Consider the following 56,288-nt stretch of genomic DNA (forward strand, 5'->3'; position numbering starts at 1 on the left):
AATAATTCCCTTTGTATATGGGTGTGATTTGTGGCTCCTTTAGCATCTTTCATTTTTTTAGCTGGTGAAAAGTGTTTTCCTTTTTCTAAAAGTTTCTTTTTTCAGTTATATTCACTTACCAGCCTGTTATTGCTCAGCTTGTGGCTACATTGTGATGTTTGTATTTATGTATCCTGACTTCTTTTCCCTTCTGGCACACCAGAGCTAAAATTTCATCTCTTTTCTCCAACAGCATCTTACTGTAATTACGGAAAGAGACATAAAAAAAAAAAAAATCAGTTCAATGGTAAACCTTTACTGCCTCAGCGAGGAGTGCAGCGTTCTGACATCAGGTTATAAAATGGAATCGCCCGTGGTTGCAGCCCAGAATGGATCTACTGTCCTTCCTTCATAAAACAGCACCTAATGAGATTAGGGATGCAAGGGCTGAATCAATGGAAGTTTAAAACACAATTAAAGAGGACATTAATGAGGAAGGTTCTCCAAAGAGGTGAGTAGAGTAAATTAGCGTCTTCTCCAGCTAACCCATTATTCCATCTCGACACCCCGGCACCTTTGCATGCCTTTAGAGTTCAAACATGAATATGGAGTGTGGAAAAATTAGGAAACTGAGTGCAAGTTATGTTTAATCATGAGGAAACAAATGTTCAAAGCCCTGTTCATAGCGTTTCTGTGTCACCTCAAGGGGCAGGGAGTAGAGGAAATGTTTACTGTGAATCTGAACAAGAGGTGGGGTGTTGTTCCAAGTGTGGCTGAGGGCACAATTAATGAGGAAGGTGATGTAAAAGGTTACAGTGAAAGGATGCATAAAACAAGGCTGGGGTGATTTGCAAGTTTTCCTTTCAGAGGACAGAAGTTGCTGCATGACCTGCTGTATGAGTAGAAGGGACAGAAAGCAAATGTACTCTCAAGTTTAATCAAAGAGGAGTGTCTCAGGACCAGCTGCACTCACAAAGATGATTGTGTTTCCATCAAAACAAACCCTTCTTCTCGAGGATGGTTGCGTGATTAAACTGGAACTGGCTTTGCTTCTTAATTCTCGAGCTGTTCTGTATCTCCGCTCCTGCTGATGAATCTCACCCCATGCACTCTGTCAAGCCAGTTCTGTCGCTGCCACCTGCACTCAATCAGTCCGACTGCATGTGCGAATGCATGTTCATAACCACTTTAAGTAAATCAAACCGGCAAAGCCACTCTGTCGCCTATTGTTCTTTTTAGATTTCAGCTCTCCATTAATGGAAGCTGCTCATGCTGAGAGATTTCTGTAGGTTAATACGTTCTGTCTTGGTTATTATTCATGCAAACTTTAATTTTAAAGTTTGTTGTTTTGTTTTTCCTGGGGTTCTGTAGCTGTGATTTTGCACCATGAGAAAATGTGCAAAGTCACAGCTGACTCAAACAACAATGAAAAATGCAACTGCAGAAATAGCTAAAGGTCTTTCCACATGAACTTTCTTTCATACTTTACCACAAATGACATGAATCAACAACTTTGCTGTAAAATTATACTTTGCTGTCCAGCCTGGAATGATGAAATAATAACACAGCAAGTCATTTCAAACATTTTAACCATTAATTTAACCCTAATCCCAATTTAACATCTGAAACATTGTCACTATGAATTTTTTAAATTAAATCCACAGTTTAAATTGGTGGTAAATGATTTTATTCAATCATTCAATTTACAGTACTGTGCAGTACACCACTTCTTTCTTTATGTTTCACCTCCAATGAGGCAGACTTTCTTGTAATGTTTTAAAGTGGTCTTGAATATTGGTTCACTTATTATACTTATTTTTGGAAAATAACTCAAAATGTTAGAAATATTCCAGTGTTAGAAAATCAGCACTGCTCAGTGTTAGCCATTGTTAATCTTCAAAACTGACTAGGTTACTTTTAAACATATAACACTGTCAAAAGTGTTAATTTAACACTCAACAGTGTTGTATTTAACACTCAGAGGTGTGGACCCATATAGACACTCTCTAGTGTTAATTTAACACTGGAGATTTTGCTGTGTACTTAAGGAAATTACAACAAAGCTGCCCAAGAGCTTTGTTCAGGCTGTGTTAAAGAATAAAGTCTCATACCAGATGCTTTCAAGCTTGTTAAACGTGTACTAATTTATGTCTGTGAAGGTTCTCAGTCATCCAGGTCATCGTAGTCAAAAGCGTCTGGACTTCTTTAAGTTACTTAAAGAAGTAACTTAAAGAAGTCCAGACGCTTTTCTTTGCAAGCTCCTTTGTGTACTAATTTACAAATTCTGTTTTTTGTTTTACGTATGATTTTTCCTTGTACTGTTGCACATGTGTCGATTCTTATGCTTCTGTTATATCATAATCACTCCATGACAGTATCCCATGCTTGAGAAGCAATAAAGGCATAGCTTATATGCTAAATATAAACTGTGTGCATACTGTGCCTTCTCATCCACAATCAACGAAGGGTCAATCTCTGCTTCCATTGCACTTTTGGAATGACACGTAATTTGAATTAATACAAGATCCCCTGTAAAATGTGGTGTAATGCATATACATTTGTAGCTTTTGTCAGCACTGCGTCACTAGTGTTAATTCATAATTAAACAGAACACATTCTGAAGTGTGTAGAGCTGCTTTTCACTTTAGCAAAAATCCAGTGAAGTTCTTCTCATTACACATAGAAAATCACCCAAAATGCCACTAAAGCAATGCAGGGAGTATTATAAAGCTAGAAAGTGGAATATTCTTCAGTAGCTAAGTTAGTTCCCTAATCTCATCCTGACTGAACGTGCATTTTACTGAAGAAAAAACTAAAGGCAGAAAGATTAACACACAAATAAGAACTGAAGATAACTGATATAAAGGCTAAGCATATAACCAGAAAGAAGGAAAATCACACGTTGGTGATATTCACGAGTTCAAGACTTCATGCGTCATTGCTTGCATTTTTTATGATTAATACATTGAATGCCTTGCAAATAGAAAACTGTTTCACAGGGGTTGATGTAATATTTTTGTTCAGATATTAAATCTGAGAATCCACACTTTATTCATCATACTGTATTCATCATACTCTGATAGAACAATAAAAACACTTATTTAGCTAATAAGCACAAAATCACCATCTTTCACTAATTATTATTTTTTAAATTCAATTTATCTATTCAACTAATACCTCTTGCTCTAACTTATAATATATTTTTCCCTCATATATATTTTTTTAAAAACATTGACATGTCGCTTCTGAATTTTTACTACAGTACATTTTTACACGCCCTGAATCACAACCACCTTTTTCAGTCTACTGTCTTTTATCCTTAAGATGATCCTGAGGAAAGATGGCACATAAGTACTGTTGCTCGGCAGCAGGGGGTTGTGCTCTGACAAACTGGCCTTAGCTGAAGATGATCTAGACTGACACAGATGTGATGATACAATACTCAAATGGGGTCACCACATAATGATTTGGTGCTATTCTTTATACCCCTGATCTCTGTCTTTGTTATTGCCACACCTACTGGCACTAAGTGTGAGAACTGGGTGGCACAACAGCACATATGTTGGTCCTTGCAAAGCTCTCTTTTGATTCTTATCTGTTTTGAACTCTGTTTCTTTTGAAGAAACATTAATAAAAAATAATAAAAAAAAAAACCCCACTGCTTAAAAAATGTCGTATTTTGTGGAATGGATAAATATTCCATTCACATTTCTCAGAGGAGTGCGTATTTCCAGTCTCATGGCTTTATTTGTCTGTTTAGTATGGGTCACTATTTCCTTGCTTTCTTTCTGTTAAGAAGAAAGCAAGAAGGTTTGCTAGCCACTCATGGCCATAATCAGTCACACCTAACTTCAAATACTATTTTGTGCTCATGAAACTATAAACTATAAAGTTTTTTAAAAGGTGAAATTCTATTTATACTATAGGTGATGTCTTGGTCTGTTGTATATATTCTTGCAAATTCAGGATGTGCTGCACTGCTTTTTAAAACCAGTTGCATGTGTGTGTGTGGGCAGTGGGAGAGCAGTGAGTGGTGGACCTGTGTTAAGAGCACATTCAGTCTCTGTTAACTTTTATCTGTTTCTTTGTTAACCGGTTACTTTTACATGTGAAATAATATTGTGGTAGCTCCAAAACCTTTATTTTTCCCAGTCAATACTGTTTCTGTTTGATGTTGTTAGATGCTTTGTACCTTTTTTTTATTGCATTGTGCTTTAAATGTCAGCTGCTACTGTGTATGAACTCATCGGGGTTCTCTTTAGCGTAGCACTTATTGATAGAAAGGTCATCTAGGATAAATCCACCATGGTTACTACGAAGAGGAGAAAAGTTGAATCTACGATATTATTTTATGTTACAACCCCTGCAAAGCATGCACAAACCTTATAGATGAAAGCACTGAAATGAAGCACAGCGGGCTGTTGTCTCCTCCATGCAGCACAAAATGCCAGTATGGCTTCTGAAATATTTCAGTGGTAAATAATGACAAAGATGCAATAAAAGGTCTGCAGGTTGAGAATTTCATACGAGCCGTGTGCTAGTGTGTGGTTTGCATTTTATCGTTTTTCTGCAGAAAGCATCTGAGAGGAGCTGTGGGACTAACAAGATTAAAGCAGATTGGAGCCTGACAAGCAGCAATAACAAAGAAGTGTCATCTCTAATGTAATACCTTTTACATTCTGTCTTTCATTTGCTGTGGATTCTTCTCGACCCTTTGCACCACCATCTGCTCTTTTTATCAGATGTTTTGCTTGCACTTTCAATTCACCTTGGTAAAATGAAATGTAAGTGGTTGCCGTTGCAGTTAAATTCAACGCTGTTTGAATTTTATTATCCTGCATGTTCACAGAGTGCTGTGCCCTGTTGTTTTCAGATGGAAAATCTTTGGTGATTTTTCCAGACCTATAATTTAATGCAACCTTAGAAATGGTCTTGTCAGTATTCTCATGCTGTCCTTTCATCATCTTGTGATTTGGCAGAATAGAGCAGATCTAATTATTGCATTATTTTAATTGGTTTAAAATGGTATCATTTGGCATATTTTGTGTGTTTAAGTATTTCAGGCTAGAAAAATAGCTTCAATATTATTCTAAATGCATCTTTTGTGCTTTGTATCTGTCTGAGCTTCAAGGAAATAACAGGAACATTAACAACACAGACAAAGGAAATGTTACTCCTATTTGAGCCTTTCAAATTTGAAACCACATTTTCAGACAGATTTTTCACCTCTTCCAAAAATTCATCTAAGGTTTTTGAAATCAAAGTGATAATGAAATACAAAAGCATAAATGGTAAAGAGGATATTTATTTATCATCACAAATAAAAAGAACCATGCTTACTCATCACAGAAAGAAAAAAAGAGAGAGAAGCGCTCAGTCTTTGTATCTTTTCCGACCTTACTGTCGGATGGTTTTTTGAGAATGTGAGTAATAGCACTCTATGAAGTTTGAAATTCATTAAAAAAAAAAAAATCCAAGCCTATACCCATACATTAAAGCCCCCAACCCACACCTCCCATAGTCTGTGCCCCCCACCTCTGATACCCCAGAACAATAATCACAGCATTTTTTAAATCAGTCAGTCTGAGGGTCCTCAGTCTCCAGAAGTCTTAATAACCTGGAAGAGTGTGACATTGTACAGCACCTGGTGTCCGTTGTTCCAGGTATAAAGGACCCTCTCCCTGGGGTTATAGTCCATCATGGAAATATGGGAGTATTGATTGTGGAAGGGGATGTCTGTGTACTCATAGCTTGATGTGTTGGTGTAATAAGCAAAATAGATCTTGGCACCAGCCAGGTGGGAGTTGGTGACATATAGTGTGCCGCAGATCATAAAAGACTCTCCAGCACTGCGCTTAGGAAAGCCTGTGTCCCAAGTCTGCAGCACCTCCAGACTCTGAGGCTCCAGGCGGCTGATGACAATGTTTCCAGCATTAGGGATGGTGGTGTAAACAGCCCATAGGCCATTCTCGTCCGCCATCAGGTCGATGTCAGAGGAGCCACCCCAGGAGTAGGGAAAAGTGTTGTTATAGCCGGCCCCACTCAAACTGCGCTGCACCAGCACACTTCGAGAACGGAAGTGGTACTTGATGATAATGTTGCTCTGGTACTTGTTGTAGTACAGTGAACCATTGTAGACCACATGACCAGTGCCAGCCCAAGGGTGTGGCAGCAAGTGTTGCACAAAGTTCTGGCCCTTCATGAAATCATTCATTGTGCGATATTCCAGGACCCGACGTCCCTTGAAGTAACCATCCATGGACCACACCTGTGGAAAAAAGAAAAATGAATAACATAGGAAAAAAAGGTCAGAAAAATAAGTTAATGAGAAGGTCTCGAGATTACTGGAGAAAAATATTGTTGTGTTAAACTTGACCTTTCTGTAAGAAATTGTAAGTCACAGTTCATTATCAGTAGCTGCAATGGCCTAAAATAAGAATGTTTAGCGTGTATGTTTAGTGTGCTTGTTTGAGTGTGTGTGTATATCGATTCTCTGAGTTGTGCATGCATCGATGTGTGTGCAGAGCTACTGATCTGCCAGGCATGTGGGAGTGAAGATGTTGCCTGCGCTTTGCAGTCAACCACTGCTTGTGCTCCTTGCCCTTTCCAGTCCACATTTACAGAAAATCAATCCATTTAGCAACTCTATCTTTTTCCTCAAGCACTCTCAGCGGATCTCTCCACTGACATGGCCCCTCTCTGGCTGCATTTCCCATCTCATTCCCTCAGTGCTCTCACTGAGGCACAGTTCAGCTTTTAATTGATTCAATTAAACTGCAGTTGGCTTAGATGGTTATTTTTCTCTTGAACATTTGAAGGAAAGCTTTGCTACGATCTACTGCTTTTTCTGATTCTGTTACTGCAATTTTTCTTTCTTGTCCCACTTTTGCTTCCTTCTCCATTGTAGAGTAAGTATATTCAAATGCACAGAGGAGAAAGGAAGGGTATGGGAGGAGCTGATGGTGAAGAGACACAGCGGCTGAATTATGTAGGAGGGGAGATTATAGAGCATTAAGCGTTGTTTCTCCTATGCCTGCTAATTTGGGTCTCTAGAATAGAGCAGGAGACAGAAATTGAGTAAAGCAAAGCTCTTGCACATTCCGATTTTTTCCTCCTTTGCCTTTGGCTCATGAGCAACAATAAAACTTCCCCAGAATGATTATGATTATTGCTGCGGATGTTAATGTGGCATTGCTGATGTATCTGCCTATTAATAGTCGGAGAGATTGAAGTGATTGAGCCAGGTGATTAAAGACAAAGATCAGGACATTTAGTCACAAAAATTGACCTTTTCTGTCCACAACACCTATTTAGGCTGTTATGATTCATTGCAGGAAAGAAAAAGGCCAAGCTCATCTCTCCTCTTAAACTTCATCAGTTTCCCTTCTCTTCTACACATGGCTAATAATGCAGTCTTCCGCTTTTCCAACACCACCATTTCATCTCAGTCACCATAGACTAGCCTTAATCTTCTATATTATTCTTCCCTTGTCTCTTTCCTGCTGCTTCTTGCCATGTGCCTGACCATACAAAACTGCATGTCATGTCTGATCAGCTGAACCCATTACTATATCATTTGGGTCCAGAGCACACTCCTGGTAATTACCCAAGTGATTTGGAAAACTTTTGCCCAAACAACTCATTCATTTCTCCACTGATGATGAAGTGATTAATCAGCTGGAGTTGTAGTGACAGAGGAAGACAGGGAGGAGGAAAAGATACGCTATCCATCAGTGGCACAGCTTTGGATTCCCATTTTTCTCACTGTCTCCCCCCCTTGAAAGCTCATGAGAAGTCATTCTCATGGAAAACAGTGCATCAGTCACTTAAGTGCCGTATAGTGGCACTGCCTGCCCTGACACATATTTTCTTCTTCTTTTTTCCTCACTGAGAAGGTTGACTGTGGTTATCCTCTTTGCTTGGTTATCCTAATAATAATAATAATAATAATAATAATAATAATAATAATAATAATAATAATAATAACAATAATAATAATAATAACAACAACAACAACAACAACAATAATAATAATAATAATAATAATCCTGTGTTCCTGTATTGGTGAAATGCAGCAGTTGAGAAACTCACTCTGTTGTCGGAACTGGGTATCATGGTATCTGTCATCCAGGAGCCGAACCTTGACCCTGATGCACGTACTGTGATGGGATTACTGACGCCAGTGAGCTTCCCACAGCCTGGAGGTCAAAGAGGCAGAAGAATTAATAAAGCATGTATGCCTACATACCTAAGAGGCCACACAGACGCGCATGCACTCAGGTGTTTTCTCTATCAGATCACACTATTTTTCTTTTATAATTCATCTGAAATATGGCATTTCATTTGTTTTGGTTCAGATTGTTCAGTTCAATTGTTTTCACTGTAGAGGTTTAAATTTTTGTACACTAAGAAAATGTACTATTTGTACCATTATCTCAGATACATGCGTAGATAAATATTTTGTGCAGTCATCTTCTGTTGTCTTGTTTTCATTTGTGATTCTCCACAATGCGATCTTGTGTTTGCTTTTTGAAATCTGTAATACACAAAAACTGGTTCACCGACTGACTTTGCGGCATCATTTTTATATTTCCATTGTTGTTTTACTGTCCTGGTTTTTACCCAGTACTCAAAAAGTGAGCATTATTTTTTTTTATAATTCTCTCTCCTGGTTCATTTTCAAATGTAAAACTATAATAAAACGCAAATTAGCTAAGGGCTAAACTGTAACTGCAGTCTTTTTTGTTAACTCATCAGTTTATATTTCTGGTGTTTTTGTAAAATCATCAGTTTAAGCTAACACATTACACACAAATGCAATCTATTATTCATTCCATTTTTCTAGGCCAGTTTTTCTCAATTTATGCAATAATTTGAGATCAGAGCAAAGTGGAAATGTTAACAACATGCTACAGAGTTTTGACCAGCGATGATCCTAGTGTAATCATTAATTCTGTTCTGTGCAACTGTTGTCAAATTGATTAAATGCTGCAATGATATATGGTAATACATTTTTAATTGGGTAACAATGACCACATACAAACACCCACAATCGTTTCCATATATACCAAGTTTCTGCATGCAGGAGTGGAGTCTGGTTTCAAGTAGCAGGACTCTCTGTCGCAGCTCCTCATAATCGTAGGCCCCCATCTCCTCTTGGATAGCCATAAGCACCAAGGACAGATTCCTTACTTCCTCCCGAAGACGCAGGATCATCTTGGCATCAGTCTTGTACTGTTCCAGCACTGGCAACAGGGGGAGCAGCTGGGTCACCTTGTCTTTTAACTCCTGTGATAGTTATCACAGAAAAGGGGGAAGAGGATTACACCCTTAGAGAATAGTCAAGATAGGGGACGCAACTGCCCTGTGATAGTCAGTACATGAGAGTGAGTGCAATCTTCCCTTGGTGTTTGTGGTTCATAAAGCTTATGTCTCCATTAGGTTCTGGTTTATCTGTTCAAAACTATAGACCTTTGATTTTTAATGAGATTTACAACGTCTATTCTTAATATTTTATGTCAATAACCTGAAATTAGATGTCCTTTTATCTTCTTTCAAGGACAAAAGGAATATTTTATCTATTTAAAAAGCAAATATTTTGTTTTTCCATGTCTGTAAATACAGTTTTACTTCCTTTGAAAATATTTTGGATTGGAAAGCCACCTATATGAGAAACACTATTCAAATTGGCCAAACGCTTGTGATCTGTTTTGGGTGATGAAACTTCACCTACTTGCTGCAGTTGCAGAGCTAGTTGTAAATAAACTTGGACTGTGACTCATCGTGTGTTTAGAAGTTAAAAGAACAACATGTCCTTAGGTAGGAGTACAGGAAGCTGCAGGAGAACCTGGCTGCCTACGTGGAGAGAAGTAGGCTCAAGAGAGAAATGGGCTTATCAATAAAGTGTGGCCGCCACAGGAGGGGCTGTTTCCTCCTTGTTAAGGTTTATCGTAAATCTGGTGATGGAGCAGCTCTCAGCCCCGTGGCGCCACATCATAAATCTCATTTTCACTTTTTCAAGAAGAGAAAATTCACTCTCGTTAATCTCCCGCACTCTGCCATCGGCAACTTTAAGCTGCACGCATTCATCAGCCAACCTGGTCTGGACAAATCCAGCTTTTTCCCCTCTTTGTTGAATTAAGATAGATCAGAAGATATAACTCATTTCGTTCTGCATATTTTAGTCATCTCAGGCAGTGCTGATGAATTGGTTAATTTTATAAACATCTTCATTACCTTCTTTGGAATGGCTTTCATAAAACACACTGAAAGCAAAACACAGCCATTCGTGCTTGTCCTTGTGCTGCAGTATGGACCCAGCGGTAAAGCACACTTATCATTTATCAAGCCATCTTTTAATCAAACTATTTTATGGTCCATCTAATATCTGTAAGAGTGTGAGAAATGTTAAAAAACCCCAGAAGGACAGCCTGCTGACAGGAAGACAAAAAGGCTTACTAATAATGGCAGCAAAGCCCTAGCTTGTAGACAGATAAGGTAGAGATAAATGTGAATGTATGTGCCTGTTATCTAAAGGCAGACAGCAGAATGTTAAGTATATCAAGTAGTAAGCTCACTGAAGATAGAGAACAAATGGATACAAAGAAACAAATGCAACCCCCCCCCCCAAAAAAAAAAAACCAAAACCATTCTTTTTCTAGGTCCAAGAATTTAATCACTCATGAGTGTGCGGTTTACTTGGATTTCTCTGTGCACGACAAAAGAACTCATATAAGACTGGAAATGAATTTGTGTACCTATGTTTATGCTGCAGTGCATCGCGAGTCATACAAAATTTTATTGTCTGTGAAGAGCAAAAGAGATTGCAATGCATAAGTTTGGCGAGCAGTGCCAAATCAACAGTGTCTGCATTCACTTGACAATAATATACACACATATAAACACCAACGCACACACTGTACATGAGGAGACACAGAGCCAATTACCTGAAAGCCCTTTGGATTGAGGCTGCGGGGATTTTCAGAGGCCACCTTCAGCTTTCCATCTACCACTTTCATTAGACTCTCTGTGTTTCTGACATACTGTAGATCCCTGTACGTCCTTAGGTCCAGCACCTCCATTGACTGGCTGATGTTCTGAACCTGCGCCACAAAAACAAACCCACAATGACACTAATGATCGCGGGTTATCTTAGAGGAGGGGTTGGTATTTTTTTCTCATTTTACACCTCAATCACAGATCATTTATTGTAAGTTTCATTTTTACAGTTGTTCATTATTTAGTTTAAATTGCAGTAAATGAGTCAGGCAAGAAAAAAAATCCTGCTGTAATCCTGCCTTTGTAGTTTGGGGTTGGCATGGGTTTTCCAGATACACAGGTGGGGTGAACTGAAAACTTTGTGGCCTCAGTTGTGAATGTGAAATGTCTATAAACTTGTCCTTTACTTGTCTGTAGGCATCTTTTTTGTAGTACTCATGTGCAGATACTAAAAAAACAAAAAACAAAAAACTTCTGCTCCCATTTCGTTCATATTCCAAGTTAAATGTTATAGCCAAAGAAGAATGTGGAGGTGCCACTGTTTTTGAATTTAAATATGAAGTTAAAGAAGTTGGTTGAAACTACATAATCTGTACTGTTTCATTCATAAGCTGTAAAAATTACTGAAATAAAGAATGGGCTTTAAAATGTACACTAATCACACTGAATTATAGAATTAGGCATACAACTCTCAGTTTAAATAATTATGATGACAGGAATATTCAACAGTGATGACAATATTGTTTCTATGGTTAAGAAATACAACTTCACAATCTATGAAATTTAAGAACATTCTTGAAGAGGTAGCTGCATCATTGTCACAGTCTACAATCAAGAAATGCTTTCACGATAGGAAATACAGAAGGTTTACAAAATGTTACAAAATTGGTACACACAAAAACAGGAAGGCTCGACTTGGTTTTATCAGAAAACATTTCAAAGAGCCTAAAAAGCTCTGCAAAGAAAAACAAAATCTACCTACCGTCTGTCAAACATGGTGGAGGCAATGTTGTGACATGGGTATACATGCTGACCAGTGGAACCAGGCAACTAGTGTTTATTGATGATGTGACTGCTGATAAAAGTAGTAGGATATATTGCAAAATTTAAAGGGCTATACGCTCAGCTCAGATTCAACCAAATGGTGCAAAATTGTCAGATAGCACTTCCTAATGCAAGACCCAAGGTATATTGGAATAGCAACCCAGGAGTTTCTCCAGGTTAAGAAATAGGATATTCTTTACTGGCCAAATTATTAACCTGAAATTAACCCAACAGAGCTTGCTTTTCGGTTACTCAAGACAAGCCTGATTGCAGAAAGACATAAAGAAATGGCTAATGAAGGTGGCTGCAGTAAATGCCTAGTGGGGCATCTCAAGGGAGGGAATGTAGCTTTTCAGCTGAGTCTCTGAAAATGGGGGACTATGTACAGTTAATCTAATAAAACTAATCAAAATTAAAGCTGAATGTCTCTACTTTAATCACATTTTCACTATCTGGTCTATAATCCATGGCAATGGTGTGCAGAGGCAAAATTACATTAAAATGTGTCATTTTTCAAAAGAAGTGATATAGGGGTAGGATTTAGTCTATAACTGCTAACTGCGTGATTTGTGGAGTTTAATACATTTAATGTGCTGCTAAACATTTTTAAATGTGCGTTTTGGCAATTTGAGCGCCACAAGGTCTTTTCCATTTCTTTTATTTATTTTCAAGGGAAGGCAGGCATTTCTACAGCTGAAGGTGTGCAAATCGCACATAAAAAAACACTACAGGTCAGAAGAAAGTTATATATGCTTTTATTTACTGTCAATTTTAAAAAATATATATATACATATTAATAAAAATAAGTAATGAAAAAGAACGTTGGCAGCATGGGGAGGTTAAAAAGCAGCGCAGTCCTTTAAAATCTGTCGAGGTAATAAACAAACAACGCAGCTATACATGACTTTCAACATGCAATGAAAGTCAACAAGTTTCACTCATATAAAAATGCTACAGCTATGAAAATAAGGATAGTAAGCTCATGATCATGACAGCGTGCAAAAGGCAATGGATGCCTATGAAATGTTACTAAACGAACCTCATGGAGGAGCAAACATGCTGTTAAGTAGGCGTTTATTGAACACTCAGTTTTGCACTATGTTTAATTTTTACTAAGTACTCAGCTTATTCACTTTTGACAGCCCACTCTGTTTCTGCATAACCAACCTACTGATTCATGCACCCCCTCATCTCCGGCACGATGCACTGAACTGGCCAGAAATCACTTGAACATTGATAAATATTACTGGGCTGTCGTGTATACTGGAGGCGTATGGGTACATATGTACAACTCCCCACAGCAACAGACGCCCACCCACAATGACATGCGCAATCAAAAGTCCAAGCAAGCAAAATATACTTATTCATATCACTCCTAACATAAACAAAAAACAGACCAAGCTCTCAAAGGTCAGCGTTTGGCACAAAGTCTGCTTTGCACCAAATGCTTTGCTTGCCTACTCTCTGACAACCCACTCAATTACTTTGTGTCCCTTGTTTTCTACAACCAGTTCATTCCTCATGTGCTTCATGAACCGTTCTGGTTATATTTGGTCAGAAAATATATCCGTTCACTAATTAAAAGTTGCTTTACAGCACTACATGTGCATGAGATGGAAGAATGTGGAAGGGTAAAATGTTCCAGCAGGATGGACTCTAAACAAATGCAGTGTCACCACCCTCCAGGGCAGGTGACAGCTGGGACCACTCAGTCCTCTGAGTTGTGGCATTTCATGCTTACCTTTGGTCACATAAGATTCTCTCTACCCTCACCAGCTCAGATGAATCAGTCACAGGTGTATCTGCTTCTTGTCCAGCGCGATGACTCACTTTGTACCAAATCCTAAAAACTGTCTTTATGTGTATGGCTGACTTTGGCCTCATATCACTTTTTTTTTTTTACCTCAACACAGTTACATAGAGAGGTTAAAAGAGTATATGAGGTGTTTAAAAGTCTGTTGTGAGCACTCTTGCACAGTATTCTTCAGGTCAGCTCTGCATTAAATGGCATTTTGTCTGGCTTTACAGAAAGCTGAATAGAGATTTTGCACAAGGCTACTTTAAATTCTTTGAACAGAGGGGCTGTTTTGACATTGTTATTGTATCCTTGGCTTTCTTTGTCAGAGAGAGATTTTGTGAATCTGGTCCAATCAAACATTTCACCCGCATGCTCTGAGTTCAAATGAGGATGCTTGGTGGGCATGGAACTATAATGTGCTTATACACAGAGAATAACACGTAGTCTTTAAACTAACGTCTTGTGTGCAGCTGAAACAGCATTGACCCCAGGTGTCCTCATTAAGCTGGGCTGTGGACAGTAGTAGATGGGAGTGTTTGGTTCTAATAACTAGTGTCTTACAAGTAGTGTGCATGCTGAGGGCACAGACACAGTAGCATAAACATCCACACTGTATGCAATATACCAAAATAGTAATATTTCCAGAGCTTGTAAAAGTTCAGTTGATACTGTGTGAGAGGTGTTGACTATTATTGTAGTTTCTAAATCCTTATTTTATATAATAAATTGTATTTAGTTTCAAGAGATCACATGTAATGCAATTAACCAATGCAAATAGTTTAGTTAAAATTTACAGGTGTATAACAGCCTATCAACAAATAACATTAAAGGTGTCACAAAGACAGTTATTATGGCTTATCTTAAAAACTGTTATAAAATGTGATTGTGATCAGTCTCTCACATCATTATGGAAGAAATTTAGTTTTTTCTTTTTTTCTTTTTACAATGTTGCATAATTCCATTTGAGCATTTCACCCACCACAGCATTTCAATCAGGTCGATGTCTGGACTTTGACTTGACCACTGCAAAACGCTGATTCTTTCAGTTTTTAGTTGTTCTGTTGTAGATTTGCTGCTGGGTGTGTCTTGTTGCATGGACACATTTTGGCCAAGGTTTAGCTGTCAGACAGGTGGCCTTACATGAACGTTAATATTTAACATGCTAACTGATGCCTGTAGAGTCTGAAATGTAGCTCTCGGTTTTTTTTTGCCATTTCACTGAACATCACATTGGGTGAATTTGTTGTGACATCCACTCGAGGGAAGATTGGCAACTATCTTTTCCACTCATGCATAATCTTTCTCATTGTAGAATAATGGACTTTAAATAGTTTAGAAAGAGCCTTAGAGCCATTCTCACCAATATTTGCTTCTTTGAGATCATTCCTTTGTCTTTTCTCCATGGCATTGTGTTAACACACACCTGACAAGGAAACTACTTCTGCCGTTATAGAGGTGGCCACATTAGATGGTCAATTAATCAAGTGCATTTGATTAGAAGGACTTGTCTGCTACTTACCCTCTTCATTTCTATAGAAGCAATGTACTTAGTTTTTCAGAAGACTGCATTTATATATGATTGTGCTGCTTTGTTACAACAGTGAAAAATAAAAATATAAAATTTCAGTGGAAATTAAATCTGGAGACGGGCAATAAACAAACTGACTTGATCAATCCATGCAACACTACTCCAGCCAGTCAGCAACAAGGGGGTGTTTGTACTTGTATGCAGGGCAGGAGGCCAGCGGGGAAAAAAGCTGACACCTTGCTTACACTGAACTTCAGGACATATTTGGAAACAATCAAAAAATAAAAGGTCAAAAGGGAAACCACTGAAAGAAACCACACTGGGATCTATGTCGGAAATGCTAATTATAATTTGTACAATGGCATGCTACTGAAGAAAAAAAATCTATAAGAAACTGCAAGCTCATTTTAATAAAATGTGTCATCCTCCAACCTGGATTAACAACACCGGTGCAACTGGCTGTGAGATAAGTGCTCAAGAACTGTATGCAAAGTACAACACCAAAAATTATATGTCGAAAATGACTTCACTTTCGTTAAATGGGTGGCACCAAAATCGAGCAGCCCTCTACATGCCGGAACATGGAATTAAAGGAATTAAAGGAAAAAACTCAGACAAAAGAGGGGGATGAGGAAATACTATTAATGTGCACCTGCTTTGCATTCAGAATTAATCTAAAGTTTTCCAAATACAAGCAGTATTTTATAATATGCACTTTTCATATACATTTTACCAGGTTATTTTTTTCCCAAAGGTTCAGAATGAAAATGAACTGAATCCCTGTCAGTTCCCAAAGAATTATATTTACCAAAAATGAGGGGAAAAAACATCAACATGCAAACAGACTAGTGCATTTTTATAGTGCATTATTATAAAACTGAACTTGCAGTCTTTTAATATATATAAAAATCTATTCTTTACACACACACACACACACACACACACACACACACACACACACACACACACACACACACACACACACACACACTGTAAGAGCAAATATGGAGACTATAAAGGAATATATACTTTGCATCGCACAAATGTGTAGGTGAACTTCTCTCACCAGTTTTACTGAGTTTGTCTCTTTATGTTCAAGGCTCTTCCTTTTCTGTCGGAATATGCTTCGTTTTAAGTGTGGATGAGTGTGGATTTTGTTAGTGTGAACATGTGCTTTAAACAGGAGCAGACAGAGACTGTCAGGGGAAAAGGGAAACTTCAATGAGAATGAATGCAATATGTGAATTCAGGTGTCTCATTGATCCATCAGGGCCTCGGAGCTTATTCAGCATCTCAATTTACCACCACCTCTCCTCACAAGACCACATCAATGTCAACCCCTCCTGTCTTTCCTCTCCTCCATTCTGCTTCTTTGCTCCTAGGCTTTCAGTTACTCGGTGAAGCCAGCCTCTCTTTCACCTACTCACTGGTTTTGATTGTCCAAGAAAAAAAATCAACTGTACTATGAATGAACAGGAGAGCAGACCGAAGATACTCTGCCATAGCCCATCAAGTACTTGAAAGGTGTTTAACATCATTTCTCTGGTTTCTACTGTTTAAACAGACATGAATACAAATTAAATAAATTAAATACATAAAAAGAGACAGGTGTGCTGCCTGTAGATCTGGATATTTAACAAGCCTCTGCAGATCATTTATGAACCTACCTGTTGCCTGACCTTAGTTGCGTGTTTTTGTTTGTGCACTAGGTATTAGCATGCTCTACGTGTCAGTCAGTAATGCTTTACTGCATCTAAATAATGCCTAGATTTATTCTCTGCCTGTTGAAAACAGCATTCATAATACACACTTCATCATTAAATGCTATCAATATCACAAGTAAGCACAAGAGCTCTAATGAAATGTCCTAATCAACCCAGATTTGGTGACACAGTATTTAATTAATAAGTCTCCACCTAAAGTACTTGTAATCTTCACTGACTTGTTAACAGTTAATTTTATTAATTTTCATCTCATAAATTTATATATATAATAGAAACATTGTAAGGCTAAGGTTCAGTGAATTCAATTACATGGGTTGGTTTTTGGATATTTTTCATTAGCAATTCATAATTCATTAATTTTCAGGTACTCAGCTGCTCAACAACAGTCTTCTGACTGGTGCCGTGTTCACATGCACAACTGATCAACTGCGGCGTAAAGGAAAACCGTTCACTTCAGCAGCCTTTATGTGACAGACGGCGTCAAACACGAGCCCAGTGTGGCAGTTTGTGCTTGCATGTCTGTGTGGGTAATACTCGTGTCCCAGTGTGGGTGTGTTATTGACAGCTGTCACCTTCTCCATGAGCTGGCGAAGCTGCCTGCTGCGTGGGTCGCGGTTACACATGTTCTGGGCTGGTGCAACGACGGTACAGATACACTTCCCATCTGCGTCCTGCGCTGAACTGTAGATCTCCCAGCCCTCCTCTGGTCTTGGGTATAGAGCCTTCAGAAATACAGAGAAACATATATCTTAGAGGCATAAAATAAAAAATAAAATATGGTTGTTTCTGTCTGCAGTTGTTTATCTGTGCTACTACCAAATTGGCTTTTCAAAATGCATGAGGGCAGACAAGATATTTTATTCTGCCAGCACGCATCAATGGTAATCTGAAAAGTGTTCCACCCTTATAAAACGTGTCTAAGCCAATAAATTTATCTAATACTTAAAAGTGTTGCATAAAGTCTTTTGAAGAAAAAAAAAGACTCTTTTATACATCCCATATCATGATTGGTTGAGCCTATTCTGTCACCATAAATTAGCTGCAAAGTCATAATTTCTCTATTGCATTACTTTTTTCTTTGTGACTCTTTCAGAAATGAATCCTCTCCTAAGAAAATTAATGACAATTGCTCACCCCAACTATTCAAAACCATTTGCAGTTTAATTTAAGTTTTAACTGGAGATGAAGAGACTGACAGAGCGGGTAGTCACAGTAGTAAAAGACACCAGCAGGGAGAGATAGAGGATAGAAGAGTCATCTGGAAGATAATGGAGAGGGTGAAAGCTGAAATGGGTGTCGATTAAGATAAGACAAGACAGACTGGTGGAAAATACACAAAGGGATGGAGAACACAGTGACATGACAAAGACAGAGCAAGAATTTTGTGGTGGATGAAGAAAGACAAAGATAAATTGGAGGAAAATGGGGATTTCAAAGAAAAGAGGAAGGAAAAGGGATCAGAACAGGCTGTACAAAAGCAGAGCATCTAATAAGTTTGGACACAGAAAGGAAATGGAGCTGTTCACGATCGATAATGCAGCCCCTTACCAGTGAAGGAGGGGAGAGGCTAAAAGGATGGATGTCTCTCTCTCTGTCTAATCCAATCAAAAGCAGCGCTGTGCACTTGCAATCACACATGTATGCCTCACACAAGGTTTTTCTATTCTGATTTGCTCATTCACATTGCATCTAGCATAGCCAGCATAGGACGCAAGCTGTAATAAGACAAGAAAGAGCCTTTTTGGAGATGCAATTAAGACCCATCCATATAAGAGGTCGGAAAAGTCTAGAAATAAAATGTTATGTCTCAGCTCTGTGCCTCTCTCCTGCTTTGCTCTGAGCAGTGTTATGCTGTGATCTCGTCTCCTTGGGTTGGGGGATCAGATTAAAATGTCTTGGGGGACAGGGGGACTGTGTGATTGGAGTGTAAAGTAGCAACCACCCTGCGAGCCAATGTGCTCACTGTCACATCTTGTCATTCCTGCCAATCCCTTGGCACTCCACCCCCTCTCCACTCTTTCTGCTCCCTCTTTCACTGCCTTCTTCTTCCCTTGCAGTTGCAGAAAGAGCGTATCTTAAATCTGACTTACTTTAAATCGAGGGATGGCAAACAGACTATAGCTATGTGAGAGACTTAAATATCCTGTGCCAATAGCAACAATAAAGTTCTACGCGTAATTCTTATCACATTTTCTCTTTTTCATTATATTCAATGCATATTAAATAGACTCATGAATTATTTATATGACTGCATCTAAATTTAATTAAGCTAAGTAAGGAGAAATATTCTGTTCATATAGTATTAAATAGATATATTAGCTATATTTCAGGATGACTGAATTTCTACTTTCCATGTGAAAGACTCACCGTGGAACGTATTGGCACACTGGTTAAAATATCTTTACAGTATTATCAGTTTTGCTGCATATTTTCCAGTTCCTGCAGTGACTTGCACTTTTTTCTGTCACTCAGTGCCTTTCTTATCATTAGTCTTCCTTCTCCGAGGCAATCGACCATCAAAAGTCTATAATATGGTGGTACAGAGGCACAATAGCCAAAGCCAGAGTTAAGACAAAAGAGCCAGTCGCCACAGCAGAACCTTTCAGCTTTGTCTGATGGTCTGTTTCATTCTGCCATTGCCTTGGCATGAGGGAGTTTGTATGTATGTGTGTGGGTGTGGGTGTGTTTGGTGGGGGGTGCATCTTTTTCAGCATCTACTTCCCTGCTCACGTCTCACTCACTGTCAGGTTTCTGTATGTGCTGAAGTCTGTGGCTATGCTCGTGTGTGAGAGCGGTCATCTGTGCTATAATTTGTTCTGTCATAACGTCTATGTATATCAGTATGAGTATGCTTCAACATACAGTACTTACTTGTGTAATAATACATACATTGTGGGATGACACTGACATACAACTACACATCTGATCCTCACCCTCAAGATGCTATGTTTGGAAATTCCTGCAGCTGTAATGCATGTTTACTTCAGAACTATAGAGTCTATGTAATGGCTGATATAATACTGTGGATGTGTGTAAAATACTAGAATGTGAAGTCACAGCTGGTTACAAGTACTTTCATTAAAACTGGTACCCTGCAGTGTTAACAGGTGGAGGCTTTCTAGATACAAACTGCAAAATCTACTTAAGCTACTAATTCTTAAGGTGTCTGCAGTCTTCGGTAAAATAACTGCATATCCACACACCTAGGGCTTGTCCGCTTATGCACGAGATATTCACTTTGGGCTTAGCTAGATTTTTGCCAGTGGATGCACAAGTGTGCATTAATTTTTCATATTGCTATCAGCTTCAAAGGGAGCCACAGTCGGTGTCGCACCAACTTTTTTTTTCTTTCCCAAATGAAATCTTACGTAGCGGACAGTAGAAATTCAGCAAAATAAAATCAGAGGCACGTTGGGTTTTGTCAGAAAGGGCATCTACTGTAAAAACTTTGCCAAATAAAACATGTGGAGCTACTTGCTGTGGCGACCCCTTGCGAGTAAGGGAGCAGCTGAAAGTAGATTCTTTTAATATCAGAGCCATGTCAGCCTATTATCATACTTTCTTCATTTTCCAACATGTTTAATATCACGCTGTGCTCTTCCTGTACTTTTCCAAGCCAGAGAGCTTTCACAGCAACCAATCTTCTCTTCTGTTCATTAAAGTTTCATAAATGCTGAGCTGAAATTAAGAGCTTATTTGAATCACTTCCAGTTTCATTACCACCCACCTATCCGTTCAGCACTAACTTCACCGTTCTCATCACAGTGGTAGTTTAGGGAGCAGGAGAGAAAAGGTAATTCTTAAATGCAAATGTGCCTTGTCCCTATATGCTTTGTGCCCAGACGGATCTATATATCAGAGCTAGTGATCTCTCACATTGAACATAGTGTCATAAACTTAAATATGTTTTGGAATGTATTAATATGATATTAATATGAGGCATCTCTACAGAATGGGTCATTGACATTGGTTCATTTAAGACAGTCAAAACTATGTAGTCTAGCAAACATCTCATTAGTAATGAAAAAGGCTAATTTCTCAATATCTTCCTTTATCCATAATTATGTTCAAAATATGCAGAGTGAAATCGAGTGTGAGCAATGTTTGCATACTGTATGCAGCTCGTGTATTAGTTTGCTACACTTGAGTAGTGACGATAACATAACCTGAGCTGTCACCGTGCTATCAGTGCAGCTAGCTGGAGTACCTAAGGTTTAAAGGATGATCCTTTTCTCCCAGACACAGATGGTGGTTTCAGCAGAGGGAAGGCGTTTAGCTCCCTGTACCAGAAATTTATCCATTAGATGTATGGGATGAAATAAAATATGTAATGGACAGGTTTGAAACTGTAACATGGCTGCTATGTAAAAGCCCATTAATGGCGAAGACAGCAGCAATGAAAACAACAGGAAACCACAAAGGGTTGGAGAAATTAAAAATCAATTGGGTTTGCTCACTAAAATGAAAATTACTTGTTAATATTTCTGGATTTCCCACTTTGTGCCAACTCAGAGTCTCCTCCATTTCCATGACCTCATATCAGATAGCCTGGATGCATGACGTCCCATCACCATCAGCTGCAAACATATCTTCAAACCACAAACTCCCATCCTCCCAAGGGAAAAATGATTAAAGGAGGAACTGCTTACTTTCATAAGCAGAAAAGGAGAAGTTGTGCTTTCAGAAAGGCTGACGGAGAAGTGGCTCTAATTTCCTCTAGCTTGGTTTAAACGGTATCCAGTTACAATGCTGATTGACAACTTTAGGGGAATCTGTGCTGAGATAGGTGAAGATTAGATGCTTCTCCACTGTTTCCTGCTGCAGAGAAATCAGAGCTGATTCCACCAAAAAAACCTTACTAAGTTAAACCATTATCTGAGTGATTCTCTGTAGCACAAAGAAACTAAGACCGCTTGGTTTTGTTAATGATTAGCAAAGTTTAGAGGTATTATCCAATTAGACATTTGAGCTGGTGGTCTCACTGCTGATTTGCAGGATGGACTTCCTCTGGCGTTTCATTAAACCAACCCTGGAGCTTGCTGCTGTAAAGCCAGAGTTAAATGAGATCATAAATCTACAGCTCCCTACTTTATGAGCATGACGGGAAGTCTATTATAACTTTCATAAGCAGCAGGCAGAAGGGGCAAACAGGCAGAGGCAGGCACAAGTTGTGAGATATGGAAGAGAGCTGACCACTACACTGTGAACTGTCAACACGGCTGAGAAACTGCAACACTACCGAGGATGGACAGGTTAAGAAAAGGAGGAGAGGTCGAGCTGTACACGGAGAAAGACAGAAGACATAGAAGAAGATAAAATCTAGACGTCATTGAGAAGAGGAATTCTTATTCAGGAAATAAAATATGAAGTTCTACCTAAATAATCTTTTTCTTTCCTTCATTGTCATCCAGCAGTGCCAGCTTTCATAAAAAATGCTTTACTTTACTTTCCTCTCTGTCAGCAGAATGATGCTTTATGCCAGGCATTAACATCCATCAGTACAGTACTTGTCCCCAAAAAACTAGACATCTGTCTCTGTTGCACAGTGTTCGATTTTATCTCTATTATACCCAAACAATCGGTTCTCATTTTTCAGATTTGCCAGTTATTGCTATAATTGAATGTATATAGATAAACATGCTAATGCACACATTCACTCTTCAAATGAACAATCAGTAAATCCCTAATGCCAAAGCCAGCTGCTGGGCTTTAAAATAATAAAGACACCAAGTGAAGTCCCTGGTCTCCTCTGCTCCCAAGGAAAGTGATTAACACAATCAGCTCAGCATGGTTGCCAGTCAATAATATGAGTCATAAACTCATCATGGCCCTGTCCCTACTGCCTCATTTTGGCTCCCTACTGCCTTTCTCTCCATCTTTCTCCATCACCCTCATGACTGCCACCCTTCTCAGTGGCGTCCTGCTCGCTTTCCATCTGCACCCAACTTGTTCCAATCCACCTCACACTTCAGTGACAGTGGGGGTGGGCATATGCATCAAGTGTTTTTTGAAGGGGGGGAGTTCTTGGAGAGGTTAAAGAAAATGACACTCACTGGCACTCGGCATGAGTGCGCAACTGCAACTCTACACTTTTTCGAGCCAGCGCCGTGCCAGGTGCCGTAGTGAAAAGCATTTGGATTCTGCTCTTCTGTTACAGCGATGCAAGATAGCTCTATCATGTCTGGTGCTAAACACAGGCAAGAGAGTGCCAGGGTGGCTTATGTGAGAAAACACTGTGTAAACTGTTATAAGACAGTTAGTGTTTCATTGGTAGAAATATGGATTACAGAATTGCTTTTGAAAAATGGAGGAATTGCAACAGGCGTGAGTCCTGCAGGGTGGAATTATACTCTTATAATGACAAATGAACCATTTCAAAACCCTGATTCCCTTTTCTGGGATCAATGCTGCTTTATGCTAGACGATCACATAATTAATTAAAGTTTAAAACAATTGAAAATGATCTTTTATAGATTGGCTGAGCTTGTCGCTGTTCCCACTGCATCCCATTAACCTGACGTTAGATTACACTTGTCAGAATCCCAACTGAGATAAATTTAATCGAAAGCAGCACAATGAATGTAAAAAATAAAGTGTGCAAATAAAAGCCTGCAGTCGTATTTAATTTTTAATCCATAGCTGAGAATCAATTTTTACAATACACTTTATTGGATTCCGCAGTGGAAGTGATAAAGTTTACGGTCTCACATCCTGACAGAGGCTGCGTGACCCCAATCAGTTTCTGTGTCTTGCCTCTTTGTACACTGACGTTTGTTGTTCCATTCTCTCCTCTGATGGTGAGAATATTTTATTCAGATTTCTTCCTCACAGCTTTCTTAATTTAGATATCAAAGGGAGCGTCACCACATGCATACACATCCAGGCACCCTGCTGCAGTTTTATTGAGAGGAACCTATCTATGCCAGTCTTGTGCACACATACCTGTATTTATTTATTTATTTATTTTTATCTATAATGAGACAGTTATCCTTGACTTATGCTGTGTTCACTGAAAGTGTTGAGAGATTCAGTGATTATTATTATTATGTAGAAAAGCAAGCATTTTTCATCTCAACAGATTTTCCGCTTTAACTTAGAGCACAGCTGGGTTCAATTCATGGACAAGCCTTTTTTTATTATGTGTCTCGCACTGTGAATGTGTCCTTTTATTTCTATAACTAAGGACAGACAGCTCTTTTTTTTTCAACGACAGTTTTTGCAGGTTGAACATACTAAGCTGAAGAACACCAAACTGCATTAGAGACTTGGTGTATCTTGTGTCTCACAATTTATAGCAGGTAATGTTTGAATTGCAGTAGTTGTTTATGGTAATTACTCTTTTTTGAAGGCAAATTTGGAAGTCTCATTATTTCTCCTAAACCTCTGCCCGAAATAATAAGTGCTCTCCTTGACACTGTTTTCAGCTTTGAACATTGTGCTACTTCTTTTACTTGAGTAGCACTTGTCACTTGTTTGTCTTGCTGTCAGACAGAGAAGATATATATGCTATACTAAGAAATTAAAACTCATTTTTAATCCATGCCTTTATGTCTCATTGACCAGAACTTGATAAATAACTGGAAAAAAGTGCAGAAATGTATCAGATATACCCCTGGTATCTGCTGTGTGTCCACACAGCACTTTAAGAACATTTCTTTTTAAACGTATAACACTCTTTATAGATTAATAAATCATAATAAAAAAGATGATTTAGTGTGTACACTTTGTCTGGCAGGTTTATAGCTTTAACTTGTCTTAGCAATTCTTTATAGCCACGCTTCTTCTGTGTAAGTGTTTCCAGGGTCTCGTCTGCTCATTAAGGAACATGGTTCTGCACTACACAGATGTGTACAAGCACCCAGGCAGTGTTGTGCTCAGTGCCATCACAGAAAGGCCCATATAAATTCAGTCAGCTGTGTTCTTAGATCAGCTGGTTAGAAGACAGGCACAGAAAGCAAGTGAAGCAGACTTGGAAAATAGCTCTGAGCTTAGAGAATATGCAATGCAGCATGCATGGGTGCCAGGGTGGAAAGCAGGCATGCAACAGCTACTGGCATGTTAGCACCAGAGTGTCACAAGACCACAGCTAGATTGTCTTTGATTCAAGCACTAAACAATTTGTGAGTCATGACTGCTTCTAAGATCATCACAGGCAAAAGTCTCATTAACAGTGACGGGACTTTGAGGCAAGGTTTTACATTAAAGTTTTATTTGCTGCCATTGTTTATGAGCGGAGATTATCCTTGTCTCAAAGAGAAGACATTTCCCATCACAACAGACTGTTACACAGTAATAATTTGTGGCACCATCAAACGGGCTCATCAGTTTTGTTAAAACTTTGATGAAATGAACTTCAGTAGCAACATTTTTCCTCCTTTGGCAGTGAATTAGGGCTGCCTCAAAGAAAATATCCACTCATGACTATTTATTGTATTTTATTGTATCCAGTCTTTTGAAATGCAAATGATTAAGCTTCTGATCTCAAATCTTGTTTGAAAAGAGTTTATTGAAAATAAACATGGCAGTGTTTATTTTTATCCCATCTGATCCTGAGCAGAATGAGTTGGTATAGAGAAGAAATCAGCGATTAACTAAGCCATAACCTCTGAGGAAAACTGGAATAATAGAATAATATAAAAGACTTATAATCCAAACATTTCTTACCTTGAGTTCTGCTCTAAATTACCCGACATATGCGCAAGTTGTTTGAAAGATTAACAGTTTGAAGCAATTTGCCAGGTGCTTGACATTTTCAAAAAAAGATATTACTGTCTGAAAGTGTTCTTTAAAGGGGAAACATTTCCACTGGCACACCACTGCTACATTAGGAAGACATAAAGTGGTAGATTTATGTTTTAACAAGCCACTTTACATCCTAAAACTCTTCTTACCACAGATGGACCTTCACCCCTGAGACAAGAATGTCTAAACATTCCGTGTGTACATGTCTGAACACACAAACACTGTCATGCACAAACATGCATGCGAAACCACACATCCAGATGGTCACAGACCTCTTGGGACTTTCAATTTCATTCTGTCTTTTTGAACAGACCAGAACATTTACTTAATGGGTAAGCTGCCATAGAAAGACACTCAGGATAGAGGAAAAGCAATCACTTACTGCAGATGATCCGGAAAATATTACATTCATTTCTTTCTTTCTGTTTTTGTTTGTTCCCTGTCTGTCTCATTGTTTGTGTTACCTCATGAGAAAGAGAGTACAACATTATGCAAGCATTAACCACTAAAAAATATTCAAAATAAATAAATAAACTGCTGTTTTATTTATAAAACACCTTAATTGCCCTTATGACCTTTCAGGATGAGGCCAGTGTTTCATTTGAGGAGATAACAATCTAAAATGCTTAAAGATAGACATAGCAATGGAGGAATAAGACATACTCAAAGCTGTAAAACTGTATTAACCTCTCGGTGTTCCTCACCACCTCCTTCCCACCGTGGAGGTGACTGACAGATAGGATCAGCCTGAGCATCAGTCAGGACAGCTCTCTACCTCCTGTCACCCTGGCAAAAACATATGGTCTCCTGCAAACATCCACACTTGGACTGTCCGCCACTCACCATCACTCACAATCACAAGCCAACAATTCTGCATCCTTATACTTATGACTCTCCCACAAACATAAGCATCATTCATGCTTCACTGAAACATTGTTCTCACATGCATATCTGTCTCCATCGTCTCTCTGTTAACACAACATGGGCTCTTTTATTCTTACTCGCGTCTTCACACGTCTGTCTGAAACCTCTCTTCTGCTTCTTCACTTTCTCCCTCTGTCTGCTGCTGTGTCACTCTCTTTAATCTGTCACATTCTCGCTTTCTTTCTCACATTCACAACAGCATGCTCAAACAAAAACACTACACACGCACTTGCAAATAAGCAAAAAGAATTAATACGCACGCTGACAATCCTTTCTGATGTGCCCCCTCTGGAGATGGTGGTTCCGTTGAGTCCCACCAGAGAGGGCAGAGTCTGAGACATCCAGTTGGTCACCATGGCCATGGTGCTGAGAACTGCCCCGATCTTTAGCATAGGAACGCTCATGTTTGCTTCCTGTGGGGCCCTGGCACAAATGGCCCAACAGCCAGCCCTGCCCTGCCCTTCCCTAGACCTCAGCTCCAGTCAACCCCACTCTGCCTCAGACAGCCTAACCAGGGAACCAGCCAGTCAGCTTGTGCCTGAGCCTGAGCAGCAGCAGCACCCCCCACAGCTGGTACAGCACAATTACTAGACCCACACACCACTGTCTCAGTCAAAGGGATGGGCAGAGGCTGGTTAGAGGAGAGCAGCTCACATCCAAAAGCACCACACTGGAGCCTTCCCTCTCAGAGTGACTGCCTTAGCTTCACCCTCTCCCTCCCTCCCCCACATTCTCGCTCTCATCTCTCTCTCTCCCTCTCTTTCCACCTCTCTCACTTCCTTACTCTCCTCTTAGCTCTCTCCCTCTTTCTCCCCTCCTCTCTTCCTCAAGATGCAGAGCTGCGCATTGGCTGCCTCTCCGTCTCATCCCCTCCCAATCAGCCCTTCCTCTGTTCTTTCCAGCCCTGTTTTGCATGCATGTATCCATTCTTTTTCCTTCCCCTCTCGTTCGCTGACATTTGCCTGTTCTTTTATGACTCACATCTTGATGTGTGCGCGCGTGCACTTATTTCTTAAGCAGAGAGATCTGAGACTGATTTCATAGGACTGATCTGTGCTCTATGTTAAGTGACATGTGAATGCCCAGGGCAACTGAGTGCAATGCTAGGCACAGGAGACCATCCTGCAGTTTCATCATCGTGTTTGTACTAAAGACAGGACTGAGAATGTAGACTGGTGGGTGTTTAGATTAAAAGGTTGGCTAGGGGCTCATCAGTGAATATGGGCAGGTGGTTTGGCAAAGTGGGAGACATGATGTGGGAGAGATGCAGGTGCTCCAACCCACGGCTGCTTCTGACAGCTCATCTTTCATTCTGCTTCATGACATATCCTAAATTAGCCTGTAGCTTGTACGTTTAAAGAATCAATGTCGGAGTGATAAGAAAAGTATCAAATGACACTAACTTCTTGATGCTCACTGTGTTAATTTACTCTGATGTTACGTCGTGTAATTGCAAACATTTGCAAGAGGACTGCTTTTTTTTTCCAACTTGGAATTTTGGCTTAAAGTTATAATAAACCTGCGTTTTGTTACTCATCCTGGTGCGGTGAGATGACCTGCTGAAAAAAATGATGCTTAGATTACTTTTCAAGTAGCAGAGTTTTATTGTTGTGATCAAACAGAAGGTAAATCAGTATCAGATAGCTTACCAACTGTTTCTGTCTCATTTTACTGTCATTTCCCTTGGTGAAAGTCTGGTTTGAGCCTGTGTCAGGCCAGACATCCAGCATGTTCTGAAGTCTAGACCGATTTCGTGGAAACATTTTGTCTTTGAGATCATAGCTGCTTGAATTTTCCGCTCACCTCTACAATGGACCAGATGGAGCGGTATGAAAATTGAACCATGTCTCAAATTTCTCCTTGAAGCCTCTGCTCACAGCAATTACTGGAAAGTTATTTGACGACTGGCCGTGTCATTTTATGCCCTAAATGATGACAGAATGGCTTGCTCAGGCAAAACGGCCAGGTCATCCCCTTTTCTTGCCTTCTTCTTGGTCTGCTGACTTATTCATTTTGTCTGCCATGGCTGGGCTCCCTTTCTCAAACAGTCACATTGGGTGAATGATATGGGCTCTTCTGTGTGGGGTGTACAGTGAAGTGATAATCAGAAGAGACAGCTTTCTGAGCCCCATCCAAAACACGTCAGCCATCCTCAGCTCACCTGCTATTGCCTAAGTCGTGCTTGTTTGTGCCCTATATGTGGCAACACTGACCCCTTGTGGTAGCCAGTGGAATTGTAAACAAGAGCCGTCAACATACAGCAGGTGATGGCCACTGCCTGTCATTGTTATTGAGCAACACGGAATTTGTTGGCAGGTAGCTGTCACCTTATGAAAATTCTTCAAGGAGATATGAGGGTGAATGTGGCAGCACTGTTTAGAGTCACACTTTTCCATGTCTAACAGAGGTTTTAGTGAGAAAGGTAAAATGTAATGTGCATGATAGCACACGCACGCATTCATACGTGACCGCGCGCACATACACATACATGCTTTCACCTGTTTCTTAAAAAGGTTATTCTAATGGAGCCCACGGGCATTTTAAAAATATACTCTTGTATTCATCTTTCATTATTAAATTAATAATATAACAGTTTGCTTCTTTTATGTTTTCTAACAAACAAGTTATATCTGTATATTTATCTCTGGATTATAATGTCCATATACAGGTCTCTAATGTAATTATATTTTTTAGAGCTGAGTATTTTTGATTAGTTTAATTTTATTTCAGAAGGTTTTGTTCACATATGGAGGTTGAGGGAAGCAATATTTTATAAATTCCCTTACTGTTTGCTTCCTTGAACACATCATCTGTAAAGCATGCAGTATTGATCATATTCACAGGGTGGCAGCAAAGATTTAAGCATAGATACAGACATCTCTGAGTCTTTATTCCGTAATCAAATGAGCCAATCTTCTCAGGTTTCTCAAAGAAAAGCTGGTAACAAAGAAAGATGCCTGAGCGAAAAGGAAATTTAGGATGATGCTTAATATAGATATAGATATAGAGATCAAACATTCAATGTGCAGATGTGGCAACTAGCAGAAGTAAAATATATTTCACTTTGATTCGAAGAAAAAATCTATTTATTTGTTTTGTTCTTATTTTGTTTTTTGCTTGGTTTTTTTTTTGTTTTCTTTTTGTTTTGTTTTTATTGTGGCTCCAATTTGTGCAGTTTGGCTGCTGAATAAGAGTTCAATAATGCATTATGCAATAGCAAGACAGCACAGAAAATGCTGAGAAAGTAAAAACACACACATTACTCTACACTTCCAAGGATGTTTTGACAGATTGCTGTTCCTAGCCCCTACTCAACAATTTCCATCATCAGAAAGACTGGCATCATGCCAATCTAAAGTAAAAAAAAAAAAACTCTTATCCCCTCCTGTGAATGAAAATAAGGCAATACAGCTTCAGTTTTTCCACTATGTCATACTCAAAATTTCACAAAACATAAAAGGACATACACAGATAAAAGTAGTTATACTTTGTCTTTTTTTTTAAATCACAGACGTATTTTTGCATCAAGCTCAAGCTCTGAACTTTATATTTTCAGATCTCAAAATAAACCAAATTGGTATCTTTTAGGTCAGTTCAAAGAAAACTGTTATTTCCATCAGCTGTAACTTATATTTGGCAGCATGGCTCTCGTCTGCAACCAGCAGAATGAGAAATGTGGCATTAGGTACGTCAGATATGCCATAAAAGTTGGAGCTGTGGTGGTGGATGGGCTGCAGAGCGGCCTGCAAATGCATAGTAATGGTGAGAAGGCTAAAGCAACCTAAAGACCATGTCCTTTCTGAGATTTGCCAATTAGATGAGTAGAAGGGTATCAACTGAGCCTTCAGCTGGTGTAGGCTGACACAGGTCTATGGCTGAGCTGGATTTAATGGCCTGCCTGAACTATTGCTATGCTCAATTAAATAAAATGACCAGAGTTTTGATATAACCATCTACAGTCAGCAGCCATGAAGTACTCTGTACTAGTTATGTACTGCTCCAGCAATTAAACAGAGCCCCAGACATTGTCATATAATGTTCTCAGAAGTAATAGTCCAAATAGGTCAAACTAGCCATAAAATAGTGTAGTCCTATAAGGTTATTGTGATGGCTGCTGTGGTGTGCAGACAGGTACGACTGAAGTAGATTTGATATACATAACCTCAAACAGAGAAATGATTCATTCTAAGGAACATATTTTTTTAGATGAAAGATTATGGCTGAATAAAAATGCATCAAGTTTCACATGGGAGGAGTTTTCTTAGCCCTCTATTTTCTACTTTCTGAGTTCTAGCAGTGTACACAATTGTGTATTCTTCAGTCTAATTTTTTTTTAGTGCCAGTAACAAAACCACATTGATTCTGTGCCTGCTAATTGTGCTGGTTAACAATATTGAAGGAGGCTCATCTAAGATCCAGCCTCATATCTTTTCTCCGACATTTGACTTTTGCACATTTATCTTGCTTTTTGAAGCATCACTCAATCAAAGTCCGCTGCTGATAAGTGGTGCTTTAGCGGTTGCTGTATAGATCATGTTTCCACTGAGCTCTTTAAAATTCTTTTCACAGACTATGGGTCATATGCCATCTTTTATGACTAGATGGACTAAATAAATGATGGAAAAAATGGGTGATGAGGACAATCTGTTATACTTCAAAGAATTCCAGCCTCTGCCAATCAACTGTCTAATCACAAAGTCTGTTGGCGGAACAAGCTTTTATTAAATATTAGCCAGTGAGGAAGTCAGCCATTTAACCTGTATTAATTTAATCCTTTTTGATTAATTTTCACTGCCATTCCATATCATTTTGACTCGAATAATTGGCCAGCATAATTTTCTGCATAACTCTGCTGTGTCATTGTCTGCAGTTTTTAGTCCCTCCCTTTTGTTCTTCTTCACTGTAAATTTTATATAGCCTCTAAGAACCCTCACTGTCTCCCTTTTGTTTCTCTTTGCTTTTTGGGCAATGAGAAAAGATGCACATGATGTTTAACTCTTGTTCTGGCAATACATACATTACTGTGGAGGGATACATGTTGCGAAGCTTTGCAGCACAGTCACACCAACATGGCCTTGTGTTGTTATTATAAACATCTAAAAAAAAGGCCATTCTGCTCTTGCCTGTGGGTGTGGATATAAAGGGCATTTTTAATCAGTTCAAATGGTGAAGCTGCCCTCCAACTACAGAAATGGAAACACTTGTGCACACCCATGGGTGGCAGTAGAGCGCTACAAAGTCCAGAGGCTATAGGGACAAGCTTTGGGTGAGACTACAATACTAGGGAACAGAAAGCACCAAGCACAAGCAACATTGTCACCCAGCATAAATACACAGCCAGCTACAGATTCACAGCTAAAACACAGAACCAAATTACACCTCAGCTAATTACACAGACCTCTATCATCATGATGCAGAACTGTTATGACTGAAGTAGCAAGGCTTCGCAGAAATAAAGCCCCCGCCTGAGCTCTGAACGATAGCAGAGTCATCTGGCTCTAAGAATACTGGCTATTTTTCTGAGTCATAATTCATTAATTAGCTGATGGACACGGAGGCCCACTTCCTTCTAAATGTATCAAGATCAAAATCAACTTAAACAAAGTGTGACCTCATTACCATGGCAACTATTTAAATCCCGTAAATAGGTTGTACCCCAAGGTTCAGGCCAACAGACACACTGGTATTTGCAACATGGAATGATTAATCTATTAATTGCTCCTGCAGGCCTCTGATTAAGGAAATTCATCTGGCGTTTTACATTTTACAGTAGTGACAGAGACCATGCGAGGACTGTATACACAATTCAAGACTTGCGTGCATAAAGTACAGAGGACACGCCCTTTTCTGAAGAATATGGTCAATAATTCAAGTAGTGAACAATCACCAGAAATAAAGTAGGGCATTTGTTGCACTCTGACCGCAGAGATGACTGACGATGATGAGTATGAATAATGACAGGATATATGATGCTTGCATTCAGACCTTGCATGGGAGTCTGTTAATCTTGAACTTGCATCAGGGTAACTTTTAAGCTTAATTAATCTGATGACAATTAGGTAACCTTAGGTACATACTGCCCATGAGAGCTACAGTACAGCCCATTTGTTATGTTCCTCCTACGTTTCGATTTAAGTGTGGGTGTGTTCACATATGCATGCCCAGTTTTTTCTGTGTATGTCAAGGCTTTTTCACATTTGTGTCCACTTCCATGAGCAACAGCACTTTTTCTCCACTGAGCTGTGAATTTTTCTGCATTACCCTTTTATGGTGCTTGCGTGACAGTCCTGGTTAAGCCGTGCCATGCGGGTTAAAGTAAAATAAAACAAGGAACGTGACAGCATTAGCGTCAGGCTAAAAGCGCTTAGCTAAAATAAAAGTCATGAACAGGTGAGAATTTGTTCTTCTCACCTGTGTTGTAGGAATATGTAGTAAAGAAAATTAATTTGGTAAGTGTGTCTGCATGGCTATATTGACACCAACACAATACCTTACTGCTGAGCTTATTTACTGTCTTTACAATATAGCCCATAAATCCCATCTAATCAAGTCACAATGAAAGCAAGAAGATCCATCCACAGACAAAGCAAGACTGAAGATTGAATACACATATCAGACTCCTGAACCTCTAATATTCTCGACTGAGCTCACAGAATGGTCAAACTTACAGTAAGATTTCCAGAACTATTGTGCAGAGAGTGAGTAAAGCATTTAAATCCAAGCCAAACTCGCAGACAGTATTTCTCTTTTACCCAGCACACATGACATGAAAAAAAAAAACAATCTTGTATAATATACCGGGTAGCTTTCTGAATATACTGCTGGAACATGCATTCAAATTTATTCCCAGAAGAACTGATTGCTCCTGATTGCTACCTTGATTACAATCCTAACTGTCTATGGGGGTTTATACAGTATTATTTGTAGGATACGATAAACTGTATGTGTTTGGTTGAATCTTAGATAGCTCAATCAGGCACAAGCAGGGTGCCACATTTTGCTTTGGGCTTGGAAAAAGAAAAGCCTTGATCAAACCAATACACAAGGACTACATGTGCCAATCAGCAGCAATGCATTCTGCAGCCCAGCATGGCTCTATGTTCTGCTCCTTCTCGTGCCCTCATCACCAGCTGAATGTGACTCAGTGCAGCCCTTCCTGAGGCTTGATACGCCCAGTTAAATTGCCCCCCCCCCCCCCAGACACACACACAGAGCCACTACACATATGTAGATGCGTGCAGACATGCATTGACACTTACAGATACTGTAATACTGTAGTCATTTTCTGGATATGTGACCTGTTTACCAATGTCCCACACACCAGACCAACAGCAGAGCCCATGCCACATATTGACCTTTTCTCCCAGCTAATCATTGATTCTCTGTAACATAGCGAAAGCTATTACTGTAAATGGAGTAATTACTGACAGCAATTTGGAAGTCTTCTTCACAACAGAAAGGTAACAAAAGCTCAAACAAATCCTCCTAATTGAGACAGGCCCCCCATAGCTACCTGCCTCTTCAAAACAGCCTTTACTGAACTTACAATATGATTTTTTTTCATCCAGATTTTAACTTGTCTTATTCTGAGTGTTAGAAAACCCTCAGATATTGAACCACTTTAAGACATTTCAGTTGATAAAATACATGTAATTGACATAACATTTACAAATCTCTATATACAATTTTGCTGTTTAGTCTTAAGAGCATTTTCAAATCTGCTTTAGCATGCAGCATAAGCGCTATTCCACCATCTTATCACTTTACTTTCAAACTGCTTTGTTTCATTAATGTTCTGTTCATGTTTGTTTGCAGTAGAGCTGGTAGCTATTCTTAGATAACATGTATCTAGTACCTTGTTAGATGACCAAAGAGACAGCCAGTGGACAAAGTGGCTGTGTTTGGTCTTTGTCTGAGTCATTGTTTACAAATGTCACCAAGTCACAAAGTGAAGGTATCACAGTGATTAGCTAAGCACCGTGGTAGGTTACACAAGAGGAAAGTAAGCCAAAGATAACTCTGGAAACAGACAAAAAGGTTATAAAGGAAACTGTGATGCTAATAAGAGGCAGAGAGAAAGACAGCAAGACAAGGAGATGGGTGTAAGATGTATTTTGAAGCTCCCTGAGGTGATGAATTTACATCTTTGTCGGTTTTCTGCCATGTCTGCAACAGTGAAACTAACAGGACCAGAGAGGAGTGGTGAGGTCTTGCCAATTGTACTTTGGTTTGCTGAGAGATTGCAGCAGTCAGATACTAAAAAAAAAGAAAGAAAAAAACATGCTTGACATAGACAAGGAGCAAACAATGACCAGAACCTAACAGCTATGTACCGTGTATTAGTAATTAAGGGACAGAACCAGCCTGCAGTCTTGTGTCCAACCTCTTTGTCAGAGCTCACATTGAAGCCTCCATTTGTATCCTCTGTCTTCAGGTCATTAATGCTCACAGAAGCTGTAACATTTAATTAGGGAGACATTATTAGTACAACACAGGCCCAGTGTACAGCAGAGAGAAATCCCCAAACAGCCCCTAACTGAATATTACATTTACAGCCACATGGAATTATGAGGGTAAAGGTTAGCAGAAACTTGTAGATAAACAAATTAGCTTGTCACTTTATACTTTTTTGAGTTGGGAAGAAAAATCCTGAAAAAAAAGGCTTATTAGAATAAACAGTCCTGTAATAGCCTGTGTTCTTCCTTTGCCTTCCTCCAACTCCCTGCCGATTTCAGCCATATACTATAATCTGCAGTGTCTGTGCTGCACATCAAAATGAGGAGCCACTGATCCATTCAGTGATTACACAAACAAACAGACAGGAAAATATCAGCAAACTGCAATGTGGTGCAAAAATGAGAAGTTTGTACAAATATTATAAAGCGGTAATATTGTGTGGAGTTAGTCAAGTGTGAGATGAGAAGATTGGGTGAGTTAAGTGAGTGGGAAGGTGATAGTGGGAGGAGGGTGGATAGGCCCTAATGGTAAAGAGTAGTTATAACGTCTTCTGCTATACCACATGGGACATTAGTCTGGATCTCTCAGCAACAGATGTAATGTTTAGCAGTTACAAAGCCGTAAACTAATAACTGTAGTAGCATTTGCTATGTTACTGTCTCTAGTCAGTTCTTCTTCAAACATATGAATTACACTGCAGGATTTATGTGAGTTTGTCTGTGTGCTAAACAAAGACAAGCAGCTTTGTGGATTTGTCTGCAGAAATTCTGTTGATGCAAGATGTTGTGCAGCCTGCGTTTCACAATGAAGACACTGCAAGATCTGCAGTGCAACTCGTGAGCGAATGTCTGCGTTCAGATAGGATAAGAGAAAGGTCATTCTTTGCACTAATATTCCATGCAGCACCAAGCACCACCTTTCTTTGCTAATCGATAACATAATTACTTTCATTGGTGGTCTTTAGGACATGGCAGTCTCCTACTCCACTGCTCGATCCTCATTGGACAAACCATTGTTGACTTTTAGCTGATTGCCATGGGTAAAATGCATTCAAAATAAGATCTACCCTTTAAACAAAGGAGTTTCTAATAACAGGGAAAAGAATTCTGGTGATATTTTTTCTCCTCATAGATTAAATCATTCATTTAAATTTTAATGACACCCGTGCAAGGACCCACATCTGAAAAACAACTGAGTGTTTGTGTCATTTTGAAAAGGAAAGACTTATGAATAAAGATGGCCCTTCCTGATGCAGTCAATAATAATTACATTTTCTAATTTCCTTGATCATTTCCACTTATAAGCAGTTGCCAAAATCCAAATCCTTTATGCTTAGATTTTTTTTCCTCATTTTAAATGACCCCTAAATTCATCAAACTATGTATGAGCACAAATCGGTTAGTTTTACTTTGAAAGGAGTCCCATAGTTCACACGTAATACCCTCCTTCTGGGCTGTTTGGAAAAATTTAACCCTGATTTTAAGTATGGCAGCTGCAGATATTGATCCTGACACGCCAAGTAGAAAAATGTGGATGACATGTGAGATGTATTCTGCTGTGAAGATACTTGCACCAGCTCATTGCAAGCTGTTACTCTCACTGAGAAGAGTAAGAGATGAGAGCTGGGCCGAGAGGGCCGGTAGCCTGAGGCACTAAGGCGTAAAGAGAGAGACCTCTCCTGAATACCTATTCATCACATCACCGTTAGTGTGGCTAAAGCACTCAGCTCTGCTGCTCATACCATATAACAAGAAATACTGCATTAGATCCCATTTCATAGTTTGACACGACTATAACTGCTGCCTGATACACAGCAGTACTTCAACCTGCTTGCTTTTCTCACCTTGTTATGCAACGAGATACAGACATAGTTATCATGCAGCTCATCTACACACACACACACACACACACATGCACACACACACACACACACACACACACACACACACACACACACACACACATAAACTCAAAAGTAGACAAACAAGTGCGGACTCTAATCATCATGAGAGCAGGTTTTTATCAGAGCATGGCGCCTTTTTTCCCTCCTCCAACAAAAATGCCACTCTACATCACATTCTTGTCGCATCTTGTCTGTCAACACTCATCCTTCCATCCTGCTGCTTCCTGTGCCTCTCCCTCCCAAGCGACAGGATGCACATGTCATTGTTTTGTCATGGTCATGGCCGTATTGATTAAGCGATGTGAAGCTAATTAAAGACAATCTGCAAAAGAGTGTCGTTGCCAGTGAGGGGAATAAAATCACAATGACAAAGTGGTAGGCCTCTAATTATTATTCTCTTCTCGTTCAAGATGCGAGAGATAAAAACCCTGCAGACACAGTCGTAAGGCTCCCTCTGACTATTTCTCCTTCTGTCCCTGCTCACAATCTGAGTTTTCATTTTCAGTAACTCTACTCTGTCTTTCACTGTCTTTTCAGTTTCTCTCTCTCTCTTTCTATCACACACTCACTTACCAGCCATGCTGCCCTGCTCAGCTACTCCACTGGGCACTAATTCAAACTCAGTTCACATCCTTTCACTTTGTACTGATACTGCCCACCAACCCTGATCAACACAGCAGCTTTAGTTCACAGCATCTGTCTACAGTGTGTGTGCCTGTGTGGCAAAAACGTATCCATGCACACTATATGGTCTCGGTTATAATGGATTAGCTTTTGGAACTACACTTTTTCCTACACACACACACACACACACACACACACACACACACACACACACACACACACACACACACGCACACTCACACACACACAGAGTAGCTTTAATATAATTTAGATGCAATATGCATACGCATTTCCAAGAGTATTGCTAAGGGACAAGAGGGGGGAAAGGATGCTTTCTTTTCAGTACTTGAAGTACATTTTGTCCTTTGTGCAGGATGTCTTCGTGTTTCTGAGACTGCCATTTTTTTTTTTTTAAATAAAAAGATGAAAACATTTTTGTTATGAAAAGTTGCTTTGCTCTAACAGCCTTATCTAAACCTGAGCTTTCTAATCTAGCATTGTGTTATCCATGACCCTACTTATTTCAGGACATTCAGCAGTGTCATGAAATAAAGCAATGGCCTGTGCATATCATAGTTCCTGGTTAATATATATTCATGTTTTGGTTTTTAGCTGCATCATGGTCTCTACTTCCAGATGTTGCATTCACATCCAGTACTGCGCACTAATGTGTCCATGTATGTTTTATAGAGTTGGAGAAATCCTGGGGGTTTAGGCTCAGCTATCATAATGTAATGCAAGCTGGAGTTCCTTCCACTGGATCATCTTGTTATCGCCCCCTCTCCGGCATGTAGTGTCTTTATCAAAGGACTTTTCTACCTTGCTCACCGTGGGGCTGCAAAGAGCAGCATTGCCAGCCTGCTTGATATGCAGCAGTGTCTGGTCGCTGCTGGGCTCCCACGCCTCCCTGACTGGAGCCTTTAAGCCCTGGCGCAGTCAGAGAAAGTGAGTCTCCCTCATCAATGGCCCTACTGAGTGGCTGTGACAGTGCCACGTGGAAAACACATCGATTAAATGGTTCCTCCTGCCTTCTACTTCCTCCTCTACTGTGCTGTATAGCTCTCATCCTTCATTACCCAAAATGATCACCCTGCAATTGAGTTAGCTTTCAACATGGGAGGCAATGCTGTCACAGTCACACATGGCGGCGAGCAGACGATTCGATGGAACAAAGGTAGCAGGGATCACGAGAAGTAGAAGCAGGAAGAGACGAAAAACTGAGGAGATGAAAGGGAAATGAGAGAGAAGACGAAGGATAGCACAGTTTGAGCAATTCAACCAACATTTACTCTGTCACTTGTTTATCACCCCTCATTTAGTGTCAGTTACTGCTACAGCTCTCTGCTTCATACGATGGATGTCAGCAATTAACTAGGACGTTCAAAAGGAAAACAAAATCCACGACTGAGAATCTGACGTGAAAACCAATCGCTTTTAAAAGAAACAAGTTTGTATGTTGCCTAACGATATGAGCGAGCAGGTAGAGGCACAATCTGTGACTGGTGTTTTTGAATGCACAATGCTCCTTGATGTGTTTCTTCCAATAAAAGTGAAGAAATGTAAAGAGCAACGTTCAAGTAGCAGCTTGCCCAATCTGCTCAGTCTTATGAAAGCTTTTGTATCAGAGCGGGAAGAGGAGCTCTAGGCGCAACAGCCATATTTATATTCCAATCTTCTACACAGAAACCCACATTGCCAGGCTCATAAAAGATTCATCGAGCAGGGGAAAGCAAGGTCGTACAGAGAGCTGGTCAGGAGGTACCTACTGCAATGCAAAAAAATAAATAAATTTTTAAAAAAAGAGCCGATTGGCACACACAAACCCACACTCACGTACACCCCAAAACACTGGGTCACTCCCATAGTGACTGTTACTAGGGCTACATGTGTTGTTATCCTTATTACAGGCAGCTGTGTGTTCAGCACTGACCAAATGATCAAGCACGTCTGTGCACTAATTGGCATCTGTCACTTAGACCATGCACTTCAGCAGCCTTAATAGCTTTAGCCGCGTTTGTTTGAATCGATTCTGTGAATTGTCTGGCTCTTTGTCTACTGTGGATCCGATTGCTGACATGCTTGGAAACTAGAGCGCAAAGGCGAGAGAGAAAAGGAGACAAAGACAATGTGTATTTGCGAGAAGAAAGAGTGTGCGTAGAGGTGCATGTGTGTCTGTGCTGGGTGTTGTCAGAGAAATGTCACTCTTGCTTAGAGTCACAGACATAAACCTCTGGGAGTCCTGCACCCTCGAGCACACTCACACAGAAGGAAAGAGAGAAAGTGGGGTAGAGAATGCGATATAGGGATGATATTCATCCCACCAGTCAAGCCGATGCTTCTATACTCTGTCAACAGGAAGCATACAAATAACATCCTATGCATTATATTAGCAGCCAGAATGTTTTGAGAAATTATTTATGCATGAGTCAAACATTGTAAATGCTGTAGAAGAGAGATCAGGAGTCAAGGAGGGGGACATAATTTCAAAATATGATACATGCAATGCTTTTTTTTAGTCTCCTGTATGATTTTTTTTTAAATCATCCAGTTATTGTTGGTTAAATGTCAGGTTAACCAACCATTTATGTAGAAATGACAAAGCTAAGCTTTCTAATAGTGATTGCAATCTGTCCTCCAGTCAGACAGCTTGGTCCATGTGAATCCTAATGGTCGTTATATGACAGCAGGCTGCTGGATTTTCAACACGACAGAAAACAGCAATAGAGGTCATTTAGGGCCCACACATGCCTTGAGCAAATGTAGTGGACAGTTTGTGACTCGGAATGAGTAAGCGGTCATTTAAAGTGAAACTAAACTCTAATGTTCTATTTGATGCTGGCAAGCCCCTTTTCAAGTAATATTTAAATGTCTGCCAAGTGTGTTGAAGGTTTTACAAAACATATTTTTTGGTTTGGCAATTGCAAAAGCAAACAAAACAAACACATAACCTATGTAAAAAGGTTATTCCATATGAAGAGGTATGGCCAAGCTTATGCTAGCTCTACCTCTGGAGGCAATCATGACAGGGAGGCAGTATTAGTCTGAGAGTCGGGCCACTGACCTCACATGCTTCTCTACTCAGCAGTGCACCCGTTAACCAATTACCATGCAGACCACTGCCTGCCTGTGAGGCTCATCCAAGGCACCGCAGTAGTAAAATCAGCTACCCGTTTCACTTTGTCATTGAGACACACCTCAAATAAACTCCCCAGCATCATCAGAACCTAAGTCACCCAGGAGTGAGTTGCGAACAAAATGATGAAGAGCAGGTAAATCATCATTAAGAACTCAAAAAGCACAATAACCTTCCTTTATCTGTCCCTGCACAGTACTACTTGATCTAAATATAACTGGCATCATTCACAGCTGTCCCAACTTTCAACTTTAATTTTATAACTCATTTGCTCATAGTGGGGTCATCTGATTGCTGGGGTTTTTATTGTGGGGTCTTTACCTTACAATGGAAACTGAGTCGAACTGAATTTAAGGTTTTTTTTAAAAAAGTCTTACAGCAAAAAAAATAACCTCTTCAAGTCCTGATTTCCGTTCTTAGTCGTGAATCCATACAGTGTCGGTGCTTGTGAAGATTATTTGTCCCTGCAAACGCAATCACACACACATAAAAACGCCTCTGATGATTAAGCAGCAGGCTACATAAAAGCACATCAAACATTAAGATGAGGGAGTGAACAGTGGACAGCACAAAGGCTCGATAGCTCTCAGTGCATCAGCCCCTTTCTTAAGCAGTATCTCTTTTATAAAACAAATCTCTCACACAATGTGGTATCATTATCGTGCCCTAATTCAGGCCCTACCCTAATCAGTCATGACACAAGCACATACTATTCAATCTCTCCAAGCAGCAGTGAATCAGATATAACGCAACCTCATTATCTGTGGCTGATTGTGAAGCAGCACCTTTGTATATTGATGGGGAGCGCATGAAAGTGGATGCACAGAGGCTAATATAACCCTGCCTGCTCACTTACTCACCCACATCATGCTAAACATGATTGCTTCTGAGTCACAGGCAACACAGGTATTAGTTCACATGGGTAATTATGTAGTGTTTTATTCAAGAAACAGATGAAATTTACAGTAAACTTACATATTGTTGCCATGTAATGCAAAATATGTCTTTAAAACCACATTTTTTAGCAGTGAGTCAATTGACTCATCAGTTATGTGTAAGCTACACCCATACTATGTAATGCTCTTGGCGTATGAAGATATATCTTTGTTGCTGCTTGACCTTCTAATTACATGGGCTTGTGTGGTCATGCAGTGTTAATAATTCATTCAAGCTCTGGAGCTGTCTAGTCCAGCAAGGTGATTTTATCAGCTGTGTCTTTGCCTCTCGCTGGCAGATTTACACCCATGCTCCTGCAGCTTTTCATTTGTTTAATTCTCTAGTTGGAGGTTATGATGCGGCTTGGCAGAGCACACTCTGTCCAGCGTGCTACTTAGTGTCCTTCTTCCTGGAAAACATAGATTCACATCTCTATTCTTAGAACATTATCCAGCTACACGTCTGTTTTCTCAACATTTATATAAACCTTTGCCTAGTGGGTTCTCTGATAATAATGGCAGTGGGAGAATTTCTATAAAGAAATATTTCTGACATACAATTTTTTTTTCTTAGATTTCTACAGTAATAGGCTTTTGGTGTGGAGACGAGGATGAAGATTTAACATGGCTCTGTCACGTTCGTGTCTAGGGAAGGGTTTTTATTATGATCATGCAGCTTTGCTCTCATTCAGCTGGCACCAGGCAAAGCCATTTTTTTCCAAAGGGTCAATGCCAGGGTTGTGGATTATTTAAAACTGTCTCATGTGGACATTCGCCAACCAAGCTTTTTGTCCTGTCTGACTCTGAATGAACAAAGGTCTGTCCTTTTTGTCCTCACATGTAGAAGCACTGTAAACAGCTTTACATTAGGTCAGCTTACAGCATTATCGTTACTGTTTTTTGCACTTGTGTTACTAAAAGCATCTAGTTTCTCTGACACTTATGCTGCATCGCTAAACTACTGTATAATTAGCTGAATGTAAATAAACTTAATGTTTGTGCCAAATGATGTTTTAAACAGCAGCCTGATTTACAAGTGCTTGTTCTGTTACACTGCTCGCCTTTCAGCTATAAATTGGCCCTGGCTGGGCAAGTTCCTCCTACAATCATCACACCGAACTAGAATGAGGAAACAAAATTTAACAAGGTCTTACAGGGTAGTATTTTCAAATTGGTTGTTTATCATGATCACTGGCGACAGAAGGGATCAAGAAAATTACTGAAGAATCTAGCCAATTGCGTACACAGGCTCCTGTCTCCCTCTTTGAGAACAACAAGGATTTCTCCCCCAATGCACTTTGTGTCTCAACGGCAAAACACCAAAGCAAGTGTTCATTTCCATCAGTCTCAACCACACTATTATCGTCAGGCTTCAAGGTGAGGAATCTTAAACCAATAACGGCATTTCTCTGGCACTCACTCACTCGTCTGGGATAGAAGCGTTTGTATTTATTTATTTATTTATCAATTTATTTATTTTCCTTGCCCCCAAACCCTAAGAGAGAAAGTACATGAACCAATCACTACGCCTTAACCAGTAATTGTGCCGCTCTAGAAAGTGAAACAAATAAATCATTTGTTTAATTGGAACAAAATACACATTACATCCCCATCAGGCCCCTTGCATGCTTTTTAAAAGAGCTTGATTGTCGAGCAGGAATATAGTATTCTTCTCAAGTATTTGATTGTAACAATAAAGTTATAACTATTGATGAAGAAGTCACCTCATTATTCATCTTTACTTCAATTCAATAATTCATTATTTTTAATGTATTACATTAGAGTAATTTTCCAAGCTGCAATACATTACACTCCCTATCTTGTTAATGATGAAACAAACAAAGTATACAATACATGCAGTATCACATATTGATGTAAATCCTAGCACTTGATTGAGTGTACCTGTATTCTGTCATGCGTCACTTGGTGTGCACATTATAGCAAGACATCTGTGCCAAGGTCAAACAGGTGCCCATTTATATCAGTGGCACTAAGGACCCCTGGGCTTTATGGGCACTTAACAAACACACGCAGTGAACGAACAAGTGCATCTGTCTCATTAAAGCTGTCTAAATATTTCATAAAAGCCTGTGTTGAAACTGTGACTGAAGCTTACTGTGGATATGAGCTCTGCTGGTAGGGAGTGTTATCCCCGTTGCAGTACATATGCAAGAATTCATCAATACTTTATGTTTGCAATGCAATCTTAAGAAGATGGGCGGTGTCATATTTTCTTTCAAACCTTTCAATATTTAATGTAAACACTTACAACAAATTGTCCCCCAAAGGCAGCTACTATATAAACCCACTGAAAAAGAGGTTGAGATATGAAACTGTATCATCAGTTACGTTGTCAGGATCACATTTGCAAGTGTTTACCATTTATTGAAGTGCATCTGTGATGCCTTGTGAGTATTTGTTGAACAGAGAAAGTTGTGTAATTTACAAATTTCCTCCAATTTTGGGCAATTTTTTTGGTTTGGATTAGAATATATCAGTTTTTACTCCATAATTAAGCATCAGGGAAGTTTAATCATGCTGGGGTTGTGCTTGAAAATAAATGAGAGTTTTGCACGTTGTTACCACTCTAGGAGTTACACACAGTTCTCCTCTGATACCAGCTGTGCTGTACATGATTTATTTTAAATCTACCAAACAGGTGTATGGCACATCTACTCATCTCCTATAAATTGAAAACGCACAACAGCTTTCACTCCTTTTACAGGTCAATTGTAATTGTTTACTCGGCTGGTAAACATAAATGAGTGATGTATGGCTAATGCAAATGCAATACAAAATATTAGTGAATCTGAACAGTTCCAACAATATACTGCATAATCGACAGCTAAATGGAGTAACAGGCTGTGCTCATATTTGAGATGAAAAGTCCATTAGTTTAACAGTATACATTTACTGCAAATACCTAAAGAGCCATTCTGAAAAAGAAATGCAAACGAAGACAATGTAATAGAGAGCTGATGCAATTCTATTATCCATGAGTGACGGCCATATTATTCACTGTTATTTTTCATACCATTTTAACGTCGAGTATTTCACTGACCTTGTAAATGCACATATATTCCGTTTCATTTGATCTTTGGTGTTATATCTGCAAGACCCTGAGGCCTCTAGATGGCCTTTGCCAAATGGTGATACTCACCTCCAACGTATAAGGAGGCGCTGTCTTCGGTGCTAAATTGACTCAGGCGCGACACAGCGCTGTCCACGGTCCTGAATATAGCTTGGCTTGCTACTGAAGGTATAAACAGCGCTGACCTACAAGGACCATTGGCTAGTTTGTGTGATCCTAGTAAATGTGGAGAATTGCAGCTGGCTTCTCTGTAGACGTTACACTTTCTAATCCATCTGAGTTATGCTCATCACTGCACGTATGTTGACCAGCTGAACCCCTGCAAGTTCAAATGCTCTTGCCTTGGCCGAAAGCTTTTCTGGGTCAAATGATTTACCGTCCTTCACTTTAATTTACAACTGTCACATCAAAGCTCGTCATTTTTCCAAACGGGCACGGCTTTTCTCGAGTGTCATACACGAGAGCACGCCACACAAGCAGGCACACATCCCCAGGAACTACAACCATTTGTTGGCGCTGGTTTGGTACAGTATAGTAATTACTCATGTCTTGCATTCACGGCCACAAATCACACTTCGTTGCGTGACGCTTAAACAGCGCAATATCTGATTCTCGGTGAGCCCCGGGACCCCTCTGTCACTGATGTAGAGGTTGATAGGAAGATCTGTAAACAACGACCTCCAGGGCATCAAAAGCATCAGAGCGCCGACAAATCAATTACTATACTGTCAGAGGAAGATGGTACTTTATGTATTCTTACCATTCCCTTAAGGCAGTGACTATAAATTGCATGACGATATTATTTTTTTAAATGTGTAAGGGCTCTAGTTTACGTGGATATGCCATCGACTGTTACAGCCCTTCTTATTGTTATGCTTGAACTTTCTCCCTATGTTTCAGTAGCATGATAGAATGCAAACTGAACTGCGATATTTTCGGATTAATAGGTCTTCGCAGTCGTTTAACATATTTTACCTTCTTTGAAATTGCGATGTTGTTCCAATCAAAGCGTTGGTTCACAGGTTTTTTGAGATTCGTAAATAGGTCCTTCAGTAACTTTTGAGCAATGCTTATTCATCGCATACATGCGTCCTTACCTCACCGGGCATGACAGCTAACATCACAAGTAGGAACATGGCACTGAAGAGATGCATTCTTGTCGAAATGTTCGCGTCCCAGCCGACAGCGGTTCCGGCAGCTGTTCCTCCGTGTTTTTTTAATCGTTACTGGGGCGGTTTCTTCACATACAGAGGGATTCCTTCAATGCTGTATCGGCTGTGCGCCACCAGCCTCATCACCAGGACGCAAGGCAGCCCTATGTGGTTCGGTAAAGCGACCAGTCGCGTGTCTTTTGTGGAGCATAGACAGTTTTGCGGGAAGCGAACGCTGAACCTCCTATCTCTGAGAAGGAGAGAAAGGAGGGGAGAGAGAGAAAGAGAGAGAGAGCGAAATAGAGCGCAAACTCCTGAGATGCTGTAATGAGTCAAAGTGAACAGACAGCGGTCCCCTCCGTCCTGCAAAATAACTGCGACTGAGCGCCAGGAGCTTGGGGGTGGGGGCCAGAGGTTGGAAGGTGACTGCTGTGCTTGCAAGGTGCCGACACTAGGAGCAGCACGTCTACGTGCCAGGAGTCCAGAGAACGAAGTACCACTCTTTGATGCAGCCGAGGTTGGCTGTGCACCTGTGTGTGTGTGTGTGTGTGTGTGTGTAATAGATAGATAGATAGATAGATAGATAGATAGATAGATAGATAGATAGATAGATAGATAGATAGATAGATAGATAGATAGGACCTTAAGAATCCGACATTTAGCATTAATGTCTTCCTGCTCATTATGAATGATAGGTAGAAAGGCTGTTAGATCAACATTAATACCATCAATTCAGCTCTGACATATATCCAATTACAACATGCCAAAACAAAGGGATTCTCTTGGGTTTAGGAAAATGATAAAGATTATTATTGTTCCGATTACAATTAAAATAATGAATGCTCCAAGCTTTATCCACTCAATTATCTAAGAGATAATTGAGTGATTCTGCTGACATTCATTTAATACCTATTGTCCGAGCCAGGTGAAGATAGAATGGGTGTGCACAGAGCTTCTTTGGTGTGTGTTCATGTAAGCTGTGACAGGCTGTGTTTGTGGTGATGGTGATGCTTTCTTGGGCATAAAAAAAACGTATATATTTCAGCCTCTGCTTCCATCTTGTCCTAACCTCTTAAGGATGTTCTGGCTTAAAAAGTCTTTGAGGTAAATGCAAAGTGTGTCATCTGTGGCTCTGGAATCTCTTGACTGACCAAAGCTAAGACAGCTAAAGCTGCAAAGGCAGGACATGAAACGAAAGGTGTATTGCTACTGAATAAAACATGGCTGTTTATAATTTTCATTGTCAAATCCACACAATACGGCAGTGTTGTTGTGTTTCTTATTTATTTTTCTTCTAAGGTCACAGTAGTTAATTCCATAAAACATTACTCTTGAAAACAAAACCCTGTGGCTGCAGTTCAAAGCTTTCCAAAGCTAGAATAGCATAGAATAGTTCAAATAAAGGATATCAACTGTGATGAGTTGTTTCTACTATCCCTTTTGCCCCTGTATGGTTCGCGAGAGGGTTGACTTTCTCCACCCCTGCTGCTGCCCTCAGTGACATAGTGCACACCCCTCTATTTTCCCAGCAGGAAAAACTACAAGGAGGTGAAATGAGTAGCTAGAGGAGGGCGAAAGGCAATGGTGATATCTGAGAAAGACAAACATAAGAATGCATGAAAGATTCCTCCTTCCAGTCATGCTCTTTTCACCAGTGTTATTGTATTTTAGTGTTTCATTCTGGATGCTGTCTTTGCTCATACATACAGTAAAACATGAGAAGCCCAAGATTGCCATAGTGTGTAAAATTGGTGATAAGTCATTGGCCAGGGTGCCACTGTTATTACTGAGGAAATACTGTACACTCTACTAACAGACTCATCCCTTCTCCTGGTTGCTCTACTCCATCTCCATCCCCTGTCACACTTTGCAGTCCTGGGGCATTCGGAAAATTGTGGGACTGCTTCTTGGGTAAATGCAAACAAAGCATGACCCATTTGTCAAACAATTGCACTATTTTTCTCTTGTTATCCTCAAGTCAGGCCAAAAAGGCCAAGGGAAAGAAGAATGAGACATCCAGAGCCACTATATGTCTTCTCAGGCAAGCAGGCATAATCTCTCTGTGTTTCTGTATAAGGCAGATGTAGCACTAAAACCATGATGATCCCAGGGTTACTCTCAGTGATTATCTTATTAGTTGACTGATTCAAGATTCGGGGATCAATTTGACTGTGATCATGGAATATAGAATTGTGTAAGTTAAGTACAAACTTCTTTCATACTACTGACAAAAAACAAATGGATATATTTACATGGATGAATAAATAATTATTAAGAAATGTCATGATATTGTTGTGGTGAAGGAATAATGTATTCTCACAGCCTGAGGAGAATACAGGCTGTGATAAAAGTTTGGTGGTATGACAGATAGCTCTATATTGCTTGCCAGATATTGTCTTATAGCATCCTTTAGGCTTTGCTCAGACACCTCACATAACCAGAATAGCTGATTTAGCCATTTTTAGTTTTCTTAAAAAGAACTGTGTGATCAGCATAACAGGTTTCTGTGATATTGATTGCCAAGAACCCACAGCTGTTGACCTACTCTCCCTCATCTTCATGGAGGGAAATGTGTCTTTACCTTCTTTGTTCTATAAAACCAGCAGTCAGCTCCTTAGTTTTGTTTACTGAACAGTCAATTGATCTGGTGTTGTATCCGTAAGAGTAGAGTTCTGTCCTTATTTGGACAGTGCGGTTGTACTTATATAGTATGAATTTGGGGTGGTGAATACACAACTGTAGGGAGCTTCAATGTTGAGAAGATTTGATTTGCGATCTCAACTGTCTGGTATTTTTTTGTTGGGATGTCCAGTATCCACGCACAGGGAGGTTAATTTGTCAGTCAGTTTCATGGGGAATTTCTATTTAGGTGTTGTTATTTTCCAGACAGTATGAAGACAGGGAGGAGGGCATTCAACATGGCATCCTCTGTGGATGCAATGCAAACTGGTAGGAAGCTGTCTTTGATGTACTGGAGAACCAGCTTATCAAAACATTTCATCAGAATAGAGCTGATTGGTTGTGTGAATGCATTTCATGCTTTGTGGTTCAAGCTAGGATTACCTGCGGTGCTTTTCTCCGAGTTAGTGTGTGCATTGCTAAAATATTTGCAATAATGGAACACACTCGAAGTGGCCTAAGGACTATATTTAACAACCATGGCATCTTGGTGCTTAGGTGTATGTGTGTGCAAGTACGAGTTTGCACGAGTGTGTCTGACTGCCTGCAGGCATCTTGCTTGTCAAAGCATTCTTAAGCATTAAAACACAGCTGTGCAGATGGGGCCATTTGTATTGAGCCACCGTTGCCAAGCCTATTATTATATAGATTTTCAATTTCCAAGACTTGACTCTCTTGAAACAATTGGAAAGCAAGAAGAATATTAAGAATACTCTGAGAATGAACTGTGGTATAGAAGCGCTAGAGAAAGAGTAACTACGCTTTGTTTGTGGTTCTAGTGAATCTAAGACAGGTGCATGGACCCAGGGAGCGACTAAATTGTAGAGCGCAGCACAGGCATTCACAGACAGTCTAATTGGATTGTGTGACGTTGGAGTACATGAGTGGCTCCATCCATCTAGAAAACATTGGAGTCTGTCCCATAACAGAGCTTGTGGTTTTCATTGATCTTTGTAATGTTACTGCTGCTGCTACTGCAGCTGAGTTATTATGCAGTAGAACTGAAAGATCATGTGCTCCTTCAAAGTATCCAGATCTTTAGTCTATATATAGTATGTTCAGCTGGCATGTGGGAAAGTGTAAAGTTTATGGAGTTCTTAGTATCTGGCTTAGAATGTATAAGCAGACACTAATAATAATGTAAGATACTTCACTACAACATCAGCTTGTTGATAATAGTACAAATAGTGTAACCCTGGCATTCCAGAAAACATAACACAGATATCTAGCAACAAAAAAGCAAAGTGCACAGCTTCCTAGAGCATGCATCTCACATTCATACTACCTAATGAATCTCTAATGCCTAAACGGCATGAAACATCTTATTCAGCAGTCCCAAAAGTACAGTGTCTTTGTGCAACCGAAGACTGCCACTGCTAACACTCAGCTGCCTGCTGAGTTTTCCTTTTCACTTCACTAGGGGAAAATCGTTGTTAATCTGAATTTGAAATTTTCAAATATCTAGTTCCAGAAGTCTAGGCTTGGTGAAAAGGGCAACGTGGAGTCATAAAATCTATTATCCTGATGTTTAAAGATTAATAATACAACAATGACAGCTTACTAAATCTCATCTTTCTCTCATATCCTGATAAACCTAGGAGAGAGCCTGGGTTTATCAGGATATGTCAAATAATATAAGGAGAAACACGTAAATGATGGCAAAGTTAAAGCAGTCAGTAGGACAGAAGGTTAAGAGTGCAATGTGCCCGACGCAATTCTCGGCTGAGTGCCCAAAGGGAGAGGTGTGAAACCTTCAGTGTCTGCCTGAAGATAGAATTTAACATGGCTTTTCACACTCATCTTAAGCTGCTTCACTTCACTACCTGATCATAACCAAGGCAACGAAGACAAGGACAGCTCAGGTTCAGTTGGATTTTTTGCAAAGAGGCCTTGCCATTCCTCCTGTCTGCGCCTCGCCATAAATCAGCAAACATCATCAATCACCATCTAGAAGAACTGTATGGCAGTGTGCTCATGTTGCAGAATCAAAATGGCGAGTTGCTGCCCAGCACAGACTCACAGCAACATAAAAAATGAGAGGAGATGCTGGCTGACATATCAAACATAGAAAGGGATTGTTTGCCAAGAGTTCCATTCTTAAGTAAAGCTATGTACACGCACAATCTCCTATTGTTTTATCTTGTACTATCCTTTTTGTTGTTCATTGTTTCATTGACAAGTCTTCCTCTGTTTTGCTCTGCTTTTTATTTCTCCCAGAGTGAATAGTAGTGAGATGCTCCCTGAGTTGTTCTGTTGCCTGTATTTGTGCTTAATTGGATGAAAAGATGATGCATAATGCGGGAGGAAAGAAACATGAGAGAACCAAAGTCCATGTCGCCTGTGGCAATAGAAACCAGCAGCTATTTGTTGTTGACATTTTTCTCTGCTGTTTTTTTTTTCTGCTCCATTGAAACTGTGGCAGCTTCCTGTTTTTTCATGCATTTAGGGTTTTTTTCTCCTTTTGCAGCCTGTCTTGGCTGTAAAGTTCCCAAGCATCACAAGATTTCACTCTCCACTGCCACACTCTCAAGGGTGAGCATGTGTTTGTGTGCGTGGAGCTTGTACACTGCGATATGGTGATCTCTGATGTACTATCGAAGGGGAGCTTTGATGTGGGTCTATCTAAAAAAAGAGTACAGTCAGGTTCTCTCCATTAGGGACAGAAAGAATGATGTTTACTTCATTGCAAATAACCCGCAGCAGCCAGCGCACATCTTCACTTCCATAAGTGTGAAGCAGGAAATGTGTACAAATGAACTTGAAAGAAAGAAGATATGAAAATTGCATGCACATTTCTTTTGAGCTGTACTGTTCTTCTGATCAGTACTTAAGAGGGGTAACAATAAGCTCCTCCACCAATAAGTGGTCAGGGCTTTGTGCTCCTTTTTAAAGTAGCTCCAGCTAGTATAAATCCTTCAGTGCCCATTTTTATTACTCATTTGCCACTGTACTCTATCTTCCAACATCCACTGTACTCTATTTTCCAGCATCCATTAAGACCCAAATATGTGCCTCAGGTTGATAAGTCCAAGGATGTGTGTCCTTTTCTACTGCATTTTTACAATTTTATTGTACATTATTGGGGTGGCTGTAGCTCAGGTGGCAGAGCAGGTCAGCCACTAATCAGAAGGTCGGTGGTTCGATCCCAGGCTGCCTCCTGGCTGCAAGATGGGCAAGATACTAACCCCATGTTTGCCTACTGGTGGTGGTCAGAGGGCCCGGTGGCGCCTGTGTCCGGCAGCCTCGCCTCTGTCAGTGCGCCCCAGGGCAGCTGTGGCTACAATGTAGCTTGCTATCACCAGTGTGTGAATGGGTGAATGACTGAATGTAGTGTAAAGTGCAGGCCATTTACCATTTATTTTCAAAATATGAGGCAGAGATAGAGATTGAGAGGGAGAGAGGAAGAGATAAAAACCTAGACATTAGTAGGATAGAAAAATGGTTTTACATAATTAAGCAGATAGAAGTGATTACAGCAGCTTATCCACAGAGCACGAACTGCGCACATTCAGCCTCATTATGATGTCAAAGACTCCAAATTGTCGCTGATGACTTAATTACAGTTTCACAGTGGTGCAAATGTTGTAGAGCCATTGTGGCGATTCACAAACCTTTCTCCTGAATGCAATCATCAGAGAAATCAGAGACGGCGCTTGTATTCCACTCTATTTTTTTGTAATCTTTTTCCTTCTTTTTGCTTTTCTCCTCCCACTGATATGTTTTATCATCTGATTCTGCTACATTTATGGTGAAAAATATAGAAATGAAGGGGATGGAAAGGTTCACTTTTTCCCCTTCTGCTTGCATCACTAGGGCTCCTTGCATTCCTCTGAGTGGTAGTTGTGGGCTGAAGTTGTCCCTCCAGCTTTTGCACTGCTTTGCCAAGCTCCATAGAGGAAGGCCGACAGGCAGCTGAGTGTGGATTCAGCACTTCTCCGGAGTTAGTTTCTAAAGCCAGTCACAGGGGTTCTTATTCTCCAGTCTGCTTCTGCAATATTGAATAAGTCAAGTGCCTGAAGCGTGGAACTGGACACAGCCGAGAGGCAAGATGCAGATTTGATTAATCATTATATTGCAGGGGAACACTGTGCAGAAATGACATGTAGAATATATACACTGGTAGAATGGATGGTATAGAGCCAGAGCAAAGGATATCTTATATCTGCTACAATTGCTTATCTTTTCATTCTGCAGTTTTAAATGTCCACATATGTATATAGTCCTTGAGCGCGTACATTGCATATCACACCTGTACGTACATACAGTCACACACACATCCTCAAGCACACACATACAGATATAAAACACATAGTCCCGTGCTCCTTCCCCTGAAGGCCTTCATTAGATAAAAGGAAAACAGCTCTTTCCAGAGCTGCAGTGCAATTATTCAGTGTAGTCAAGCATGTCTCTGTGTGACAAAGCAAATTGCTTTTTCGGTTTGCTGTTCCTGATACAGATAGGGCTTTCAAAATCTGAGGGGAAGACTCGCGCCACTGCTCTCGATGCTGCAAGAGATACCGACAGTTATTTACCCCACTGTGTGTGCTCGTGTTTACAGATGACTTTATACATGCCTGTGTGCCACCTATTTGCGTGGAGATAGCAGTGTTTTGCGCTACATAGTGATGTGTGACAAATATCCTTACTGCATTTCACTGAAATCCAACATAAGATAAAACAGAGAGGCACCTGCTTTTTTCTGCTATGTAGTTTAGCATGCTCAGTACATTAAGGCTTATGTCCATAAACTTTGTAGCTGCAGTCTGTTTAATTTCAGTTTTAAAGAATAGACTTATAATGAGTTTCATTGAAGAACTATAGTTCATACATAAAATATAATAATACTGAGTCGACAAGTTCTACCTTGAGTCTACAAGCCATTAAATTGTTGCTGAATCTAGTAGGTTTGGGAGCATGTTACAGTTGGCACTGGGGATCCTTGTGGTGAAGGCAATAGTTGAGGCACTTTGCATGAAAGTAGCCTGAAAAAAATACATGACCACTTCCTCCGGCCTGGCAGATGATTATCCTTCCCTTCATGTTAGGGTGAGCGAGAGAGCTGTTCATGGCCACTGACTCTTTATTTATCTTATCCCTGCACCTTCCAGTAGGGTCCCAATCAATAACCTGGAACCTGAAGCAAGAGAGAGAGAGGGAGACAGAGGACAAGTCATCTGAAGAGAGGCAGAGAGAGGGAACAAGGACAGAGCAAAGCGTGGAGATTTATTTCTGCTGCCCGGTGGTTTGTGACCACACAGGGAGACAAATGCATATGGGAAGCTTCAGGAATCTCCCATGCAATTATGGAGACTGTCAATTGTTTTTGTAGTGGTTTTCATCTCTGTACAATATTGACTAGCTGTATTTTATTCAGAGGTAATTTTAGTATATAATGAGACTTGCAAATAGGAAAACAGAACAATGAAAGTTTGGCATTTATTTGGAGGATTAATTATTGTTTTTGTCCAATAATCTTATACAAAGACGTGTTAGATGGGAAGTCTTCATAGTGTGTTACTGTGGTGCTCAGTGTGTCTGTGAGAGGAGGAAAGGGCAGGTTAACCCCTTATGGCTCAGAAGGAGGTATTGATTATCATCTGCTCGCCTTTCACCATGTGACCAGGAAAACGCTTGAAACAACACGACATGTTCAAACAATAGTGATTATTGTTGCTAGCCAGCCTGTTGCCATGGGAACAGGTTGTTGTAATGCTGCCAAGTTAGGTAGCATATAAGGGACGGGGTGAGGGAGGAGACCATCTTTCAGGCTGTGAATGCAAACAGCTCAGACAAGGAGGGCTTGGAGGTTACATCAGTATTAACATAGGATGAGAGACACATAGAAAAAGAGTCTCGAAGTCTGCTGAGGAAGATGTTACACACTTTGGAAAGCAAAGTAAAAGAAAGAAATTTGGCATGAAAATGGAGCTAGAAGAGGAGGATTTCATCCACTGGTTCCACAGAGCTTTGGCTGCTCACTATAAGCAGTCTGAAGAGCCCTGCATGGGCACTTCAAAATACTCATGATTTATGCCCATCAGTGCTGTCCATATGTGCCTGGAATATCTGATCAATTCTACTGATGTAGCTCCACGCCTGCTGGGTGGGGGAGGGATAGACGGATGGAGGGAGGCAGGAAGAGAGAGGGAGAGAAGGTTGAAAATGGTGGAAAGGGAAGTACACATAGAAAAGAACAGGACAGGATGAAAGAAATAACAAAGGAAGTGCAACAGTGAGAGAGAAAAGAAGCTTGGGCTCACATGAACATACTGACATTTGACTTAGAGATGCTAAAAAGAGGCTAAGAAATGGGGAGAGAGTGAGTGAATGCAGGGGAGATAGAGAAAGAGTGAATGTGAATGGTGTTAGACCCAGTGTAACCCCCTGACCAGTCTAATTACACCCTATTTTCTTCAGAAATAGTTGGGTTTATTGTGAGTCAGTCTTCTGGGACCAGAACCAGTTCCTCATTTTCTCTGAGATTCAATTCCACTCCATCCTCCTCTGTCTTTTACATATAAAACACTTTCTTCAATTATCCCTCTGACGTTCATATCTGTATTATTTGACGCCTTTGCCTATTCAGAGTGACTGCTCATTTCGCCCCACTCTTGTGTGACTAGAATCAATCCCAGGCTCATTCCAAGATGTGCGGAGAGAGTGAGTGTGTGTGTGTATGTGTGTGTTGGTGTGTTCATACACCTTCTATCTAGCTGTGTGTTGAGTTTGATTGAAGATAAGACACAGAGCAAGATTGGAGAAAAAGACAGACCAGGGGAGGGAGTGAGGGGTGGAGGTGGGGGCGGATATAATTTAAAAGGAGAGTGCAAATGAGTGTTTTTGTGAGTGTATGTGCACGCACATGGAAGAGTTAGGCCAAGGAAGTAAGTGTGCTGGAGTGTGTGTTTGGTGTAATGAAGGTGTTTCCAGCTTATCCTTGCCCTGCTCTCTCCCTTGTGTAGGACAGCATGGTTTATTTGAGATCAAATGAGGCTACAATTACACGGTGGATGCCTTTCTCTCTCAATCGATTACAAACAAAAGGAGCATTCCATCAGAGTATTTTAACTTGGCATACAGCTGCATGCATGGTCATCTATAGCTTACTCCTTATTGTTCCTCAGCTTTGAATCTTTGGGCTGTAAGAATACAGAGAAAGTGATTTTAAAATGGATGTTTTCTACCCAAATAGATGTTTAGTATAAAACTGAAATTGGACTAAGCAGTCTTTTGCAGTTTCTCTCTCACGGAAAGCAGGTACTAATTACTCAAAAGATCTAAAGAAGTGTTCAGGAGATACATTATTTTGATCAGAAATTGAATATTAATGTATATGCAACTTAGTTTCTGTACTGTTTTGTGTGTACTAAGCATAAACATGAGACTTTTGGACAAAGAAAAGAATTAGACATGAAAGTAGAGTAACTTAGTATGTGTCACAAATAACCTTTCAAAGTAAATTAATTTATTCTATCATTAATGCATGATTATTAGAACTGAGTGAAAGCATCATGATGGCCAGGTAAGAGTGATTCTCAACACAAAATGCACACTAGTGTAAGAAAATATTCACAGCTC

The 56,288-nt window shown here is 40.0% G+C and overlaps 1 protein-coding gene across 2 annotated transcripts; it reads right to left on the reverse strand.

The window, feature by feature from the left end:
• Positions 1 to 5,264: 5,264 nt before the first annotated feature.
• olfm2a (olfactomedin 2a) lies at positions 5,265 to 46,417 on the reverse strand. Of its 2 annotated transcripts, none has more exons than XM_084925653.1 (6): positions 45,978 to 46,417; positions 17,644 to 17,793; positions 10,926 to 11,081; positions 9,048 to 9,267; positions 8,071 to 8,177; positions 5,265 to 6,247 (listed from the first exon to the last, which is right to left on the reverse strand). In XM_084925653.1, the coding sequence occupies exons 1-6, from the start codon at positions 46,032 to 46,034 to the stop codon at positions 5,573 to 5,575; spliced, it is 1,365 nt and encodes a 454-aa protein (XP_084781779.1). In that variant the 5' UTR covers positions 46,035 to 46,417; the 3' UTR covers positions 5,265 to 5,572. The 2 variants fall into 2 exon arrangements, with proteins under 2 accessions (XP_084781779.1, XP_084781777.1); XM_084925651.1 differs by lacking the exon at positions 45,978 to 46,417 and adding an exon at positions 26,998 to 27,450.
• Positions 46,418 to 56,288: the final 9,871 nt, after the last annotated feature.

This window comes from Perissodus microlepis, chromosome 4 (genome assembly GCF_051167445.1).
Source record: "Perissodus microlepis isolate ML-2025 ecotype Zambia chromosome 4, ASM5116744v1, whole genome shotgun sequence".
In the NCBI taxonomy this organism is placed as follows: Eukaryota; Metazoa; Chordata; class Actinopteri; order Cichliformes; family Cichlidae; genus Perissodus; species Perissodus microlepis.

What these genes read in the sequence shown, in the direction of transcription:
- olfm2a (XM_084925651.1), bottom strand. Translation starts at nt 27,141, where the DNA reads ATGAGCGTTCCTATGCTAAAGATCGGGGCAGTTCTCAGCACCATGGCC. An exon ending in CATCAGAAAGGATTGTCAGC is followed by an intron (nt 17,794 to 26,997) that starts GTGCGTATTAAT and finishes GTATTTCTGAAG; the next exon opens with GCTCTATACCCAAGACCAGA. An exon ending in CTCCTGCATGCAGAAACTTG is followed by an intron (nt 8,178 to 9,047) that starts GTATATATGGAA and finishes TTTGACCTCCAG; the next exon opens with GCTGTGGGAAGCTCACTGGC.